Source organism: Giraffa tippelskirchi, chromosome 10 (genome assembly GCF_054371585.1).
Source record: "Giraffa tippelskirchi isolate mGirTip1 chromosome 10, T2T-mGirTip1v1.2.pri, whole genome shotgun sequence".
In the NCBI taxonomy this organism is placed as follows: domain Eukaryota; kingdom Metazoa; phylum Chordata; class Mammalia; order Artiodactyla; family Giraffidae; genus Giraffa; species Giraffa tippelskirchi.
In genome coordinates this window covers 21003199-21075287 of record NC_137284.1, presented here as the reverse complement: position 1 = coordinate 21075287, position 72089 = coordinate 21003199, and the positions used below count along the sequence as shown (strand labels likewise).

Below are 72089 nucleotides of genomic sequence, written 5' to 3'. Positions count from 1 at the left end.
CAGTTAAATATTTAAATATACATATATATATATACGTATATATATATATATATTCTTTTTCATATTCTTTTCCATTATGTTGTATCTCAAGATGTAGAATATAGCTCTCTTGTTAAACAGTAAAACTTGGTTGTTTAGCCATCCTATCTATAATAATTTGTCTCTGCTAACCCCAGACTCCCAGTTCCTCCCTCCCCCACCACCCCATCTTGGCAATCACAAGTCTATGAACACCATTTTGAATATCTAGTCATAGAGGTCTATTTTTCATGGGCCATCTAATTGCAGTTTATAACCTGTTGAGTCTCCTTAGGCAATCAATCTATTGCATAAAGTTAAGGTTTGGTTTTTGTTGGAAGAGAATTATATGTCTTAGTACATGGTATGATTTTGTGTTTATAACAAATTAATGGCCACATTTTTAATTTATTTTACTTTAAATCATCACCCAGGAACCATGTCTCATTATATGTAACTGTTATATTGTTGCTAAGAAAATGTGTTATCAAGCTTATGATATACTAGAAATGTATTGCTATGAGTCCTGAATAATAAGTGGGTTCACAGAAGCGGTTGGAGGAGGGCATCACAGGTGGACCAACTGAAGAAAACCAAAAACTGGAAGCCCAGTAAAGCCTTGCATATGAAAATATGCATACGTCTGGACAAAGGCAAGTGATAGTATGGGCTGAATCACTGAGTGTATGACAGGGAGATTGTTGGAGTTGTAAAGAATGATAATCACTCTTCCCACTCTCTGCACGTTCAGTAGAGAACTGAGAAATGAGACACAGGAACCTCACAATAAGGGAAATCAAAAGATCAGCTTCATACTAGCAAAGCTAACTGGAGGATACAGCTTAGTTCTGCAGCCAAGGAGAGTTTCTCTAACTCCCTCATTGCCTTCCCCAGATAAGCCTGATGAACCCAGACACAGGAAAAATGGACAGCATCAGGCCTTCCCTATTAAGGGACACATGATGCCTGCTGTGTCTCTAGGTTGTGTCCGACTCTTTGCAGATACAGAGAGTCCAGCCTATGGACTGTAGTCATAGACTCATACAGCCTATGGACTATAGTCCTCCAGGCTCCTCTGTCCATGGGATTCTCCAGGCAAGAATACTGGAGTGGGTTGCCATGCCCTCATCCAGGGGATCTTCCTGACCCAGGGATCAAAACCTTGTCTCTTACATCTTCCTGCACTGGTAGGCAAGTTTTTTTTTACCACTAGCAACACCTGGGAAGGGACACATGAAGAAGGAAACAAGTCTTGGTCCAGGGGACAGGCCAGTCCTGTAAAGAGGCCCAAAGGAGACTGGGCCATTCATTCCCAATTCAGTTTCACAACTTCACCAGTCACTCCTCTCCCTTAGGGAAGAGAAATACAGGATATGGATAAAGAGAAAAGTTTCTTCCCATTGTTTACTCTCCTAGGGCATGGAGGGACAGGTATCCATTTTAGAGGAATCATCTGGCTTTGGGCCAGAGAGAATTTGGCCATTTGCAGAGAAGAGGAATAATTGCTCAATCCAGGTTGCCTCTTGTGAATAAACATATAATTACCTATTTCACATATGCGCATAGTTGTATGTCAAATTCTTGCTTCCAAAGTTCCATAAATATAGCTCAGAACTGCTTCACTGTTGAAACATGTACTTTTCAAATCGTCTTGAAAAAGTAACTTGAAATGTAAAGGCTACAGTTTCTCAGAGACTATTCTCCTTCAGCCCAGCTGTTTGCATGTATTGGTCAGTGACCAGCCCTGTTTATAGGAACCTAGGTCATTAGGCAAATACATAAAACCAGATCTATTTGAGGAGCCTGCTTTCCCAAACCATATGCCACTTCAAGAAGAGAAAAGGTGGACACTGTTGTAGAACAATTCACCAGCACTTCCTACTTGCAATAACGTTCCTGAATTCAGAGAAGTGGCAGGGCACTCAACTCTGCTGTTTTTTTGTGTGAGGAAAGAGAGGCACAGAGATGTGCAGTTGTCGACCATAGTCTTTGGCTTACACCTGTCACTCTGTCCTGTGGGTTGCTGGAGTAGCCAAGAACACTAGAGACATCTGGATGAGGTTTTAAAAGCATTTCCTTGATTCGGAGAAAATAAAAACAGCTTTTGTCTCTGCCGCAGGATAGAGAAAATGGAGGCTGGTGGAAATCACAAGTACGTGAGAGGTGAAGATGGTCAGTCTAATGCTCATGACTACAGAATCCACCAGCTTGTGAAAGAAGGGCCGATAAAAGAGATGTTGATGAGAAGCAACTTAACAGTACATGCAGTGGTTGATGGTGTTTGGTCCCAATGTCACTGAGTGGGGTATTACCCCACTAGGATCTAAACCAATACAAACCAACTATCAGCCGAGAACAGACCTGAGGGATACATATTCCATGGTGACCCCAGGCCGCAAGAAATAAGACAGTGATTGCTAATGACAGAGAAGCAGAAGAAAAGAATAGAATCTTGCACTTCAAGTTAGTGATAATGAACTCTCTGATGCAGAATTCATTATCATTTTAAAGGGAATGACAAAAAAGACAGGAGAGATCTAAGAAGACAAGCTCATGAGAATGTTGAGGAGAGTATCCAGCCCAGAAGAGTGTGGGATGGAGTTGTTATCCATTTGTGAAACATGTAAAAATAGTCACTGTTGATGTATTTCCCAGAGTCTCTCTCTTCAGGGAAGTCATTTCTGCAGGTAGGAGAAAAAAAAACACCTCTTTACGGGCCAACATTCCATGACTCAGAGATGAGAATTTCTATTGCTATAACAGGAGAATGACTAGTCTTAACATAGGAAGATGCCTTCCTGTGTCTTTCTACATTTGTGAATACAACTCCCTGTTTGAAAAATGTCCCAGCAGTCAGTAGCTCAGGGAGACCAGTGACTCAGGGTGAGCCACAACTGGAGTATGTACTGGAAACCCCATCCTCACAGCAAAGACAGAGGTGCAGCATCCCAGAGATGTTCAATAATTTCCCAGGTTGCTTAGGAAACACATCTTGAAGAAGGGATGAGAACTGGAAAGAGACCTAGAGATATCATAATCTCTGACTCCATTGTTTCAGTCACCCCCTCACCCCAGAACAAAATTAGAGCAAGAAGTAGTTCCCAAACCCTTGGATTTCAGGGCTTCATGATAGCTGCTGCTGCTGCTAAATCGTTTCAGTCGTGTCCGACTCTGTGCGACCCCATGGACGGCAGCTCACCAGGCTCTGCCGTCCCTAGGATTCTCCAGGCAAGAATACTGGAGTGGGTTGCCATTTCCTTCTCCAGTGCAGATGATAGAAACTAGAACAAAAAGAGACATGGGATGCTACCATGCAACTACTCATCCTTGTTCAGCTTAGTGTTAGCAGTACGGAGTCCTACAGTCTGCTCTCCTTGAAAGGAAAAAGGCTTGCATGGTGTAGGAAGAGGAGTGCCCTAAGCCTGTATACTTCTTTTTCCTGTGATGTCAAGAAAATTAATGCCTGCATTATCCTGGAATCAATTTTGAGCCAAAGACCATGGTTTCACATCAAGGCCTTGACCAGATAGTTCCCTCCAATTGTAGAAAGGACACATCAGTCTGTCCATGACACTGAGATCATAGCATGATATTTAAAAGGGGGCTTCTTTTACATGTATATGCATATCAAGATCTGGCTTGAACCCAAAGACGCTTCCCTCAGGTGCTCTCCTAGGAGAAGTATTTGCAAAAGAAACAAAAAAAAATGTAGTTTTCACAAACAGAGCTAATTTAGACTTCTGTCTGGAATTTCTATACCTGCTATCCAAGAAGAGAAGCAGGAGCCTCTCTTCCAGAGTCGTAGATGGGATGCAAAGTTGACTCTAGTTGGGAACCCCTTGCTGGTTCTCAGCAATAATGGTAAATTTCAGTAACGCAATATGTGGGTTGGTTAGGGTTCTAACACACTTAACCTACAAAGCCCCTCACCACATTACCTTTTTCAGTAAAATTGTCTGGACACTTCAAAGCTACCAAAGACTTTGCCTTATCAAATAACAATGAAATCTGCCTCAAAATGGTTTAAAATCTGTGAGAGAAGTAAATGCGGTATTACCATTGACTCCATGGAAGCAGTAATGTGCCATGTAGAGACAGCAGGGAAGAATCACACATAGCCATGGTGACATTTTTCTAAAGATACCTCATTTCTGGAGGCCAAGAATCCAAGTACATATCCTCTATTATTTTGGCTAAGGTAGAAGTTCACTATATGAATGATTCATGCTTTTATTCAATAATTATTCCAGAATCCCATCATTTCTGCATTTGAAAAAGTATTGAAAAATTATACCCAGTTGCTGTAAAAAGTTTCTTTTAAAACACGGTGTTAACTGAATGATGGTGCATTTTTTTTCTAGAATTTACTTTCTTGAATAATGCTATGTATTTGTTCATAAAATGACATACAATGTAGTGAGGTTTTTTATGTTTCTTGTTTTTGTATCTTAGTTGTTTTGTCTTGATTGTGGTAAGATCACTTAACATGAGGTCTGCCTTCTTAAATTTTTAAGTGTGTGATACAGCATTGTTAATTATAGGTACCGTATTGTACAGGAGGTCTCTGGAATTTATTCATCATGCCAAACTGAAACTTCATACCTATTGAAAAATTGAAGTGGGCACAACACCTTCAAATTCAAGTCAGATAGTGAATCCTTACACCTGGTGGTCTCTTGCCTAAATTTCAGGACAGTAATCAAGGCACATAGATAGGAGCTAAACCTAGGGTCTAAGAATGCCCTGAAAACCAGATGTGAAGTTTTCACTGGCATGGAAAAATTAAATTTTACAATACAAGTGCATCTGAACAGAAGTGTTACATTCTGGCACTGGGATACAAAGGGAGACATTGGAGGACTATATAACATTTTTAAAATATATATATTGTTGAGACTGAATGTGGACAGAAAAGGCAGAAGAGAGAATGAGTATCAAAGGGAGTTCTTAAAGGTAAAGTAGGATTGTATATATTCAGCAATAGAAGTCTATAGAGATGGAGATATTAAAGATATAAAAACAAGATGAGGAAATTTTAAGAGAATAAAACCCCAAAGAAGATGAAAAGCAATTGACAAAATACAACATCCACTCATGCTTTTAAAGTATTTTTAGAGAGCGATAGATACTTCTTTAAGATGATAAAATGTGTAAAACTCAGATCAAAAGCCAGCAGCTTAATTTGAAAACCCTTGAGACATCTCTAATTAGAACTAGGAATAGAACCAAGATGCCTACAGTCTCCATTACTTAACATTGTATTAAAAGTATTAGAAATGCAATTATAAATGCAAAAGGAATTAGAGGCTAAGACTCAAAAAGAAACAGCCAAAATTATCTCTATTTGTAGAAATTTAATCAGCATAATGGGAAAACCTGAGAGGAATTCCTGGAGAAACTTCTACAAAAAAACAACGATTATATTAAAGTATAAAGTTAACATATAATTCAGTAGAATTCACATATATAAACACTAATCAGAATATAGTATGAAAGCTAGAACCCTTGTTATAATAACAAAATAAAATAGAATTCCTAAGCATAAATCTAATTATAAATGTTCAAACATAAACGAGGAAAATTACAAAACATTTCTAAATGTTACTGAAGTAGACCTGAAGAAAATGGGAATGCATATTACACATCATGGTGAACAGTCTGAATATCCAAAAATGTCAACCCTCTCTAAGTTTACTTATAAATTTAAGATGCAATAAATAAATATGCCATCAGTTTTTTCTAGAATTAGATTAATTATAAAAGTTATGGCTTAAAATGAATATCCAGGAAAACCCTAAAAAAACTAAGAACAATACACGGAAGGTACCTTCAAGATAGGAAAACGTTGTGAAGCTTCTATAATTAAAGCAGTGTGGTATTGGCTTATGAATAGACTTACAGACCAATAAAGCAGAATGGAAAATACAGAAATAACTCAAGAGCCTATAAAACTTAGTATGTAATGAAGGCAACAGCTCAAGTCAGCAGGAAAACGAAGGACTTTTTTTTATAAATGGTGATAGAACAACTGGATAGCCATATGGAAAAAGATAAAGTTAGATCCATTCCTCACACCATACACTGGTACAGTTTCTAAAAAGATCAGACATTCAGATTTTTTAAAAATCTTGCAAACATTATGAAAAGATTAGCGAATTTCTTTATAACCTAAGAGGAAAGAAAGCATTTATAACTATGATTAAAATATGAGAAATAATAAAAATTAAAACCTTAAAAAATTTTATATCATAAGGAAAGTCAAAAGCCAGATCACAAAACAGGGAAGAAATATATGCAACTTATATCTCAGACAAAAAAAACTAATATTAATATACAGTCCTCCTAAAAATTGGGAAAATCAAAATCCAGCAGAAAAGTGGGAGAAAGTTGTAAAAAGATCATCCATCTAAGAAGTAATACTAACAGCCATTAAATACCTGAAAACATCTCCACTGTTTCAATTTATTAGAGAAATACAAATTATAACAATGCTTAAAAACTATTTTTCATATATCAAGTTGGAAAAGTTGAAAAATTTTGAGCATATACTATGTTATAGGGACTGTAAGAAAGTGAGTACTCCATTTATTGCTGAGGGGAAAGTAAAGGTCAGTTCTCCCCCAAAATATCCACAGATTGAATACAATCCCAATCAAAATTAAGATCTTCTGTAAAAATGAAAAGACAAACCATGGACCATTTAGAAATCTTATGTTTAGCAAAGGACTAGAATTCAAAATATATAAAGAATTTTGACATCTCAATGAGAAAAAATAAATAAGCTACTGTTTTTCAAATGGGGCAAAAAGTTAGATAGACATTTCACCAAAGAAGACAGATGGAAGACACACGACCACATGAAAAGATGCTTATCATCAGTTAGTCACTAGGGAAATGCAAACTAAACCCACATTGAGATACCACGACACACCCATTAAAAATCTTTTCAATTAAAAAGTGGGCCATACCAAGTATGGTGAGGAAGTGCAGGAGTTGAAAATCTTAAACACTACTCCTGAGAGTGTAAAATGGTACAACCACTTCGGAAAACTGTTTGGCAGGTTTTGAAAAATTAAACACATACCTATCGTATGATCTCACTGTTCCACTCCTGTGTATTACTCAAGAAAGATGAAAGACCATGTCCATACAAAGACATATACATGGATGTTCACAAGAGTTTTGTTTGTAGTAGCCCCAAAACTGGAAACAACCCAAATGGCTATCAACAGGGGAAAGATAAACAAATGGTAGTAGTGTACCCATATATACTAGTAGTAGTAGCAGTGGTAGTTAGTAGTATAATCATTCACTCAGTGACTCTCTACTCAACAACAAAAAATAATGAATTATTAATAGATGTAACAACATGGAAGAATCTCAAAATACTTAAACCAAGTGGCATAAACCAGACAAAAATGAACACATACTGTAAAATTACACTTTTAGAAAATCTTGAGAATGAAAACGAAAGAAAGAAAACAGATCAGTGGTTACCTAGAAAGAATGGGGGGAATGGAAGAGTTCCCAAAGGAATAAGACTGTGGTGATGGTTTCATGAGTGTAGACATATGTCAAAATGCATCAGAATTACATTTTAAACATTTGTTTAAATTCTGTGCTAATTTAATTTGTTTAAATTGTATGATAATTATAGCTTCTTAAAACCCCTTTTAAAGCATAAAAAATAAATACATGTTTACTAAACTGAAAATACTTATAATACTGCACTTTCATGCCCCAAGTGCTCCACCCCTGCAAAGCATCAATCAAATAGAAGTAGAGACAGTATAAGCGTAGGGTAGAGCCAGGAGATCAAGGGACCCAAAATGGTGACAGAGACAAAGCCACCAGGGGTTTGCTATGTCTTCTTTCTCACTCATATCTCTTTGCATTCCTCTTCCTCTGGCCTCAGGAAGAACAGTAAAGTAACTCTTGACTAAGACACTGCACTAACCATTAGACACAAAGCTGATAAATCAAACCATGAAAAATAAGAACATCTGCAGAAGGCAATGGCACCCCACTCCAGTACTCTTGCCTGGAAAATCCCATGGACGGAGGAGCCTGGTAGGCTACAGTCCATGGGGTCGCTAAGAGTCAGACACGACTGAGCGACTTCACTTTCACTTTTCCCTTTCATGCACTGGAGAAAGAAATGGCAACCCACTCCAGTATTCTTGCCTGGAGAATCCTAGGGACCCCGTCTGACTTGGTAGGTGGAGCTCTAGGGACAAAGTTTAGTGAATTAGAACTTCCAGGTGAGAAAAACATAATTTGATGGGGTATAAAGATGTAGAGTGGAGGTATTTCAACAATAATGGGCCAGAATTTGGAGTTTCATTTCAAGGGGTACCTTGGTTGTAGTCTGAGTTAACTGGGAGCTGTACTATCCAATACAAGAGCCACTATCCATATACAGTATCCAGTACTTGAAATGTGATCATCCAAATTGAGACGTGGTGTAAGTGTAAAATACACACTGGATCTTTGAATAATTAATATGAAAACTAACGTAAACTAATATGCCCATCTTGCATTTATCTGAAATCTAACATACCTCCCACTCACACACTACAAAATTCATCAGAACTGATCTTGTCGTTTTGCCAAGACCAACTCAACAAAATCTTTCACCTCCTACTCTCTTACAAAATGTGATATATTAAAATTATCCTGTGAGAAGTAGCATGAAATTACTGTGAACATATTCATAAGTTAAATGTGCTAGGTCAACAAACATATGAAGTAGAATATTCCAAGAAAGACATGAGGCAAGAAAACATGGCATAAAGAAAACAAACTAGGTTGGGATTCAAGCTGAGATTTCAGTCCCAGCTGTGGCACCAGGTAGTTCTATATTCTTGGGTAACATACATTTCTGAGTCTCCAAAGTGTGATATATTATACACTGTCACTGGATTAAATGATTCCTAAGTCTCATTCAACACTGAATACTCTAAATATAGCAACTATTTTTGTAAAATAAAGAAGGAAGAGGGGAAATGAGGGTGAGGGAGGATAAATCCACTTGGGAAAAAGTTAAATCTCCTTTATATATTGGACAGAATGGAAGCACTGGAACTTGAAGTCCACACCAAATAACAACAATAATAATAACAAACATTCCAATAAAAAATATTGGATCCTTTTCTCAATTTCTAGTATTTCTTCAAGACAACATTATTCTGTCCAAGGTTTTCTTTAGGGCAAATTTGATATCCTTATTCCTCAAGCTATAGATTAATGGATTGAACATGGGCACCACAATGGTATAGAACAAGGAGGACACTTTTCCCTGATCAAGAGATAAAATAGAAGGTGGTTTGAGGTACATAAAAGCTCCTGACCCAAAGAAAAGAGAGACTGCAAGTATGTGGGAACTGCAAGTACTGAAAGCCTTGGACCTTCCCTCAGTGGAGCTAATGTGGAAAATGCTAGAAAGAATAAGACCATAAGAGATAAAAATGGCAACAATGGGCACCCCAATGCCAATGGTCACAACTATAAAGACTGCCAGCAAATTTACATAAGAGCTGTTACAGGAGAGCTCAAGCAGGGGAATGATATCACACATATAGTGATTGACAAGGTTGTCACCACAGAAAGTCAGAAATACTATATTTCCTGTATGAGCCATAGCCCCAAACACTCCCATCCCATAGACCCCCAACAAAAGGAGTAAACACACCTGAGGAGACATGGTGACCGTGTACACCAGTGGCTTACAGATGGCGACATAGCGGTCATATGCCATGGCTGACAGGATGAAGGATTCAGAAAAGACAAAGAAACAGAAGAAAAAGAGCTGAGTCATACACCCTGCATAGGAAATGAAGTTCTTCTCCGAGACGAAACTTGTCAGCATTTTAGGGATGATGGCAGTAGAGAAACTAAAGTCTATGAAAGACAAGTTGAAGAGGAAAAAGTACATGGGAATATGAAGGTGAGAATTCAGTCCAGTCAAGGTTATCAAGCCCAGGTTCCCCACTACAGTGACCATGTAGAAACACAGAAACAGGAAGAAGAGGGGGATCTGGAGTTCTGGCTGGTCTGTTAAGCCTGCGAGGATGAACTCTGTCACAGAGGAGGTGTTCTCTTCAGCCATTCTCCTCTAAGAGAATCTGTGAGGGGAAAAGAAGAGTTGTTCAGAGAAAAAGAGGGAAAAAATCCTTCTTGAGAATGGCATTTGAACTGAGAGATTTTTGAACTTCAGGAAGATGGCATTTCTTCATACCTACTCTCTTTTCATGGTCCCCAAGTGCCATGAACCACCCTAGTAACTGTCTGTGGGTGAAATTTGCTTTCAGAGTAAAGGCTGATACAACCGAGGAGAGTCCATGAACTCATCTGGCCACCTTTTCCTGTATCCCTTCTGTGCACTTCCTCCCCTCCACAGCCCTTGGTCAAGTATGTAAGACCTGGGGCCCTTCTCTAGGGTTACTCTTGAGACATGGAAGCCATTCGACCCTGCCTAGACCTTCCACCTTGGGTCTCAAACTGAGCAGAGCAAGATGATGAGGTCATGTGTCCAGGGTCTTTGGTTGGAATGGTTGTGAAATTATTATGTGATGATAATAACAATGATGGCTTCCCAGACGGCTCAGTGGTAAAGAATCCACCTGTCAATGCAAGAGACACAGAAGACACGGATTCCATCTCTGGGTCAGGAACATCCCCTGGAGGGGGAAATGGCAATCCACTCCAGTATTCTTGACTGGAAAATTCCACGGACAGAGGAGCTTGGTGGACTGCAGTCCAGGGGTTTCAAAGAGTCAGACACGACTGAGCATGCACACATGCACTAATAATAATGGAGTCATAATGCAAAGTTATCAATAAACTTTAAGAAAAAGAAAAGGAACACTTACAGAGCTCTAACTGTGGGACAGATATTGTTCTAAATGCTGTGTAGCATTATAATTATCTCCAGGTAACAGATGAGGACACTGGACTTAAGTGACTTGCACAAATCCCAGTTGTAACAGAAGGTGAACTCAGGTGGTCTGGCTCAGACCATGATCTTGTAACCTCTCTGCCACAGGACAGACCAGGTCAAGCAGACACCCACTCACCCTTCAGCTTGGAGTCATAGTTCTGTGCTCTGCTGGCTCTCATCCATCTCTTTCATGCGACTCAAATGCCCTAGTGAAAAGAAGGTGAAAATTCAGAGTTAAGATGCTTCTGCTTCTGCGTCTCATCTTTAAGGATCAAAACCTCTAGTTTATCTTGCTTCTCTTGCTGAGCAGAAGGACATGGTCTCTGACTGTGGTTTTGCCCTGAGCCTCCTATCCAGCCTCCAGGGATGAAGTAGCACCCTTTCCTTATACCCATAGATAACAGGAAACTGAAGGCTTTATTCTGGATCAGAGATCTCAGTTGACCTCATTACAAGAGATTCCCTCGGGATCATGGCTCCAAGAGACCACCTTCCCCGGGGAAGAAGAAATGTTTATTTACATCTTTGATAATGCTTGACAAGGCTTTTAAGGACCTATTCTTTCATTTAGGATACATCTTTTTAAGAACAATGAAGAGCAAAGCAGTGTGAGAAAAATAATTCATAAGACTTTGTATTGGGCACTTACTGTGTTCCAGAAACCTCATAAGAAGGATCCAAAGTAACACACAAATAATTTTATCTCATTAATTCCTCATAACAACCTATTAATAGGTTAGACCTATCAATCTTCACTTTAAAATTGAGATGGGCACACAACTTACAAGGTTCCAGAATCTTAACTCAAACTCTGGTCTCTCCAACTCCAAACTTCACAGGGGCCAAGGACATCGTTGAGCTTAAGGTGCTTATTGTATGTTACTGACAGCAACCAATTTGTCTCTAGACATCAGGCTTGGCTACTGTAAATTGTACACATTCTCAAACAGTTTTCAGGAAGGAATTTCATTCAAATAGAGACTAAAGATGCAACTTGTACTCTGCATCTCTTATCGGGAGCTTTTATATACTAAGGATGACAGGTTTCGTAGCCAAGAAATAAATCTTGATATGGGGAAACTTGAGGTTTTGTGTGCCAGTGGCTTAGAGAAGTTTTGGTTCTGGGTTAATGGCAGAAGTCCTCTTACAAAAGTTATGAAATCAAAGCACAAAGGCAGAAGTCTGTCTTCCTCCAGGCAAGTCTAACTAAAAGCACCACACCCAGGCCAGTGTGTGGTTATGAGTTCGTGAACATACATCAGTGAGGACCTGCTCACCGTCAGCTAAGACAGCAATAATGGTGCTTTATCTTTCTGATATGCATTTAGAATTTTCCACGTCCCAGAGCAACCCTAATGAATCTCAATCCCACTACACAAAAGTTGAAAACAAAGATAATTCATTAAAATGAAATTAAAATAGGCTCTCCTTGAGATCCAAATGCAAAGAAGATATGGAGTGGGGGGAGTTTCTCAGAACACTCTAAGGGGATTTGTTATTTCAGAGACCGTTGCCATGGCAACCTGATTCCCAAATGTATCTTAAGAAGCACTCCTCTGAAGCTATGTTACCTGATGCTTCAGTACAAGCAGAAAGTAAAATCAGAAAGAAAAAAGAAAAGGCCATTTTGTTTTTCTATTTGTATAGTACTGTCACCTGTCCAAAACCTGAATCTCTTAAAAATGACTTCCTTCTTCTATTTATTTCTAACTTACAAATTATTTATTTTACATGAAATATCACAGGGCAGGTGAAGATTTACGCATGATTAAATGTCTTTGCAAATATGTCTCATTCGTGTGCATTAGCTCTCAGACTTCCAGTTGTTCATTGGAGTTGTACAAGCATGGGCCCAAATCAATCCCTACCTGTCATAGGATTGTTTATTTTGTTATGCAGAAGCTTTTAAGTCTGATGTGGTCCCATTTTATTATTTTTTATTTTGTTGTTTATACTTTTAGTGTCATAGCCCAGAAAAAATCATTGCAAGACCAATGTCAAGGAGATTCCTCCCTATATTTTCTTCTAGAAGTTTTATGGTATCAGATCTTATCTTTAAGTTTTTAAAGTTAAAATTAATTTTTGTGAAAGGTGTAAAAGAGTGGTCCAATGTCATTGTTTTGCAGTATTTATTCAGTTTTCCCAGTAGCACTTCTTGAAGAGACTATCCTGTCCCCATTGGCTCCCTTACTTACTTGCCAATATCAGTTGACTTTGTATGCAAGGGGTTAATCCTGGGCTCCCTTGCATTGGTCAATATGTCTATTTTTATGCCAAAACCATACTGTACGCACTATCATTTTGTAGTATATTTTGAAATCAGGGAACAATCAGGAAATTCTTCTTTCTTAAGATTGCTTTGGCTACTTGAGGTCTTTTGGTGTTTCCATACAAATTTTAGAATTTTTTTCTATCTATGTGAAGAATGCCATTATAATTTTGATAGGGCTTCTATTGAATCTGTAGATGCCTATTGGTAGTATGAATGTCTTAACACTATTAACTCTTCCATCTCATGAACACAATGGTATACCTTTTCTTCTGTGTCTTTGATTCCTTTCAACAGAGTCTTATAGTTTTCATTATACAGATCTTTCACTTCCTTGGTTAAGCTTACTCCTATATATTTTATTGTTTTGATGTTATCATAAATGGGATAGTTTTATTTCTTTTTCAAGTATGTATCAAAATTCACTTGTTTCTGTATATTAATTTAATATCTTAATATCCTGCAACTTTACAGAAATTGTTGATTAGTTTCAAAAACTTTTTGGTTGATTCTTTGGGACTTTCTATACACAAAATCATATCATCTGCATATAGCAACACTTTTACTTCTTTTCTGATTTGAATGTCTTTTATTTCTTTGTCTTGCCCAATTGCTCTAGCTAGGACTTCAGTTCCGTATTGAATAAGAGTGGTGAAAATAGCCATCTTTTTCTTGTTCCTGAAATTAGAGGGAAATCTTTCAATTATTCTTCTCTGAGTGTGTTAACTGTGATTTTGTTATATACTGTCTTTACTATGTCATTCTATACATAATTTATTGTGTTATCATGAAAGGATGTCCTGTTTTGTCAAATGCTTTTTCTGCATCTACACTGATCTGCATGTGATTTTTATCTTTCATTCTATTAATGTGATATATTTCATTTCCTGATTTGCATATGCTATTGTGTTGTGTGTTTCTAGGAATTTGTCCATGTCATCTGTGTCACCTAATTTATTAGCATAAGTGTGCTCAGTTGCTCAGTCATGTCTGACTTTCTGTGACCCCATGGACTGTAGCCTGCCAGGCTCCCCTGTCTATGGGATTTTTTAGGCAAGAATACTGGAGTGGATTACCATTTCCTCCTCCAGGGGACCTTCTCAACCAAGAGACTGAACCCTTGTCTCCTGTGTCTCCTGTATTGGCAGGTGGATTCTTTACCACTTAGCCACCTGGGGGCAGACACTAACAATATGCTCTTGGAGTCCTATGTATTTCCGTAGTATCATTTGTAATGTCTTTGCTTTCATTTCTAATTTATTTGTTTGATCTCTTTTTTCTAAATTAACCTAGCTAAAGATTTGTCAGTTTTGCTTATTTTTTCAAAGAAGCAGCTCTTAGTTTCACTGAACCTTTCAATTATTTTCACTGATCTCTATTTCATTAATTTCTACATGAATCTTGATCATTATAGTCCCTCTGCTAATTTGGGGTTCAATTTGTTCTTCTAGTCTTTTGACTGTACAATTAGGCCATTTATTTGAGATCTTTTTAGTTCCTTTTTTATTGAAATAGTTTATTTACATTATTATATTAGTTTCAGATATGTAACATAGTGATTCAATATTTTATAGATTATATTTCATTCAAAGTTATCACAAAATAGTGGCCATATTTTCCTGTACTGTAAACTATATCTTTATGACTTATTTATTTTATATGTGGCAGTTTGTGTCTCAATCTCCTACTCATATATTACTGTTACCCCTTTCCTCTCCCCATGGGTAACCACTAGTTTGTTCTCTGAATGTGAGTCTGTTTCAGTTTCAGAGACCTGTTTTGAATCTGTTTCTGTGTTGTTATATACATTCAATTGTTTTGTTTTCTTAGATTACACATATAAGGGATAACATAGAGTATTTGTCTTTGTCTGACTTATTTCAATAAACATAATACACTCCAAGCCCATCCATGTTGTTGCAAATGATAGAATTTCATTCTTTTTATGGCTGAGTAATATTCCACTGTGTGTATATAAATAGGCAAATATATATATCTCACATCTACTTTATCCATTCATCTTCTTATGGATCTAATTTCTTAATATATGTATTTATTGCTATAAACTTTCCTCTCACAATTGTTTTTGCAGGGTCCCACAGGCTTCCCTGGTGGCTCAGTCAGTAAAGAATCTGCCTGCAATGCAGGCGACCCAGGTTGGATCCCTGAGTGGAGAGGATCCCCTGGAGAAGAAAATGACAACCCATTCCAGTACTCTTGTCTAGAGAATCCCACGGACAGAGGAGCCTGGTGGGCTACAGTCCAGTGGGTCACCAGGAGTCAGACACCACTGAACAACTAAACAGCAGCATGGGATTTGATATGTTGCTTTCCATTTTCATTTGTTTCAAGATAATTTTTCTCTTTTGATTTTTTCTTTGATCCATAGTTGCTCAGAAGTATGTTGTTTAGTTTCCACATATTTTAAAATTTCTAACTTTCCTCTTGTTATTAATTTCTAGTTTTATACCATTGTATTCATAAAAGATAGTTTGTATAACTTCAGGGCTAATTTTGCTAAGATTTGTTTGGTGTCATGTCATATGATATAGTCTGAGAATGTTCCAGGTGTACTTGAGAAGAATGTGTATTATGCTGCTGTTGGATGGAATGTTCTGTATACATCAAGTTCATTTGGTCCAAAGAACAGTTCCATTCCAATGTTTTCATATTGATTTTATGTCTGGAAAACCTATTCATTGCTCCCAAGGAAGTATTGAAACCCCTTACTATTATTGTATCATCCGTTCAGATCTGTTAGTATTTGCTTTAAAAATTTAGGTGCTCTGATGTTGGGTGAATATATATTAATGGTTATTATATCCTCGTGATGTAATAACCCTTCTATCATTATGTAATGATCTTTCTGTCTCTTGTTATCATTTTTGGTTGAACTCCATTTTGTCTGATATATGTATGACTATCCCTGCTTTCTTTTGGTTTCCACTTGCTTGAGCATCTACTTCCACCCTTTCACTTTGAGCCTATGTGTGTCTTTAGAGCAGAAATGAGTGTTCTATAAGCAGCATACAGTAGGGTTTTAGTTTTTATCCGTGGTTACCAAAAAACTACATAAAATGCCTCATAGATAAAACAAGCTATTTTATGCTAATAGAAACTTATCTTCATTCCCCAAAGACTTCAGCCTTTTACTTCTCCTCTGCTGACAAGGATGCTGGTATTGCTACTGCCAAAAGTTCAGTCCCTTGCAGAGTTGCTCTAGGGAATATGCTCTCCTTGATGAGTTCCTTCCTTGCCTCTGCATCAAAAATCATCTTTATCTCACATCAGTGGCTTCCAGCGTCTCCTGTCTGGCAGGCTATAGTGTCATCAGACATTTTCACAATGTGCTTTACAGAAGAAGAAAATGGAGTAATACATTTTAGATACTAAAAAAATTAAACATGAATGAAAGATGGTTAATTTTGATATAGCCAATCTGATTTCAAATATAAAAGCTGCAAATAAACTACTATTAGCTGATAAAAACTCAGGGAATCTTGTTACAATGGACAAATTTTACTAAACAGACATGTGTAGCATTAAGCACTGTTTTTTACCTTTAAATCTAAGAAGGGTGGTTGCCAGGAGTTGGGCATGGGGAAAATGAGGGCACAAATTTTCAGTTATAAGATGAATAAGTTCTGGGAATCATGTGTACACCATAGTACCTATAGTTAATAATATTGAATTTCACACTTAAAATTTGCTAATAAAATAGATTTTAAGTGCCCTCAGCACAAAAAAAAGATAACTATGTGAGATAATGGACATGTTTATTGACTTGATTGTGGTAATCATTTCACAATGTATATGTATGTCAAATCATCACATTGTATACCTAAAAACTCACATGTACTTAAATGTATATAATCTTTATTTGTCATTCATATCTCAGTAAAACTGGAAAAAATAAAAAACAGAAAAACTAAGCAAGGTTAATTACCAAAACATAAAAAAGTTTATTCTAGTTCAATGAAAAAAGCAGTTAACCAAAATTTTTTAAGTTTCATCTTTACTAAATTCAGTGAATTTGTTTATGGAGAAATGTCCCAAAAAAGATATAAAATAAAACTTTTGCATAATAAAGACTATAAATATAGTTCATTATATGTAAAGATGAAAACTAATGATGAATATTAACCAGGATGGTAGGGACTGATGGCAGAGGCAATGATGTGGGTGAAGGTGATGAAGATGGTAATAACTGAAGTGGTGATGGTAATGATGATGAACCTAAAAGTGTCCTAGTGTTGACATTAAGCACCAGACTTAACAGGCTACAGGTAACACTCCCGTTAGAAGAAAAATTAACACACCTGGGAGGTAAAACATCCTTCTTAGTGCAAATGGAAACCCAGACTAATTGCTCTTTCAACTAGGACCCAGTCTCTGGAGCAACTGCATTCCAGGAAAGTCTACCTGTATAAACATACTCAGTGCTCCCAATTTCAGTGACTCATCTCTGTAACTTTGTTGATCCCTTTGACTGGAAATAGATGTAAAATTTTTAGCTTTGTATTTTCTGATTTTTATTTCTTGATCGCTGAAAACAAAGTACCTCCTAAGAATTTCAGGTAACAGTGTTCCAGTTTTCCTCAACACAGGTATTCAATTATAGTTTTAAGGCAATTGTGTATAAGATAAGAACAAGATATCATCCATGAATTCCCATTTCTACTACAGACCTTTTTATATACTATTTCTCAATTATATATCCCTCTTGTCTCAGTGCTTTTTCCCCACTTGCAAAGGAAATATCTTTGTCTTCATAATTCTATTTGTTGTCATTAGCAGCAATTTTGAGCTTCTCCTGAGCTGATAAAACTAGTGGTAAGATTTTTAGCAACTAACTAGAAATTCTGCAAACATTTATAAATTAGCTAGAAGATTACAGGAATAAAATTTAAATTCTTATTTTCTATTCATTAGAAAAGATGTTCAAGTCAAGAGGCAGGAAACAAAATCTCTGCTTTGTAACAATATTTTGTTTTATAAGAAACTCTGATTGCTGGTAATGATACATTTTTGTGGATTTTCTGTTACTTTTCATTTTGGGAGACTCCGATTTGACGGGATATGTAAGATATCTTTTAAATCTACTGTTACTCTCTAGACAAAATTTATCTCTTTTCTTTTAAAAATTGAAATACAATTCAAAATTCTAACTCTTACTAGTTACTAAGAAGTTTACTACCTCACTGCCAGTAATTTAGGGTATAAAGTTTAAGATAATGCAGGTTATCTTATCTTCAATACCAAAATGAACACAAGTAATATTATTGCTGTTGCTGAGCAAGTGAGTCAGTGTCTTTTAATGCTGCACAACAAACCAGGTTACAAACCAACATGTATAGTATGCTCACTTTTACTAAAAAAAGAAACATATATATTAAAGCACATATATGTTAATGCATATATGCACAGAAAGATATCTAGTGGAACATACATAGCAATTTTAGATTTTCAGTCATTACAATAAATGAGTTGATTTTGCTTATCTGTATGTTTACTTTTCTACAGTACAGATGTATTGCTTTTCTAATTAAAAAAAAATTCTGGAAATACAACAATAAGATCCCTCCTTGGCCTTAATGTATTAAATTAAGTTTACTTAAAATATGAAGTGCCACAAGGACATAAGTTACAGCAAGACAGCAGGAAATCAAAACAGACAGATGGTCACAACTCCTGGGTTCTGGGACCAATTCTACTTTTCACTTGCTGTATGACCTTGGGTGAATCATGCAACTTGAGTTATGTTTCCTAGAGCAGGGGTTTGCAAGTGTTTCCAGGAAGGGCGAGATAGTAAATATTTCAGGCTCTGCCGTCCTTAGGATCTCTGTGGCCACTACTCAGCTCTATCATTCTACCATGAAAGCAGCATCAAGGAATGAACATGGCTTTGCTCCAGCGAAACTTTATCACAAAAACAGGCAGTGAGCTGGATTTGACTAAGTTTGCCGAAGCCTGTCCTGGAGAGTATTTAATATTATGTAGCAGCAGCAGCAGCTTCATACTAAGAAATGAAGAGTAAACCTCAATATTGCGCAGCTGCAACATTGCCACAGACCTGTAATTGTATGGCTTCATAAGCTCAAAGGAGAGGAAAGAGCAGACAGATTTAAAAACAGCAGAATTAGGTTCAAGTTTCAAGTCACCCCTGATAAGTTTTGGGACCCTGGAGGAAGCCTTGAAACTTCTGCACATCAACCTGGAATTAATACAGTGTGTGTTAGTCACTCACTTGTTTCCAACTCTTTTGCAATCCCATGGACTGACCCACCAAGCTCCTATGTCCATGGAATTCTCCAGGCAAGAATACTGGAATAGGTAGCCATTCCCTTCTCACTTAATTAGAACCTACTGTTTAGCCCAGGGAACTCTACTTAATAGTCTCTGGTGATGTAAATGGGAAGGAAATCTTAAAAAGAGTGAATATAAGTATACAAATAATTGATTCACTTTGCTCTACAGCAGAAACTAACTCAACACTGTAAAGCAGCTATACTCCAATAAAAATGTATTTCAAAAAATGAATGGTACCTCAATTCCACTGAAGTCCAGCAGGACCCAATTCTAGGAGAAATTCATTAAGTGACTAAGTCCAGTGCTCTTGAAAGTTGATGCTTCCTTGTAAGATAAGTGCATTATCTGTCTTTCCATGAGTTTTACTTTCAAATGCTCCAGAAAGTGTTACTTCCTTTCCAGCTCTATTCTACAATTGGACCTTATAATTTATTGTAGGAATTCAGATTATACCTAACACAATCTTTATTATTGTGTTATTGTTCAGAGAGAAATAAATGACTATTTTGAGTATTATAAAAAAGAATATTTGAAAGTAAAATGTTTACATAATTTGCTTCAGATCTCATAGTGAAAGTCAAAGCTGGAATTTAATCTCACTGTGTATGACTTTTGAGCCTACAGCTACTACCACACTAAATGTCAAATATAATATGTTAACACAATTATGCCTTTTATATAAAAATACAATCCATAATATATTAATTAACTATAAGGAAAGACAGTATTTCAATCAATTTTTACAAAGTAATGCATCACATAGTTTAAAACTCAAATGTTACTAAAAGAGTAGTCAAGAAAACTAATGGTACCTTCTCCAAGCAGCCCCACGTCCACTCTGCTATCCAGAGGAAACCACTTTCAAGTATGTTTCCTCTGGTATTCACTTCTGTGTTTCCCCATTATATGCTTATCATACGCTTTGAGGATTTTATTATTTTAGACATTATTCATGGCCTGAAATAGGGTCTAAGTCATAATGTGTGCTAAGTCACTTTAGTCATGTCCAATTCTTTGCTACCCTATGGACTGTAGCTTGCCAGGGTCTTCTGTCCGTGGGATCTCCAGACAAGAATCCTGGAGCGGGTTGCCACGCCCTCCTCCAGGGGAGCTTTTCAACCCAGGGATCAAACCCACATCTCTTACTACATCTCCTGCATTGGCAAACAAGTTATTTATCACTAGCACCACCTGGGAAGCCCCTAAGTCATAATAGTTATTAAAAAATATTTCTTGAATGCATTACCTCCACTTAATGTAGATACAGAATTATCTAACACTCCCCCACCTCAGTACCCCTCCCTATTCTTCTAAAACACTTATAATAGTTTTTGGTTCTCAGTACTTCATGCCTACAAGATTAGAACGATGATAACATAGATTTCATTATCATACTTAATTCTGCCGAGAATAATCACTGCAGAGACAAATATTTACTTTGGATTGTGTTTCCTTATTTGTACTACTTGTAAGTTTCCTGGAATCGTAATAATTGCCCAATAATAAGTACCTCTCCTTTATATTTTCACATGCTCCATAGTATCTAAGTACTTATTACTATTATTTTCCAAACGTCCAAACATTTGAGACAATCCACCAACTTCATTTCTCTACTGAAGGCCTCCACGCTCTGTTCTTTCTGGACTTACTCTTCTAGAGTTCCCTTTGCAGCTCTCTTGTGGAGAGTCCCCTCTACCCCAGGTCCCTGTCTTCACACTAAGATGCCTCATCTCATATCTGCTTTTTGTATTTTCTTTATGACTCTCTCCTCTCTCTTCTCTCTCTCTTCAGCTAGACATTTTTTCCTTTATTGATATTTTCAGACTGTTTTTCATTTCATTGATTTCTTTTTACTGTTACCTGTTTCCTTGATTTATATGTTTATTTTTTCCTTAATTCTGACTATTTTGTAGCTTATTAGGGTGGAAACCTAGATTAATGACTTTAGAATTTTCTGCTGTTCTAAAGTGTCACTTAATGACAAGTCCCACTATTAGAATTGTTTTAGCAGCATTCCAAAATTTTTTATTGATTTATCTTCTTGTTCATTCAGTTCAAAATGTTATTTCTAATTTAATTTGTGATTTCTTCTTTGACCAATGTTTAATTTTCAAGTATATGATAATTTTCTAGATATCTCACCATAAATTATTTGTAGTTTGTTTTGATAAAGGTACATACTGTATATGATTTCAACTTTTTAAGGGTACTGTGTGGTTTGTCTTAAGGCTTCCCAGGTAGCTCAGCAGTAAAGAATCTAAATACCAATGCAGAAGATCAGGGTTTGATCCCTGGGTCGGGAACATCCCCTCAAGAAGGAAATGGCAACTCACTCCAGTATTCTTGCCTGAAGAATCCCATGGACAAAGGAGCCTGGCAGGCTATAGCCCATGGGTTCACAAAGAATAAGACACGACTGAGCACACACATGCATGTGGTTTGATTACTCAGAATAGGCTTTATCCTGAAAAGTGCTCCATATGTACCTGAAAGATTGTGTATTCTGGGTGCAGTGTTGCAAAAATGTCAATTTGTGAGTAGTTTCTGTGTTGCTACTTATTTTTCTACTAGTTCTATCAATTAATTTTTTTAACAAAAGGGTATTGCAATCTTGAACTAACGGTGGACTTTTATATTCTCCTTTCAGTTCTGTCATTTGGGTTCATGTGTTTTGAAACAGTTAATAGGTAAAATTCTTTGTGAGTTTTATGTCACCTTAATGAATTGACTTCTTTATCATTATGAAATGCCCCTCATTATTGCTAGTAATATTTCTTGTTTTGAGGTCTACTTTGATTAATGCTGATATAGTCAGTCTGGCTTTCTTTTGATTGATATTTGCATTGTATATTTCTTCCATACTTAAAGTTTTAACTATTGGTATGGCTTCCCTAGTAGCTCAGTTGGTAAAGAATCTGCCTGCAATGCAGGAGACCCAGGTTCAATCCCTGGGTCAGAAAGATCCCCTGGAGAAGGAAATGGCAACCCACTCCAGTACTCTTGCCTGGAGAATTCCATGGACAGAGGAGCCTGGTGGGCTATAGTCCATGGGATCACAAAGAGTCAGACATGACTGTGTGACTATGTTCATCTATATTTAAAGTGGATTTCTTGGTAAAGAGTATAACTGGGTAATATCTTTTATCCAGTCTAACAAAAATTTGCATTTTAATTAGAACATTGAAGGTCTTTCCATTTAATTCAGTCATCAGTGTGATTGCGATTAGGTCTACCATCTTGCTACTGGTTTTCTACTTCTACCAATTGCCCTTTATGACATTTTTTCTTTGACTCTTCTGTACTAATTGAGTGTTTTGATGGTTACATTTTATCTCCACTATTGGTTTATTAGCTGTAACTCTTCCTTTTGCCATTATTTAGATGTTGTTTTAGGTTTTACAATATTTATTCTTTCGGAATTTGTCAGACTGGAGTGTAGCATCGAAACTTCCTACAGGCAGTTCCTACAGGTAAGCTGACGTAGTCACTGGGATCATGATGTATTTTTCCCTCCTCTAAGGAATCATTTTGGTGCTGCCTGTGTTCAAGTGTCTGGAAATAGTTGTTTCATATATCTTGTCTAATTTTCTAGTTGTTTATGGTGTAAATACAGTTCCTGTATGAGTTCACCCTTTGTGGGAGGAAGTGGAAGTCCACACATTAACTTTTTTTTCCACAACAAAGCCAGATCTAGATCCAGATTACTTGGTTCCTATTTCAACTGTCTTCTCATGATAGACACCTTGTCTAAGCTTTTAATTCATTCATTGGAAATAAGGGTGAATAATACAATGTCTTTATTCTCACAAGGTTTATACTCCAGTGAACATCAACCCAATAGGTTCCCTACCCATGTATAAATTATATTCTCTCTTGTCATTTGATTTGGTCATGTCTAATTTTTCTGAAGATACCATTATTTAAAACTGAAGTATAGTCAACATACAATATTATATAAGTTACAGGTGTGCAACAGAGTGATTCACAATTTTTAAAGGTTATACTCAATTTCTAGTTATAAAATATTGGCTATTTTCTCTATGTTGTACAGTACATCATTTTTAAAATTTTTATTGAAATATAGTTGATTTACAATGTTGTATTAGTTTCAGTTATACAGTAAAGTGATTCAGTTATACATACATATATAAATATATATATGTTCTTTTTTGCATTTTCTTCCATTATAGGTTATTATGAGATATTGAGCATAGTTTCCTGTGCTATACAGTAGGTTCTTTTTGGTAATCTAGTTTATATACAGTAGTGGATATTTTAAGGGCTTCCCTTGTGGCTCAGATGGTAAAGAATCTGCCTGCCATGCAGGAGAACTGTGTTCTATCCTTGGGTCAGGAAGATCCCCTGGAGAAGAGACCCCAAACTCCAAATTTATCCCTCTCCCCCTTCCGATTTGTAATCATAAGTTTGTTATCTGTGCCTATGAGTCAACCTCTGTCTTGTAAATAGCTAATTTGTGTTCTTTTTTTAAGATTTTACATATAAGTGATATCATATGATATTTTTTTCTCAGTTACTTCACTTAGTATGATAATCTCATGACCCATCCATTTGCTTCAAATGGCATTATTTCAGCTTTGTGGCTGAGTAATATTTCATCATATATACGTATACATATACACATATACACACACACACACATACATATATCACATCTTCTTTATCCATTCATCTGTCAGTGAACTTTTAGATTTATCCCATGTCTTGGCTATTAGAAATAATGCTGCTATAGATATTGGGTTGCTTGTATTTTTTTAATTATATTTTCCTCCACATATATGCCTAGGAGTGGAATTGCAGGCCATACAGTGGCTCTGTTTTTAGTCTTTAAGGAACCTCCATACTGTTCTCCATAGTGGCTGTGCCAATCTACATTCCACCAACAGTGTAGCACGGTTCCCATTTCTCCAGTGTGTATTATTTATAGACTTTTTGATGAAGGCCATTCTGATGGGTATGAGGTGATACCGCTTTGTAGTTTTGACTTGCATTTCTCTAATGATTAGCAATGTTGAGCATCTTTTCATGTGCTAGTTGGCCATCTGTATGTCTTCTCTGAAGAACTGTTTAGGATAGTTGGGGCCTTTAGGTTTCCATAAAAATTTTAAAATTCCTTGTTCTAGTTTGTGAAAAATGCCATTGGTAGTTTGATAGAGTTTGCATTGAGTCTGTAGATAGCCTTGAGTAGTATGGTCATTTGGACAATACTGATTCTTCCAACCCAAGAACATGGTATATCTTTCCATTTTTGTCTTAAGCTTCTTTCATCAATGTCTTACAGGTCTTTTGCATCCTTAGGTAGACTTATTCCTAGGTATTTTACTCTTTTTGATGTGATGGTAAGTGGGATTGTTTCCTTACATTCTATTTCTGATCTTTTGCTGGTTGGTGCATAGAAATGCAACAGATTTCTGTATATCAACTTTGTATCCTGCAACTTTAATGAATTCATTCAAGAACTCCCAATAGTTTTTTTGGTAGCATCTTCAGGATGTTATCTGCAAACTGAGCATAAATAAATGAAATAGAGACTGAAAACAATAGAAAAGATTAGTTAAATGAAAAACTGGTTCTTTGAAAAGGTAATCAAAATTGATAAAACATTAGCCAGATTCATCAAGAGAAAAAAAAGACTCATCCTATGAGTTCACCATCACCCTGATACCAAAAGCACACAAAGATACCACAAAAAAGAAAATTACAAGTCAATATCACTGATGAACATAGATACAAAACTCAACAAATTACCAGTAAACCAAATCCAACAATGCATTGAAAGGATCATACAACATGATCAAGTAAGATTTATCCCAGGGAATCAAGGATGGTTCTGTACTCACAAATCAATCAATGTGATATACCATGTTAACAAATTGAAATAAAAATCTCCTTGTCACATCAACAGAAGAAAAAATAGCTGTTGACAAAGTTCATCATCCATCCTTTATGTTAAGAATGTATTTCAACATAATAAAGGCCATATATGACAAACCCACAGATCACATCATACTCAATGGTGAAAAGCTGAAAGCTTTACCTCTAATATCAGGAACAAGACAAAGATGTCCACTTTTTTATTCAAAATAGTGACTTTTATTCAACACAGTTTTAAAGTCTTAACTGCAGTAGTCAAAAAGAAAAAAATAAAAAGAATTCAAATTGGAAAAGAAGAAATAGAACTATCACTGTTGGCAGGACTTGCTTAAGACAAATTTTAAACTGCCATTTTGACTTAGAGATACCAAGCTTCCTTCCAGGAAGTCTCTTAGGCATCTACATATTATTAACATCAGCTAAAAATCTTCTCTGTACTGATTGGATTGACTCTAAAGATGGACAAACAGTAAGTAGTAATCTAGAAATCAATAACATAGAAACAGAAAAATGATGAAGCAACAGGAGAGACAGTGAATATTCTAGAGTATATACTTGATGTGAGTAGAAAAAGTGACCAAGATCATCTGACAAATAGGGACCCAAGATTTAAGGACAAGCAAAGAAAAGAATAAGAGAAAATGTGCACACCCCATTCAAATAATGTTGCTCTTGATCTGCAAGTTGTACTGTATTCTGTTTCTACTTCCACCTACTTCTAATCCTGGTCCAACCTGAATTTTTCCTGAGTCCTTTCAACACAGTGGAGAGCAGTCTCAAACTCTTCCTCAGGAGCTTTATTTAATGCAGTATAAACTGCTTTCCATGCCAAAATTTCAAGCTACATAGGCATTCTGGTTACAATAAGCACAAAACTTAAAAATAAAGACTTTTACTGCCTTTAGTTGAATTTTACCACCTGCCCAGAAACATCAGTTCAGTTCAGTCCCTCAGTCATGTCTGACTCTTTGCGACCCCATGGACCACAGCATGCCAGGCTTCCCTGTCCATCACCAACTGCCGGGGCTTCCTCAAACTCATGTCCATTAAGTCGGTGATACCATCCAACCATCTCACCCTCTGTCGTTCCCTTCTCCTCCCGCTTTCAATCTTTCCCAGCAACAGGGTCTTTTCAAATGAGTCAGTTCTTCTCCTCAGGTGGCCAAAGTATTGGAGTTTCAGCTTCAACATCTGTCCTTCCAATGAATATTCAGGACTGATTTCCTTTAGGATGGACTGGTTGGATCTCCTTGCAGTCCAAGGGACTCAAGAGTCTTCTCCAGCACTACAGTTCAAAAGCATCAATTCTTCCGTGCTGTTTATAATTGATATTGTAACTCCATATAATTCTCAAATGTGGAAGCTGATTTGTCACTCAGTAATTGGAAGGGCTCTACCATCCCACACTATCTGGATTTGAGATAAGGTGACCTCGTGCTTTCATTTCATGGGGAGTATTTTGGGATTGCAGAGATGATAAGGAACTTTCTCTTTCTGGAGCAAAATTCAACTCTGGACTTATAAATAAAACACACTTGTAGTTACCTCCAGGGTACTTGAAAAATATGAGAGTGGAAAGGCTCTATAGGGGGCCCCTATTTTCTCCAACTTCATATTCTTTAAACCATGCCATAATTGTAGGAATCCTAGAAAACTTTAGAAGGAATGAAGAGACAAACAATTAGAAAAAAATGAGTTCAAGATCACTCACTCAGGAACAGAAACTGATACCTAGCCACACCAGAAAGGCTCATACATGGTTTTTTCTAAGTATCTTCAGGGGCTTCTCCACCAATGCTCAGCATTCTTAAATAAAATGACTTGGTACAATGAAGTCTGTCAGCCCTCTATGTCCTGGATTCATCGCTGGTTGAATCCTGGGATGTATAACTGGTTGATACCGAGGGCTGACTATATATACGTTTTCATAAGCTCTCATTTCTTTTCTCCACAGAGCTCCCAATCAGAGGAGAATGGCTGCACAAAACCAGTCCACAGTAACAGAGTTCATTCTTGGAGGTTTAATAAATCAGCCAGAGCTCCAACTACCCTTCTTCTTCCTCTTCCTTGGGATCTACTCAGTCACCATGATAGGGAACCTGGGCGTGATAACACTGATTTGTCTGAATGCTCAGCTTCACACCCCCATGTACTATTTTCTCAGCAGTCTGTCACTATTAGATCTCTGTTACTCCTCTGTCATTACTCCTAAGATGCTGGTGAACTTTGTGTCAGAGAAGAACATCATCTCCTATGCAGGGTGCATGTCTCAGTTCTACTTCTTCATTGTGTTTGTCATTGCTGAGTGTTACATGCTGACAGTGATGGCCTATGACCGCTATGTTGCCATCTGCAGACCTTTGCTTTACAACATCATCATGTCTCATCGAGTCTGCTCCCTCCTGGTGGCTGCAGTCTATACCATGGGGCTCATTGGCTCCACCATAGAAATTGGCCTCATGTTAAAACTATCCTATTGTGAGCAACTCATCAGTTATTACTTCTGTGACGTTGTCCCACTCATGAAGCTCTCCTGCTCCAGCACCTATCATATTGAGATAACAACTTTCTTTTTGGCTGGCTTTAACATCATAGTCACCAGCTTAGCAATCTTTGTTTCCTATGCTTTTATTCTCTCCAGCATTCTCCATATCCACTCCACAGAGGGAAGGTCCAAAGCCTTCAGCACATGCAGCTCCCATCTTGCAGCTGTGGGGTTGTTTTATGGATCTACCACATTCTTGTACTTAAAACCCTCCACAGGCAGTTCCCTGGCCCAGGAGAATGTGATCTCCCTGTTCTACACCACAGGGATACCCATGCTGAACCCCCTAATCTACAGCTTGAGAAATAAGGAAGTGAAGGCTGCCATGCAGAAAACACTAAGGAGAAAACTCTTTGGGTGCAAATGTCATTATTCTTTTTCAGGGTGAAAATTGGTAGAGAAATACAAAGGAGAAGCCCTGTAAAAATTTACACACATATAATGGAAGAACAACCACTTGTCAACGTGAAGTTGACAAGTATTTTCTTGTCAACTTATTGAATGTATTTGCTAATTTTTTCCTATTCCCTTTCTCCCTCTCACATCTCTCATGTCTTACGCTTCTTGAATCTTTCTAGTTTCAAGTGCTGTTTTGTTTTTGTTTTGTTTTGTTTTTTTGAGATCAGTTATTTGGTTGGTTGGTTTATTTATGCTTTGCCCTCTGGTAAACATGTATCTTGATTATAGCATAAGTTTATACCATCTAGCAGTGAGTTCCATACTGTTCATGGGGTTCTCATGACAAAAATACTGGAGTGATTTGCCATTCCCTTCTCCAGTGGACCACATTTTGTCAGAGAGCTACCCATTGATTTATCCCCGACTAGCCCTTGAGAGTACACAGACAAATAGAGATGAATTCCAGAAATCATAAGAAATAGCAAATAGTCTCTTTCTCACCCAGATTTATCCCACTTTTCTCTTTTATTATACTTTTACTGTGTCCTTATACCTGCCACAATCATTTTTTTCCTAAAAAGTCCTTCAGCTGAAAATTTATTTCCCCTTCTTTTCCTCTGTAGAAGAAAAACTTTAATGGACGGTCTTTTGCTGCAAATCTTAATATGACAGTTAATACACAGACAAAGTAACTGAGTACCCTTGACCCATGTGTCTGATCTCCATTTCTGCCATGATTATTTAAATGATCCCTTCAACCAGTTATTACTATCACCATCAGGATCATCACTGAATTATCACCATCACATCTCACATTCATGGATGCTAGGCCAACATCTAAGTGTCTGATGGAATTAGTTCATTTCTCAGATGAGGAAAATTTAAGTTAAGTAATCTCAGATAACATAGCTGCTAAACAATTAACCCTGAGATTCACCCTGATAAATCATCATCCCTCCCTCTCTTGGCCAACAGTATCTCTGCATATCCTACTATTCTTACCATAATTGTAAACTTCCAGCGTCTAACTTTTTCTTCCATTATCTTCCCACAGCTTCCAGACATCCGAGGAATATTAGACATCCTTGTAGTCTTTTCTTTTTTTTTTTTAAATATATTATTATTTATTATATAACAACGTCAACATTAACACCAAGACAGGGAAGGACTCCAACTACGCATGAGGATCAAACACTCCAGGAGGCAGGACTTTCTGGAGACCAAAAGAAGAAATCAGGGAGGGCGTCCTGGAGGTGGTGTGATTGTGGCCGGTCAAGGAGGGCAGTGGTCGTGGAGGGGGACGGGGGGGGCGGGGACTCATCTCTTCTTGTCGTTTTTTAGTTTTGAGACAAAACAAAGTCACATTTAGTCTTTTCTCCACACTAAATAACATTCTGCAATCTCCACCTATATGACTCAGTAAACCAGTTGACCTGGTACAAAATGTCTTTCACCGTTTGACTGAAACAATGTGTTAGAGAATTAGCTGCCTTGCACTGCAAATATTTGAGGGCATTCTTTTCATTATCATTCATAATTAGTTTTTTAATAATACTAAGTTAATTATCAGTCCTTTGTCTTTTTAATTATTTTAGATACAGTATTTCATAACTTAGATGCAGAAAAATGAACAATCCTAAATTTCTTGAGCAGGAAGGATTTAATACAGGAAACTAAATGTTCAGATATTTTTCTTGCTATTTTTAACAGGTTTTTTTTAGAAAAGTCTTAAGTGCACAGCAAAAGTGAGCAGATGGCATGTATTTCCCATATATTCTCTGCCCACCACTCATGCACACTCTCCTGCATTAACAACAGCCCCCATGCAAGTGGTACAGTTGTCACAGTTGATGAACCTACACTGACACTTCATCACCACCCAATGCCCATAATACATGTAGAGTCAGTATTGTCATTTTATAGCCAACTCTTTGCGACCCCATGAATCGCAGCACGCCAGGCCTCCCTGTCCATCACCAACTCCCGGAGTCTACCCAAACTCATGTCCATCAAGTCAATGATGCCATCCAGCTATCTCATCCTCTGTCGTCCCCTTCTCCTCCTGCCCCAAATCCTTTCCAGCATCAGGGTCTTTTCCAAAGAGTCAGCTCTTCACATGAGGTGGCCAAAGTATTGGAGTTTCAGCTTCAACATCAGTCCTTCCAACGAACACCCAGGACTGGTCTCCTTTAAGATGGACTAGTTGGATCTCCTTTCAGTCCAAGGGACTCTCAAGAGTCTTCTCCAACACCACAGTTAAAAAGCATCAATTCAGCGCTCAGCTTTCTTCACAGTCCAACTCTCACATTCATACATGACTAGTGGAAAAACCATAGCCTTGACTAGATGAACCTTTGTTGGCAAAGTAATGTCTCTGCTTTTAAATATGCTATCTAGTTTGGTCATAACTTTCCTTCCAAGGAATAAGCATCTTTTAATTTCATGGCTGCAATCGTCATCTGCAGTGATTTTGGAGCCCCCAAAAATAGTCTGACACTGTTTTCACTGTCTCCCCATCTATTTGCCGTGAAGTGATGGGACCGGATGCCATGATCTTAGTTTTCCGAATGTTGAGCAAGGGTTAGTTCTCTGGTAATCTGGTAATCTAGGACCTTGGAGTCAGTGCTCCCACTCCAAAGGCTCAGGACTTGATCTCTGGTCAGAAACGAAGATTTCACAAGTGGTTGGTTATGACATTAAGTGAGATTAAAACAAATACACAAAAATGAGAAGCCAAAGATGAACCCAAGGCAAATGGTAGTTACAAAATGAGGCAAATAATAATTAGAATAATGGAATATACACATAAACATATACACCCATAAGCAGAGTCAAGACAGTCCTACTAAAATAAAGTACAGTAGATTGACCCAGCAAACAAAGGAAATCAAAAATTATATTTACCAGTTAAGAACAAAACTAACTAAAGCACATACTGGAAAACGAAACTAAAGCAAAGTGCCAAGTGTGGAATAAAGCAATGAAAACAAAACAGATATGTTGAGAGAAAAGAAAAGAAAGAAAGAATAGATATGCAAAGTTAAATGGAGGTAGATGTAGAAGATTAATATACACTAAAGATTAACTGCAAGAACAGCTAAGGAAAAGAACAGTAGGAAAGGCAAACAAAGGAATAAATGTAGAAAAAAGCAATAGGCTTAAAAAAATTAAAATTATAAAAAACAGAAAAGAAAGAAGGAGGAAAAAAGGAAAACTCTACAGAAGTGCAAAAGCCCAATATACAGGCAGAGTTTTATAACAAAAGAAAAGTGTGATTGAATATACACATATACATATATACCCATAAGCAAAATCAAAACAGTCCAGAGAAAATATAGTACAATATATTGACCCAGCCAATAAAGGAAACCAAATTTATATCTACCAGAATAAAGCACAAACTAAATAAAGCACAGACTAAAGCACAAACTGGAAAAGAAAACAAAAGCAAGGTGCCAATTTGGGAATAAAGCAGTGAAAATAAAACATATGTTGACAGTGAAAGGAGAAAAAGAAAAGAAAGACAGATTACCTAGATATGCAAAGTTGAATAGAGGTAGATAAAGATTTATATATATTAAAGATTAACTGCAAGGGGAAAAGAACAGCAGGAAAAGCAAAAAAAAAAAGTAGGAGTAAATGTAGAAAAAAGATAGGTTTTAAAAATTAAAGTTAAAAAGAGAGAAAAAAAAAGAGGAAAACTCCACAGAACTGCAAAAACCCAATGTAGAGGCAGAGATTTATAACAACAACAAAAAATGTGACTGAGAAAAATTTTTAAAAGCTCAAAAGCATAATTGGATTTCATACTGCCTATAAAATCAACGACTACAACAGGGGGCGGGGGAAGAGGGAAATAAAAGAAAAAAATCCAATAGATTCTACAGAACAAGTCAAAAAATAAGAATAATAAATGTTTTTCTTGAGTCACTGCTGTCAGAGTCCTTTCCCTCGCTGGGAGTCACGGTCCACCTCACCTCCCTAGGATGCCCTCCAACACTATGCTGATCTCTGGACTTGCTGTGGGGGCAGCTCAGATTCTAATCTGGTCCTACTCCTGTGTGTTCTTGCCTCCAATGTCCACAGCTATCAGAACTAGTGCGTTTTCTTTCGTGGGAGCTCTCCATGACCTTTTATATATTCCATAGACACAAAATCTGTCTAGTCAATTGTGTGGATTTAATCCACAGCTTGTACAGCTGGTGGGAAGGCTTGGGGTCTTCTTCCTTAGCCACACTGCCCCTGGGTTTCAATTGTGGTTTTATTTCCACCTCTACGTGTGGGTCATCCATTGGGGTTTGCTTCCGAGGCTGCCCTGGAGGACTTGGGTCTGCCCCAGGGAGGGCCAGGTGTGGAGGTGGTGCAGCTGCTTGGGTGGCAGGGGTTCTGGCAGCACCAGGTACTCAGGGGAGTTGGCAGCTTGGGCAGCAGGAAATATAGTGCTCCAGAAGGGTATGGCAACCAGAATTGGCCAGTACGCTCCAGTATTCTTGTCTGGAGAACCCCGCTCCCTGACAGAGAAGCCTGGCAAGCCACAGTCTACAGGGTCGCAAAGAGTCGGACATGACCAAAGCGACCCTGCATGCATAGACACAAGACTTTTTTTGCCTGTGGCAGCTCTGCACCAATGAAAGTTGAGCGTGAAGATGTCGCAGCTGCTTGGCTTTCAGGGACCCTGGTGGCGCCACGTGCGCAGGGACACAGAGTGTCTCCCCTGCAGGGGTTATGGCCCTATCAGGGTCTTTTCAAGCCTCTTATAGCTGGCGATCAGAAGGCCTCTTTGGCTAGTCTTTCTCTGTAGCTCCACCCTCATGCACTTCGAGGGCTCCCTTCCCTGGAATCCTTCTCTGTTGTTTGGCACGTCAGGCACATAGAGGGGCCCGCCTGACTGGGGTCCTACTCTGTAGATCGGTGCATCAGGCACTTAAAGGGTCACCCTGGGTGGGGTCCTACTCTGTAGTTCGGAGCCTCAGGCATTTGATGGGCTGGCCTCTCTATTGTTCAGCTGCGGGCTGGCGTGTGAGGGGAGAGAGGCTATGGTGATGGCTCCACCCCTTATATGTGACTCAGCAGTATCTCCTTGCTTCCATGGCTGCCTGGCTTTCCTCCACAGGCATTTCCCACCACAATTTCCTCCCTCACATCCCCTTGATCCGTCTCTCTGCAGTTAACAGCACCTCTCACCCTGGGATTGCTCCACACTCTCTAAACTCCAGATCCCAGCTGCTGTGCCTTCCAGAGGACCAGCGTGCCTGGCCAGGGTATGTATGGCTCCGTCAAGGACTGTCTGATTCTATTTAGGCTGCCACAGATCAGCTGTTTCACTCTCAGCCTTAAGTGTTTCTCCTCTGACTCAAACAATTGCCCCAATGTGGGGATCCGACCCCTGCTTCAGTTCCCCCATCCGCTGAGGGCAGGTCCAGTCTTACTAACACTCCTGTTTTTCCCCCTAGTTCCTTCATCCTACTGAGTTTTGCGTGGTTCTATATATTCTTTTCCACTCCTGTCTGCTGTCAGCTGGTGTTTTGCATGCACTTCTGTGTCTGAAGGTGTATCCCTGATGTATCTGTGGAGAGAGATGTACTCCATGTCCACCTACTCCTCCACCATCTTGTTCTCCTTCTTATATCTTCTTTGATGATATATCTTCCAAGGGCTGAGAGAGGAGTCGTTGCCAAGGTTCTGGAGAATGGCAGGATGGACAGATAGAACACAAGAGTATTTTTAGGACAGTGAAACAACTTTGTATGTCGCTATAAATGTTTATATATATATCACTATACATTTGTCAAAATCCACAAAATGCACAATGCCAAGAGTGCCCTAATGTAATCTATGGAGTTGGGTGGCAATGATGTATCAATGTGGGTTCATAAATCATAACAAATGTGCAACTCTGATGGGGGATACTGATAATGGGAGAGGCTATGCATATGAGGAGGCAAGAGATATGTGGGAAATCTCTGTATATTGAGTTCAATTTTGCTTTGAGCCAAAAACTGCTCCAAAGAAAAATAATGTCTTTTTTTGAAAATGGTTTTTATATTCACAGTTACCCAGAGAAGAAAGTGTGCCATACTATGAGAGCTAAACACAGAACCACAGGATTGGTCAGGAAGCAAAAAGAGAGGCGGTAACTGGACAAGAGAATTTGTTGTGTTTTCCACATGGAATAATGAGCAGGGCAGACTATGCAGGTTTAGGATTGGCTAGTTTGAATAATTTCAGCTGGTTCTGGAACACAAGGGCTGTCCCCAGTTGTCTAGAAACTGAATTTGGCTTAATTAGGGCAGATAGATATTGGCCTAGAGTTTGAGAGCACAGAAAACGGGGTTGTTGGGTGTATGGGTCCAGCAGTGATTGGTTTGCATTTGAATCTACACTCATAAATGAAGGAGTTCATCACAACTAAGCCTGCTTCATAAAAAATGCTAAAAAGTGTTCTTCAAGCTGATGAAAAGGCACTAATTAATAACATGAAAATGTTTGAAAATACACAAGGTAATTGTAAATGTAAGTATATAGTCAAACTCAGAATACTATTATGATATAATATGGTGGTATCCAAGCCACTAAACTCTAGTATAAAGGTTAAAGGACAAAATTATTAAAATAACTATAGCTACAATATTGTGTTAACAGATTATTGTTGTTGTTCAGTCTCTAAGTAGTGTCTGACTCTTTACAACTCAATGGACTGCAACATGCCAGGCTTCCCTGTCCTTCATTATCTCCCTGAGTTGGTTCAGATTCATGTCCATTGAGTCAATGATGCTAATAACCATCTCATCCTCTGTCATTCCTTTCTCCTTTTGCCTTAGTCTTTCCCAGCATCAGGGTCTTTTCCAATGAGTCAGTTCTTTGCATCAGGTGGCTAAAGTATTGGAGTTTCAGCTTCAGCATCAGTCCTTCCAATGAATATTTAGGGTTGATTTCCTTTAGGATTCATTGGTTTGATCTTCTTGCAGTCCAAGGGATTCTCAAGAGTCTTCTCCAGCACCACAGTTTGAAAGCATCAGTTCTTCAGCACTCTGCCTTCTTTATGGTCCAACTCTCACAACCATACATGACTACTGGAAAAACCATAGCTTTGATCGTATGGACCTTTGTCAGCAAGCTAATGTCTCTGCTTTTTAATATGTTGTCTAGGTTTGTCATAGCTTTCCTTCCAAGAAGTAAACATCTTTTAATTTCTTGTTACTGATATACAATATGCTAATGGATATACAATATGAAAAGAACTCAGCTGTGACAGCAGGGGAGAGAGTAAAAGGGTAAAGTTTTTGTCCACAATTGAACTTAAGTTGCTGTCGGCATAAAATAGACTGTTATATCTATAAAATGTTTTATGTATGCCTCATGTAACCGCAAAGCAAAAAACCTAAGACATACACAAAAGACAAAGAGAAGGGAGTCAAAGTACATCAGTATGGAAAATTATTCAAAAAAGAAAATAGCCAGAGAGGAGAAAAGGTACAAAAGAAGTACAAAATAGCCAGAAAACAATAAGATATCATTAGCAAGTTGTTACCTATCAACTATTACTCAATATAAATGAATTAAATTCCCCTATCAAAAGGCATAGAGTAACTGAATGGATAAAAAAAAAAAATCTCAACTGTGTGATTCCTGTAAGAGACTCACTTCAGGTTTACTGACACACATGGAGTCAAAGTGAAAGGAATGGAAAAGATACTTTATGCAAGTGAAAAACAAAAGAGCAATGGTAGCTATACTTATATCTGACAAAGCAGACATCAAATTTAAAATGGTCACAAGGGACAAAAAAACTGTCATTATATAATGAAAAGGGGATAATTCATCAAGGGGATATAATAACCATAAATTATATGCACTAAATATCCAAGTATCTAAATATATTAATCAGATACTAACAGATCTGAAGGGAGACATTGACAACAATACAAAAAGAATACATGGTTATGACACCCCACTGCCAATAATGGATAGATCACCCAGACAAAACAGTTAAAAGGAAATGTCAAACTTGAACTATGCTTTAGACTAAATTGTCCTAACAGACATCTACAGAATATGCCATCCCACAGCAGTGGAATACTTGTCAAATGCACACAGAACATTTTCTAGGATATATCACATGATTGTTCATAAAGAAGCCCTAGGAAATTTTAAAAGACTGAAATCATACAAAGCATCTCTTTTATCCACATTTGTATGAAACTAGAAATCAGTAACATGAGGAAAGCCAGAAAATTCACAAATAGGTGGAAATTAAACAGCATACTCCTGAAATACCAGTGGATCAAAGAATAAATTTTTTAAAATCTTGAGATAAACTGAATGGAAATACAACATACCAAATCTTGTGGGCTACAACAAAAGCAGTTCTAAGAGTGAAATTTTTCCCATTGATTTTTATTGAAGTATAGTTGATTTACAATGTTGTGTTAGTTTCTGGTGTACAACAAAGTAATTCAGACAGATGTATATATAAATATAGATTGTGTGTGTGCTCAGTCACTTTAGTCTTCTCTGACTCTTTGTGAACCTGTGAACTGTAGACTGCCAGGCTCCTCTGTTCATAGGATTCTCCAAGCAAGAATACTTGTGTGGGTTGCCATTTCCTTCTGCAGGAGATCTTCCCAACCCAGGGATTAAACCCGAGTCTCCTGTGGCTCCTGCATTGCAGGTGGGTTCTTTACAGCTGAGTCACTGGGAAAGCCATAAATATAGATTATATATATATTCTTTCTCAGATTCATCTTGATTATGTCTTATTACAGTATATTGAATATGGTTCCCTGTGCTATACAGTAGGACCTTCTGATTTATCTATTTAAATATAGGAGTTTATGTGTGCTAATCCCAAACTCTTAATTTATCCCTCCCCTCCTACCCCTTGGTAACCATAAGTTTGTTTCTGTGTCTGTGAGTCTCTACCTTTTTGTAAGCAAATTTATTTGTATTATATTTAAGATTCCACATATAAATGATATCATATGATATTTATCTTTCAATTTGACTTGCTTCACTTGTAAGATAATCTCTAGGTCCATCAATGTTGCTGTAAATGGCATTATTTCATCCTTTGTAATGGCTGAGAAATATTCCATTGTCTCTCCTGAGGAAACAATCAGAAATCTAGACAAAATTTTAACACAAGCTAATAGTTATAGCATTATTTATAATAATAAAACATTGGAGAGCCTGACACAATTTTAATTTTTAATAATAGGAGAAAGATTTTTTAAATGACATATTTACATGATGAAACCCATGAAAAAGTATGATTCAAAAATATTTATTGATAAGTAAATGCTCCCAACATAATGAGAAATCCAACAATATTTTATAACATGACATATAGAGCATGATCACACTGGAAGAAAATGTTATACTCCAGATAAGATCCTCATTTCCTGATCTCTGAATGGTGGAGTGTATCAGTTAGCTGTTGCTACATAAGAGTCTCACAAAATCTCATTGGTGTACGGCAATGAATATTTGTTGCTCACATATCTACAAGATCATTGTGGTGGTGCATCTTGTCTGGTGCACATGCCTATATGTATATATGTATACTATATATATAAATGTTCAAAGATATATGTTTGAATATAGACATATTCATAAGGAATAGCAACAGCTGTTGTTTCTAAGGAGAATTCAGGGATGGAATAACTAGAGGGGAAGCAGACATATCTTCACTGCATAACCTCCACTTGTGTTGTTTAATTGTTTACCATGTGCAAGAATTACTTCAAAATGTTTTTACTGTATCTTAATAATATTTAATATAGGAAATAGCAACCCACTTCAGTATTCTTGCCTGGAAAACTTCATGGACAGAGGAGCCTGGCAGGCTACAGTCCAGGGAGTTGCAAAGAGTCAGACACAACTGAACAACTAAGTATGCACACAAAATATAATTTTAAAATGAAAATTAGAAAAGAGTCAATTTTTCTCATGAATAAGGAAGTTCTTGAAAGGTGAAGTTATATGCTACAGGTCATGCAAAAAGTAAAGGAAGTGCTGATAACTAGATAAAAGAGTTTCAGCAGAAAAGGAACTAAGATTTATTAAGCGCCTGGCATTTAATTCTCTCAAAAACCTCATGAAGTCAAGACCATTATCTCACTTTTAAAAACAGAGAAATTAATATTTAAAGGCATGAAGTAATTTTCTCAAAGTCACACAACTATCATCTGAGCTTACCAGATTACTACAAAACCAACTCCATTACAAGGCTCACAAATTGATGCTTCCTCTGGTACCTTTTGAATGGGTCTTAGTCACTTCATTCACCAGGCACACAAACCACACATTCAAAAGGTCTCCTGAATTCAATTCTCATTCCCTGTTGCATACTGAGTAAAGCAAAACCTTCCTCCAGCACTCTCAGTTTTATAACTTTGATCTAAATAGCAAACTAGCCACACAAAGTTCCCTTTTTCCCGAAGGAAGAGAAACTTCCCAAAGAAAAGCTCATATGGCAAAATGCCTCTTCAGCATTTAACATATTAATACTTTTCCAAAGAACCTTCATTTATTACTAATTAATCATTGAGACCCAAGGTGTTCTGATGTATTCTATAGCACTTTACCCAGTGTTTTAGGTGTATAAAACAGTCGAGGTGAATTATCTCTTTCCCATACATGACTGCATGAGAAGATCAGTGCAATCTGTAGTGCCTTAAAATCCTGTGGAAATGACCTCTTCTAATAATTAGCTGCTTATTACTTCCATGATAACTAATTAAATCCCCAAATTATTTACTCCTCTTTTACAACCTACAAACTCTAAGTAGTCTATCCTGAGCCACAGACTTTTCTATCAGAGCTAAATACCTAAACTAACCCTTAAATAACTCTAAATTCTGACTCTCTTAGTCTTGAAATAATGTAGGAAATTTTCCAATCAAGCATCTTTATAACCCTTAAACTAACAGAAGTTCTAATTCACTAGCCTGGGTCCCTCAGCTTCTACACGTAACCATAGGAGTTACCATGCTTCACCTGCTGTCTTGGACGTACACACTTGATACTCACACACCGCATGTTTAACACAATTCTGTTGTCATTTGGCCAGGATCAAGTTTAGCAAACATTTGTCTCCTACTCTTGTGAAAAAATGTAATATTCAAAACTTATATACTGAGAATTTATATTAAATAACTGTAACTACAGTCAGATTTTAATATACTGATATATCATACTTTCAAAATGAAATCTGCAAGGGCAACAAGGAAACGATGCAAGAACACAGGACACAGAGGAAAATGAAGTAGATTGAATTTCAAGGCCTGGATTCCAGTCCCTGCTGTGGCACCAGTTCTGTGATGCTGGAAAACATGTAGTATTTCTAAGTCTCCAAGTCTGTTAAAGGAGGAGACTAGATTAAATGGTTTATAAGACCCATTCAAGATTAAATGATCTATGATTGTAGAGCATATGCATAAAATAATATTAGAATATTCAGGGTGGGTCAAGGGGTAGGGGAAATAGATCTGAACCAAACACTCAGTGCTCACTCACTTCAGTCATGTCCAATTCCTTGCAACTCCATGGTCTGTAGCCCAACAGGCTCCTCTGTCCATGGGATTCTCCAGGCAAGAATACTGGAGTGGGCATTATCAGAGAAATGCAAATCAAAACCACAGTGATGTACCATCTCATGCTGGTCAGAATGGCTGCTATCAAAAAGTCTACAAAGAATAAATGCTGGAGAGGATGTGGAGAAAAGGGAACCCTCTTACACTGTTGGTGGGAATGCAAACTAGTACAGCCACTATGGAGAACAGTGTGGAGATTCCTTAAAAAACTGGAAATAGAACTGCCATACAACCCAGCAATCCCACTGTTGGGCATACACACTGAAGAAACCAGAATTGAAAGAGACACATGTACCCCAATATTCATCGCAGCACTGTTTACAATAGCTAGGACATGGAAGTAACCTAGATGTCCATCAGCAGATAAATGGATAAGAAAGTTGTGGTCCATATACACAATGGAGTATTATTCAGCCATTAAAAAAAATGCATTTGAGTCAGTTCTAATGAGATGGATGAAACTGGAGCCTATTATACAGAGTGAAGTAAGTCAGAAAGAAAAATACCAATATAATATATTAATGCATATATGTGGAATTTAGAAAGATGGTAACGATGACCCTATATGTGAGACAGCAAAAAAGACAAAGATGTAAATAACAGACTTTCGGATGCTGGGAGAAAGCGAGGGTGGGATGATTTGAGAAAATAGCATTGATACATGTATATTACCATATGTGAAATAGATGACCAGTCCAAGTTCGATGCATGAAACATGGCACTCAAAGTCGGTGTACTGGGACAACCCAGAGGGATGGGATGGGGAGGGAGGTGGGAGGGGGGATCAAGATGGGGGGACACATGTACACCCGTGGCTGATTCATGTCAATGTATGGCAAAAACCACTACAATACTATAAAGTAATTAGCCTCCAATTAAAATAAATAGATTAATTTAAAAAAAGAATACTGAAGTGAGTTGCCATGCCCTCCTCCAGGGGATCCAATGCACGTCTCATGTCTCCTGCATTGGTAGGTGTGTTCTTTACCACTAGTGTCACCTGGGAAGCCCAAAGTGAAAGTGAAAGTGTTAGTTGCACATCCAGACACAAAGACTTAAAATTTTCTATTCAAGAGAGGAAAAAAACGCAACTTTCACCCTTCATTGAAAACACATATGAGCTAATAAACAAAATATTGTATCTCCTTCTTCAAATATTACTCCTTTCTCAAGAAATTATTTTTTCCCAAGGTTTTCCTCAGGGCAACTTTGACATCCTTGTTTCTCAAACTATAGATCAGTGGGTTTAACATGGGCACCACAATGGTGTAGAACAGGGAGGACACTTTCCCTTGGTCAAGGGGCAAAACAGAAGGTGGTTTAAGATACACAGAAGCCCCAGAACCAAAGAAAAGGAAAACCACAATTATGTGGGAGCTGCATGTACTGAAAGCTTTTGACCTGCCCTCAGTGGAGTGAATGCGGAGAATGCAGGAGAGGATTAGAGCGTAAGAGATGGAGATGGTGACACTGACCATTCCAATAACAGTGGTCACAACTATGAAGACCACCAGTTCATGCACATGAGAGCTGTTGCAGGCTAGCTCAAGGAGAGGAGGGATGTCACAAACAAAATGATTGATAAGGTTGTCAGCACAGAAGATCAGACTTGCTATGCTTCCTGTGTGGGCCATGGCCCCTGAAAACCCCATCACATACACACCCAACAAAAGGAGTGAACAGACCTTAGGAGACATGGTGACCGTGTATACCAGTGGCTTACAGATGGCAACATAGCGGTCATACGCCATCGCTGACAGGACGAAGGACTCAGAGATGACAAAGAAGCAGAAGAAAAACAGTTGAGTCAAGCACTCTGAGCGCAGGATGGTGTTCTTCTTTGAGACAAAGCTCATCAGCATTTTGGGAGTGATGGTAGTGGAGTAACAGAAGTCTACTAAGGAGAGGTTGAACAGGAAGAAGTACATGGGGTTGTGCAGGCGAGAGTTCAACCCAATCAGCATTATCAAGCCCAGGTTCCCCACTACGGTGACCATGTAGAAACCTAGAAACAGGAGGAAGAGGGGGATCTGGAGCCCTGGCTGGTCTGTTAAGCCTGCGAGGATGAATTCTGTCACCGAAGAGTTCTCAGCTGCCATTGTCCCCTGGAGAAAAGGTGGTCCATGGGGAAAAGAAAAGAGAACCACTTAGAAATAAGACCACCAACCTCCCAGTGCCCACGATCCATTCCTGAGAATGGAGTCCACAGAGATATTTGAGCTTTAGTGTGGAAGGAAGGTTTCTACTGTTTGCTGTGGATCTACCTTCATAACCCTAGTGTCTAACTTCCAGAGAACAATAAAGAGGCTAGACTAGGCCTCCAGAGTGAGAAGTGGCACTACTTGAGAAAGCAAAAAGCAGATAACTCATTCAAAACTAAGATAGATATCTATCTTTGAGTCAGTCCATTTTCTGTGTCCCCTCTCTCCTGCCTCTGTTTCAGTTGCTGACACTTGGGGACTTTCCCCAGAAAGAATCCTGACTCCCGCCTCTGGGTCACTGCCATCACATCAAGAAAGGGAGGTGACATTTATCCCCAAATCTCCTAACTCTAGTGGCTTTAGGTTTAATGATAATGTTTTAAGCTAGCACTTATTAAGTGGTTACTTACGTGTACTAAGAGCTATGTGACTATATTTTTATCCCCATTTTGTAGATGAGACAACTGAGTTAAGCAACTCATCCAAGTCCCAAAACTACTGAGTAGCAGCTAGAAGGTGAACTTGGGCAGTCTGACTCTCTCGGTTTGCACTGGTAACCACCGCGTTACATGACTGACCAGGGCCAGGCACACTCACCTTCCTTTAGTGTAGAACTATAATGCTATACTTCAGTGTCTCTTGTCCACAATGGTCCGGAGAAAAAAATGACCACATCAATAGTAGAGGACAGCTTTGAGTTTAGAACTCTCTCCTCCCAGTCTGGTCCAGAGAATCATAACTTCTCATTTATCTTGTATCTCTTTCTGCCTCAAAGAGCTTGATTTCCAATTACTGATTTCCCAAAAGACCCCTCCAGCTACAAGGAAGGATATGGTGCTTTTTCCTGACTAGTGGATAACAGGAGAATAGGCAGTTTTATTAGGACTGCAGATCTCAGTGACTTGATTATTCAGAGACTCCCTCAAGACCATTTCCTGAGAGTTTATTTCCCAGGGGAAGAAATGTTTGCTTATACCCTTGATATTGCTTAATTTGGCTTCAAGACACAATTTCTTTCAGCAAATACTGATCTGGTACCATTGAGAGAAAAATCATTGTGATAAAAATGACTGTCATCACCATTTCTTGAATATCCAATACTGTGCATAACACAGATCCTTTACACTGAGTTCTGGCTCCCAAGATCGAAAACACCATACACATATATTATTGATTTCTCACAATAATGACATTCATTTTAAAGGTAAGCTGCTCACAGAGACAATGTGTTTCAGAGCCCACATGCATGGGTCTATCTAACTTCAGGTACTTATTTTGTAATCACTAGGCTAAACTTCCTTCTGGTGAGAGCTGCTGAAATCCACAAACCAGTGTCCCTGCCTTCTCAAATCTGGCAATCTGTTGGAAAGTAACAAATATGCAGTGACTTTAATAAAAACAAGAAGTGAGTGTATCAGGGAAATATTAACACTAAGGGCTATTTATACTCGTAAAATTTAGGGTAGGACACTCAATAATGTATTCATATTCCAATTCATTCCAGGAAGAACTGCATTGTATCTAGTTTTAACAAGGAAGTTTCTGTGATGGCCTGCCCTTATCCACTCATGGGGTATAAGTTTAATGGTAACAGAGAATCTCTATCAGGTAACTGCTTTCAACTTCTTCCAGGAGCAGCCTTTCTCTGAATTAAAACTCCCTTTGGCTGTCCCTGCCTTCTACCCACTTTTCATCAAGTGCTCCTCTCTACTGACTTTCTAGCTTCTCAGGCTCACAGACTGCACCCTGGTAGATAAGATTTCCAGTGCAGTGATACATCCATATTTGTTCTTCCTCTTTGGTTTGCTTCTGTCTTTGTCTTCTCCTCCCCAACACAAGCTTCTGCCTTGTCAAAAATTGCTTATCCTTTGTCTTGATCTTTCAATCTTTTCTTGCTTTCTTTAATATCAAGCCTACACATTCAGAATTTTGACCTGAAAAGGCTCAGGAAGCCATCAAATCCAGTATTTCACAAACATGACCAAGCACCACAATTTCCTTGAGTGTTTATTAAAAAGAAATTCTGAGACAAGTGAGGGAAATAAAGAGATATAAACTTCCAGTTGCAAAATAAGTCATGGGTATGAAATGTACAGTCTGGGAAACAAGATGATAACTATAGTATCTTTGTAAGGTGACATATTGTAGCTCGACTTACTATAGTGATCACTTTGAAACGTATAGAAATATCAAATCCCCATATGGTGTAACAGAAGCTAACATAGTGTTGTACGTCAGTTACACTTCCAAAATCAACAAACTCGTAGAAAAAGAGATCAGATTTATGGTCACCAGAGGCAGGGGCTGGGGCAAGGAGTGGGGGTAGAGTTGGATGAAGACAGTCAAAAGGTACAAAGTTCCAATTATAAGATGAATAAGTATCAGGAATATAATGTACAGTATGATAAATAAAATTAACACAGCTGAATGTTATATATGAAAGTTGAAAGTAAATTCTGAGTGCTCATCACAAAGTTTTATTCCTATTTCTTTAATGTCATATCTATATGAGATGATAATTATCTATAAGTGATGGTAAATTATCACTAAGCTTATTGTAATAATCATTTCATAATGTAAGTCAAATAAGTATGCCGTACACCTTAAATATATACAATGCTGTATGTTAGTTATAGCTCAATAAAACTAAAAGAAGGAAAAAGGAAAAATTCTGGGCTCCACCCACATCCTCTGAATCAGCATGTCTGTGGGTATAAATGGCAGCCATATTTTTAAACCTTCTCTAGTGGTTCCAATGCCAGAAACTTGCATATCCACAGAACTGATACTTACCCACATCTTAGAGACATAGAGAAGACCCAAGGGAGTAAAGCCAGATCTAGTTCACAGATCTAGTTCACATCTCCAGGTTTCCAGCCTCTCCTGGTCCATGTTTCCGTATGACCTTCAGCTTGACAGGCACACCAAGAACAAGCTATTAAGAAGTAAGCATTCAGACTTCTGATTTCAAGTATAACAGAACAGCTATTATCACACTTACCCTGGGACCATAAGCAACCATCAGACTGGAAATAATATACAGCAACTATCTGTAAGCTTTGGGAAGCAGACAGCACAGAGATGAAATTCTTGAGTGAAGGCAAGAATGTAAGGTGTCTGACAAATTCATCCTTTCTCCCTAATGACAATTTCCAAACAGAGCATAGTGAAGTGGAACCCAAGCAAATGACAACAGTCTCTATGAGTAGAATAAAGATCAGTGCTCAAGGATGCTAAGATAGCTGAAATTTGTGGGGCAAAGTATGGAGAGGAAGAAGCCAAAGATAAAGACTTTCAGGCATTTGCATACCAGGAATTAGGATGACATCTGAAACTGATACCTTCGAAGTAAGAGCTAGTCTTCAGACTAAGGGCAAAACTGAACTGGATCCATCTTAGCAAAGGCTGAATTCAGATCTAAACAAGATCAAGGTGATCTAGTAAATTAACTGCATCCAAGGACAAACTCCAACATTCTGTAGAGAAGAATAACATAATCCACAGTCTCTACAGTATATTCAGGATGTCCATCATCATAAAATGAAAAATTATTATAAATACAAAGAAATAGGAAATTATGACCTATTATCAAGAAATAAAAATAAAATGCTTTTTATGCATGGAATCTTAAAAAATGGTAAAATGAACTTATTTACAAAGCAGAAATAAAGTCACAGATGTAGAAAACAAACTTCTGGTTACTGGGGGGAAGCAGAACGGGGGGAGGAATAAACTGGGAGATTGGGATTGACATATATACACACTACTACATATAAAATAGATAACTAATAAGGACCTGCTGTATAGCACAGGGAACAATACTCAACACTCTGTAATGACCTATATGGGAAAAGAATATAAAAAAGAGTGTTATATATATACATATTATTTCCTTTGCTGTATACCTGAATCTAACACAACATTGTAAATCAACTATACTCCAATAAAAATTTTAAAAGAAACAGGAAAATATGACTCATAATCAAGAAGAAAAACTATTCAGTAAAATCAGATCCACATATGACCTGAATGTTGCTATTAGCAAAGACTTTAAAGTAACTTCTGTAATTATTTAGTATTTAAATTTAATTGAAAGAAATACAAAATTGACTAACAGAAGGCAGATTCCAACAGATCTATTAAAACAGTAAAAATAAAGGAAATTTTCCCCCAAAATTCAAAATTGAAAAATACAGTATTGGAAATAAAGAATTAATTAGGTTGACTTAATAGCAGGCTCAGCACAGCCAAAGAAAGCTTTGCTAAAAGCAAAACAGAACAATGGAAATTATCATACTAAAATGCAGATAGAAAACCAATAAAGACCACAGCAACCACAAACTTTAGAACAATGCCAACATATGTGTAAGCAGAGTTTCAAAAGGTGGGTTAGGTGAGAATTGGAGTAAACAGAATATTTTTAAATATTATAGATGAAAATTTTCCCAATTTGATGAAATAATGAACCCACAGAATTTTAAAAAGCCCGGAATTGCTTTTAGATGATCTTATTTGTATTTACAAAGCAGAAATAGAGACACAGACATAGAAATATGTTTGGATGTATGGATACCGGTAGAGGGGGGGGATGAATTGGGATTTGGGATATATACGCTATTGATACTATGTCTAAAATAGATAACTAACGATAACCTAACTGTGTAGCACAAGGAACTCTATTTTGTGCCCTGTGGAGACCTAAATGGGAAGGAAATACAAAAAAGAGGGGATACAAATATACGCAGAGCTGATTTACTTTGCTGTACAGTAGAAACTAAAACAACATTGTAAAGCAACTATACCCCAATAAAAAATTTTTTAAGTACTTAAGATGGTAAAATGTATGATGTATGTTTTTACCACAACAAAAACTGAAGCAGTTTTTGTACTTTCCTAGGAAAAAAACAGCCCAGGAAATCATAAGCAATATGAATATAAAATATACCACACCTAAGCATGTCATACTTATACTAATGAAAATCAAAGAAAAGAGAAAAAGTCTAAAAGCAATCAAGATAGAAAAGACATTGCTCTCAAAGGAGCAAAAAATATAACTGACCTGTTACTTAAAACCAGAAGTCAAAGAACATTGAAATTACATCTTTAAAACTGAAAGAGAAAAATCAGTTTCATATTCTATTTGTGGTAGAATATTCTTCAAAAATAAAAAAGAGAGAAAAAAATTTCAAACAAATTAAAGGTGAAAGAATTTGTCCCCAGTAAAGTCTACACTACCAAAAAAAAAAGAGGGACAGGAGGGATCAGTTCAGTTCAGTCACTCAGTTGTGACCAACTCTTTGTAACCCCATGGACCACAGCACGCCAGGCCTCCCTATCCATCACCAACTCCCGGAGTCCACCCAAACACATGTCCATTGAGTCAGTGATGCCATCCAACCATCTCATCCTCTGTTGTCCCCTTCTCCTCTCACCTTCAATCTTGCCCAGCATCAGGGTCTTTTCCAATGAGTCAGTTCTTCACATCAGGTGGCCAAAGTATTGCAGTTTCAGCTTCAACATCAGTCCTTCCAATGAACACTCAGGACTGATTTCCTTTAGGATGGACTGGTTGGATCTCCTTGCAGTCCAAGGGACTCTCAAGAGTCTTCTCCAACAACACAATTCAAAAGCATCAATTCTTTGGCACTCAGCTTTCTTTATAATCCAACTCTCACATCCATACATGACTACTGGAAAAACCATAGCCTTGACTAGACAGACCTTTCTTGGCAAAGTAATGTCTGCTTTTTAATATGCTGTCTAGGTTGGTCATAACTTTCCTTCCAAGGAGTAAGCATCTTTTAATTTCATGGCTGTCGTCACCATCTGCAGTGATTTTGGAGCCCAAAGAAATAAAGTCTGCCACTGTTTCCACTGCTTCTCCATCTATTTGTCATGAAGTGATGGGACCGGATGCCATGATCTTAATTTTCTGAATGTTGAGCTTTAAGCCAACTTTTTCACTCTCCTCTTTCACTTTCATGAAGAGGCTCTTTAGTTCTTGTTCACTTTGGTGTCATCTGCATATATGAGGTGACTGATATTTCTCCTGGCAATCTTGATTTCAGCTTATGCTTCATCCAGCCCAGCATTTCTCATGATGTACTCTGCATATAAGTTAAATAAGCACGGTGACAATATACAGCATTGACATACTCCTTCTCCTATTTGGAACCAGTCTGTTATTCCATGTCCAGTTCTAACTGTTGCTTCCTGACCGCCATACAGATTTCTCAAGAGGCAGGTCAGGTCATCTGGTATTCCCATCTCTTTCAGAATTTTCCACAGTTTATTGTAATCGACAGTCAAAGGCTTTGGCATAGTCAATAAAGCAGAAATAGATGTTTTTCTGGAACTCTCTTGCTTTTTCAATGATCCAACAGATGTTGTCAATTTGATCTCTGGCTCCTCTGCCTTTTCTAAATCCAGCTTGAACATCTGGAAGTTCACGGTTCACGTATTGTTGAAGCCTGGCTTGGAGAATTTTGAGCATGACTTTACTAGCATGTGAGATGAGTACAATTGTGTGGTAGTTTGAGCATTCTTTGGCATTGCCTTTCTTAGGGATTGGAATGAAAACTGACCTTTTCCAGTCCTGTGGCCACTGCTGAGTTTTCCAAATTTGCTGGCATATTGAGTGCAGCACTTTCACAGCATCATTTTTTAGGATTTGAAATAGCTCAATTACCTTGAAAGAAAAAGTTTAATTTAAAAATCTCATTATAGTCATTTTCATAGGTGATATATTACTGAATGCATTCTTGAGAAGTGCATATACTTATAAACATATTTCCCTTATGAATGAGAATATATGAGAAGAGTTCTCATTAATTTGGCACAAAAGTAATAGCAATCTGCATTGCTGAAATTTGTTGTTTGATATTGGAATACATTCTTATTACTATCAGTCTACATTCTTGTGCCCCTCAACCTCCTGCCATTCTGCACTGTCAGGCTACAGGTGCTAAAGCAGGGTGACAAGTTTATCATTCCTTATCAATCAACCTAGATAGCATATTTAAAAGCAGAGACATCACTTTGCCAACAAAGGTCCGTCTAGTCAAGGCTATGGTTTTTCCAGTGGTCATGTATGGATGTGAGAGTTGGACAGTGAAGAAAGCTGAGCACCGAAGAATTGATGCTTTTGAACTGTGGTGTTGGAGAAGACTCTTGAGAGTCCCTTGGACTGCAAGGAGATCCAATCAATCCATTGTAAAAGAGATCAATCCTGGGTGTTCATTGGAAGGACTGATGTTGAAGCTGAAACTCCAATACTTTGGCCACCTCATGCGAAGAGATGACTCATTGGAAAAGACCCTAATGCTGGGAAGGATTGGGGGCAGGAGGAGAAGGGGATGACAGAGGATGAGATGGTTGGATGGCATCACTGACTCGATGGACATGGGTTTGGGTAGACTCCGGGAGTTGGTGATGGACAGGAAGGCCTGGCGTGCTGCGATTCATGGGGTCGGAAAGAGTCGGACACGACTGAGTGACTGAACTGAACTGAACTATCGATTACCATTTCTTTACTGAAATTATAGCTTTTAACAAAAATATTCCAATGTTTTTTACATGTTTTAAAATAAACATTTTAAGCCTAGTTGGTTATGCGTTATGGTGAATAACTAATAATGAGTAATTTTCATGATAGTGACTGATGATGATGAAGGCAATGACCAAGGTGGTTGTGGCTGTGGTGGTAGTGGTGGTGGTGATGATGATGATGGAGTTATTGGTGGTAAATTATTTAAATAGAAGCACTAAATGCTAAGTTTCTCAAGCAGCAAGTTGACTTCCCCAATAAAAGGAAAATTAACACAACTGGGAAAAAACAAACAAACAAACATGGTTCCCAGCACAGCTGTAAATCAAGACTCTAATTGCTCTTTACTGAGAACTCCAGTCCCTGAAGTGACTACATCCCAGGAGAAGTTCCACCTATATATATAAACAGACTCCTCCCAAGTTTCCCAATCCCAGGGACCTATCATTCATGATAGTGCTGGCCCCTTTGAGTAAATTTAGGACTAGATATAAATCTATATGGTCCTCTCATTTCCTGATATTTATTTCCTGACTGTTGAAACCAAGTCATTCACTAATATTTCCAAGAGATTATCTTTCAATTTTACTTAGCACAGGTACTTAATTATGATTTAAAGCAACTATATCAGAAAAATATTTCTTTCATAAACTCCTGTATCTAATGAGGCTATTTTCAACCATATGTTTACCTTCATCTCTAAGTAATTTTTCTTTGTGTGCTGTGTTCTTATGAGTAGCAATCCTGAGCCTCTGATGGTCTGGCAGAACTGGAGGTAATATTTGTGATGACTGATATTAAGTATGGGGTCATATTTTCCTATTTTATATTATTAGATGATATCAATAACTAAGTCAATGCTGTCTAGGATTTTCCCATCTGCACTACACTCAATGAAAGCTGTTTACTGTACTGCTCTGTGAAGCACTTTGATTTCTGATAATGGTATATTCTAGGTGGATTTTCTATGTTTCTTAATATTTTAAGAGGTGGAAACTGAATAGAAGGGGATATATAGATATGATATTTTCAATCTGTTGTTGCTACCTAGAAAAGGGCATCCAGTAGTTCAATGGTAAAGAATCCTCCTGCAGTTCAGGAGCTGCAGGTGACACGGGTTCGATTCCTAGATCAAGAATATGCCTGGAAGAGGACATGGCTACTTGCTCCAATATTCTTGCCTGAAGAATTCCATGAACAGAGGAGCCTAGCTGGCTATAGTCCATAGAGTTACAAAGAGTTGGACACAACTGAAGTGACTGAGCACACACTCATGTATAGAGAGAGAAACATATATAGCTAGTGCCGAGTTATTACTGTTATAGGAATCAAATGAGACAACGTATTTAAAGCACTTACATTAGAAGCAGGTTAAAAATGTTTTTTTAAATGTATATATGCTTATACATGTGTATTATATATATATATAATATATACATGTATGGAGTAGGAAATGGCGACCCACTCCAGTATTCTTGCCTGAGAATTTCTGGGACAGAGAAACCTGGCAGGCCACAGTCCATACAGTTGCAAAGAGCTGGACACAACTGAGTGACTAAGCATAATACACATGTAAGTACATATATGCATCAAAAAATCTAAAATGATAGTCATGAATGCTGCTAGCCTCCAAGGGGCAAGAAAGTGGTATTGTATTTTTGCTTATTTGTGTTTCTGATTTTCTACAATGCACATATACTGCCTATATAAACTTTTTTAAATGCATCTGAAACTGACAATAAAATCTATCCTCTATGTCCAAAATTCAATATATTAAGTTTACTAAGTAATAATAAAGTGCTACACACAAAATAACCTACAGCAAAGCGACACATTTCACTGACAATGAAACACACTGGTGGTCAGAAGTCTGAGGTTTTAGACCCAGTTCTGTGTCTTGCTTGGCTTGATGACTAAGGGTAGTTGAATTTTTAGGTTTAACTTTCCTAGAGAAGAGGGAAATAATAGCATTCATATTTTTTATATGCTGTGCACAAGCTAACAGATCCAGTGTAAAGCACATTCCACCACAACATTGCTCCAAGCTGTAGGTGTGCAGATGTCTAAGGCTACACACTTGGGCCAAGGGAAGAGCTCACGATCAAAGGAAAGCAAGTCCTAGATAATTAGGAAGCCTCAGGAAAATTACTTTTGTCTGGCACTGTGGTTTTCTCAATGTGAACATGGGTTTAAAACTTCTGCTCTTAGATATATTTATCCACATACCCAAGACTTGTGGGACAAGTTAATGAGACTGACCTCTGAAGAGCATTATACAAAAGATAGTAACTGTATAAGTAAGCAATTAAAACAGTGCAAGTTTAAGGATTTTAGCTTAAGAAATACCTGTCAGAGAAGGGATATCTACACTGAGCAATGATAATCATGCTTCTGTAAGAAGCATGACTATAATTTCAGTACTTTGTCATTAAGGAGATAATGGGGCCATGGTTTGATATTATGATCTGAAAAAAGACCTAAAAATAATAATAATAATAATATTGAGAACTTACTCTAGACTATAGTAGGTACCACAGCCCAGGCTTCACGACAGATGAATATTAACGAGAACCTCTGTGAGTGGAAAGCAGTCATCAACACTTTTTAAATGCTCCAGGTGATTATAAATACAAGAAATGGAATTGCCTTGTGCATGATTTGATAAAAATCTAAGAACAAATTCCAGACACCCAATGACAACTCACGTTTTTATAGGAACTGACTTCTTGAAAAAATATTTCTGACTATGCAACATTCCATACTACTTTTACAACCAACTTTAGAATTAGTATTACTATTATCAATATCTTCATCTTTTAGTCACAGAAATTGACCTATAACTAAAAGATCCTGATATAGTAGCCATTTCACCCTAGTACTGCATCAATTTGAGATAAGTATTCATATATTCAAAATAAATGAATATTTAAGACTTGCATAGGCCACAGGGAAATTTCATTTCTGAAGCAAATACATCTCCAATTACAAAATATGAATTCTACTGCTTATTACCTACAGGATTGAAGTTTTCAGACTTGAGCCTGCATCAGCCTTTCCTGGAGACAATATGATACACAGATCACTGCGTCCCATCCCAGAGTTCCTGACTTGGTAGGTCCGGGGTGAGGCCTGAGAATCTGCATATCTGATGTCTTCAAGTGATGCCAATGACGCTAGCCCAGGGACTAGACTTTAAAACTCATACTCTAGAATATTTCAGAAATCTGAATATTGTAAAAGTTCTAGATCTTGTCTCCTTTTTCTCTCATCTCCATGATCTTTGAAATACTTAGGGTCTGGTCTTCTTCCCCAGAAAAACAGCAGGATGAGGGAGCATTCATCAGGAAGGATCCCAGGATCGCTCAGCTGGCCTGAGATGCACAAACTAGCTTGATCAAGCAAAGCGTGATATGGGCTTTCACAGAGATCTTCATTTCTGTCCCCACAGGACACCCAACCAGAGGAGAATGGCTGCAGAAAATCACTCCACAGTGACAGAGTTCATTCTTCAGGGTTTGACAGATCGGCCAGAGCTCCAGCTCCCCCTCTTATTCCTCTTCCTTGGGATCTATTCAGTCACCATGATAGGGAACCTGGGCATGATAACATTGATTTGTCTGAATGCTCAGCTTCACACCCCCATGTACTATTTTCTCAGCAACCTGTCCTTTGTGGATCTCTGCTACTCCTCTGTCATTACCCCTAAGATGCTGGTGAACTTTGTGTCAGAGAAGAACACCATCTCCTATGCAGCGTGCATGTCCCAGCTCTACTTGTTTCTGGTATTTGTCATTGCTGAGTGTTACATGCTGACAGTGATGGCCTATGACCGCTATGTTGCCATCTGTAGACCTTTGCTTTACAACATCATCATGTCTCATCGAGTCTGCTGTCTGCTGGTGGCTGGGGTTTATGCCATAGGGTTCATTGGTTCAACCATAGAGACTGGCCTCATGTTGAAACTGGCCTATTGTGATTTCCTTATCAATCATTACTTCTGTGACATCCTCCCCCTCATGACGCTCTCTTGCTCTAGCACCTATGACACTGAGATGACAGTCTTTGTTTTGGCTGGATTCGACATTGTAGTCACCAGCTTAACAGTCCTAATTTCCTATGCCTTCATCCTGTCCAGTATCCTCCACATCAGCACCACAGGGGGAAGGGCCAAAGCCTTCAATACGTGCAGCTCCCACTTTGCAGTGGTGGGGATGTTTTATGGAACAACTGCTTTCATGTACTTGAAACCCTCCACAGCCAGTTCCCTGGCCCAGGAGAACGTGGCCTCCGTGTTCTACACCACAGTGATCCCCATGCTGAACCCCCTGATCTACAGCTTGAGGAATAAGGAGGTGAAGGCTGCCATGCAGAAAATTCTGAGAGGAAAAATGTTTTGCTACAAATGTTATTATTGTTTTTCAATTTTAAAAATAAGTTGTTTGGGATCCCAGAGGGAAGCCCCTGAATGCTCTCCCACCCGGGATGGGAAACTCCCTTCTCTGCATGGCTAGGTGACTGCGCCTGCCTCTTTCCCTCTTCCTTCACCCCTCCTCTTTCTCTACTCTCATTTCTATATGAAGCTAGCTGATATCACGTTCTTTTTTTATTATTTGAGATCTATTTTCTTTCTTCTGTCCCTTTGGTAAACTCTATTGTCTTAATTGTAATTTAACACAAATTTTAAATTTTCACAGGCTCACAGATATAGAGAACAAACTAGTGACTGCTACCAGGGAGAGGAAAGGAGGGAAGGCAAGATAAGGGTAAGGGATTAAGCGACACAAACTGCTACATATGAGATGAATAGGTAACAAGGATGTATAGTATAGCACAGGGAAATATAGCCATTAGTGTACAGTAACTTTAAATGCAATACAGTATAAAAATATTGAATCACTTTGTTGTACATCTGAAACTAATATAATATTGTAAATCAGCCACACTTCAATAAAAATTAAACTTTCAGCATTGAGTTTGAAAGTCACCCCCTTGTTTGTTATCTTCTATGCAGAAAATATTACTCAATTTATTTCCTCTTTGCATTTGGGAGTATACAAGGCAAAGAGAGGTGGATTGAAAGTCACCAACAAATGATGCCCAGAGCATTTCTTATCTCGACTTTCTTCTCTCGCTTCTTTCTCCTGATCTCTACAAAAGGACTTGTACTTGATTCCTTTATGTGACTTTCTTAGTAACAATAATAATAATGCCAGCCACCAACATGTTTGGGGAGGCTTACTCTGAGCTATACAACTCTTCTAAATGCTTTACATGCATGATTTCAATTACACCTCACAACAGTTCAGTTCTGTTGCTTTCCCCATGTCACGTGGAAAGTGAAAATTTGGTTTAGTAACTTTCTCAAGACCACACAGCTGGTAAACAAAGACACTGAGATTCAAACCCAAGTCTAAGTAACTTCAGAACTCATACTCTTGGCTCTCAAACATCCCCTTTGCTTTAGGCTGGCACATCACCTTCTGAACAGCCTATTAAGATTGCCGTTTCAATTTCACATACCTCTTAAAACCAGTTCCTCAGATCTCCACCTTTGGTCATCTACCCTAGCCTCTTCCTATTTGCAGACAGCTTCTTCGGTAGAACTAAGGGAAGATTACACTGGAGTGACACTCTAGTTTGCCTGGCATTTCACCACTTTTAGCACTGGAAGCCCCACACCCTGGAAAATCCCTTGGTCCCACACAAGCCAAGATGGTTGGTCACCCAGATTATCCATTGCTGCAAACCCTCCTGTCCTGCTTAATACTCAGAGATCTACTGCCAACCTCACACAGTAAATCCTGTGGCAATGAGACAGTTTCTCCCCACTCTCCTTGCTTTATACCAATATCAAGGATACATGTTTTAGACTCAGCAGCCTGATATAATCAAACACTTTGTACAGTGTAGATATCTTCTTGCCATTTCTAGCTAGTTTTGGTATTCTATTGTTTATATCAGTGGTTTATTATGGGAAACTGGGATAACTCTAGTTTTCTCAAGCAGAAATGGCATTAACAGAGGAAATGACTTGGTAAGTTTTTTTGAATGACTACAGAAAGGGTGAGGATGCCCCTCAAAGTGACTTCACAGCAGATGTGATCTACTGGTCAAGAAGCTCCAGCTTCCACTGTGATCAATGCCACCCTGACAAGTGGCCCTCATACTCACAAAATCAGTAAACAGTAACTGAATCCAGGGATCAAACATCACCTGGCAATTTGTTAGAGACACAAATTTGGGGTTCCTGCTCCACACCTACAGAATTACGGGGTGGGCCCCGTAATTAAATCTATATTTTAATAGATCTCCTGTTGATTCTGATACACACTAAAAAGTGAGATCCTCCTCACCCCCACCCTTAAATTTTCATACAAAAAACATTTAATTAGTGAGAACTAATTCACTTTGGCCACTTGATGCAAAGAGCCGACTCACTGGAAAAGACCCTGATGCCAGGAAAGATTGAGGGCAGGAAGAGAAGGGGATGACAGAGGATGAGGTGGTTGGATGGCATCACTGACTCAATGGAAATGAGTTTGAGCAAATTCCAGGAGATTTGCTCCTGGTGTGCAGCAGTCCATGGGGTCACAAACAATCAGACATGACTTAGCAACCAAACAACAAGAAAATTCACATCCATGACTGGAGCTACAATGCGATCTAGAATATGTAATTTTCAGCTTTTTAACCTGACTAGAAGGAGGGTAGAATGGATATTGAGAGAGCCATTCCAAAGTGTCTACTCTACCTATTTTTCATGGGGAGGAGGGCACCCCAGGCTGGGGTGCAGTGTTATAATAATCTGTTTTGAATCATATGCCCCTGCACCATCTTCCTGCTGAAATGAAAACAACACTTCTCTTTCCTACATTTCTTACACATTTTCCTGTTTGTCTGAATATATAATAATTTTTGATACGATGCTGCAGATTTGTTGACTGTCTTAATTGTTTCTTGTTTCTTTAAAATGTCTTTAAGTTTATTTTGACAGCCAGTTAAGCTACTTGAGTGTCTTGATGTTTCTGAGGCTTAATATTTAAGTTTTGTTAATACATATCAAGTATAGTTTTTATTCTAGAACAAATTTAGCACTAATGTTAAGATACAAAACTTCTGAGCACTCTAGGGAATGCTACAGGTTTTAAAGTTGATCTCCTTACTGGCTTATTGTTAGTAAGTCTTGTCTGACTCTTTGCAACGCCATGGGCTGCAGCATGCCAGGCTTCCCTGTCCATCACTATCTCCCAGAGTTTGCTCAAACCATGTCCATCGAGTTGGTGATGCCATCCAACCTTCTCATCCTCTGTCGTCCCCTTCTCCTACTGCCCTCAACCTTTCCCAGCATCAAGATCTTTTCCAATGTGTTGGGTCTTCACATCACGTGGCCAAACTATTGGAGCTTCGGCTTCGGCATCAGTCCTTTCAATGAATATTCAGGGTTCCCAGACCTGTGTAACCCTGATAATCAATTATTAGCCTAAAGTTTCCAGGTATTTATTCTTTGCCCAACTTCATGGAGATCCATCTTAGAAACAGATGGCCTAGACAGAGCTCAGACAAAGACACAAGAACTCATTTCTGTCCTTCTTTCCCTGTGGCTTCCTATGCTTCACTGCCCATTCCAACTACTTCAACCTCCCAACATTTTGCTCCCCTCTTCTCAACTCATCAAAAATTTTGTCCTTTGTTTTCATAGACCTTCTTTGGGCCATGATCTAGAGAGTGTCCCCAGACAAATAGGGTAAATATAAAGCTCCTGTCATTTGTTCCTTTTCTGTCTCGGGTCATAATTCAGCATCAATGTTGTCCAATGTCTGAAAGCACTTATTTTATACATATCATCCAGCTTTTAATTGCTTATGGTGGATGGCTTTATGGAAAGAACACAATTCAGTCCATAGCACACACCCACAAGTGAAAGAATATTATTACATTCTACAAAAATGAGTTAAGACACATTTCAAAAACGATACAAGGTGTGAAAGAGTAACAAAACTCAGAAAAATGCAATAGTTGCATAATTGCTCAAGAAATTACTAGAAATAAAAGGAAAAATAATTTAGGAAATTAAACTGAATTAGAAGTAATAGAAGAGCCAATAAACACAACCAATGATACTTTAGGAGAACAAGAAGGTGGAAAAGGGGGATTTAAAGAAAAAGAAAAAAGAAATGAAGAAATTTATAAGAAGAAACAAATGTGAATACCAGGCAAAGGAGATCTAATCTTTGGTGAGTAGGAGCCACAAAGAAGAAAAGTAAAGCAAGGGACAGAACAAACAATTAAAACCCTAATTCAAGGAAATTTTTCCAGTTTTAAATAGAGATACATACAGATATAGAGAAAGAGATGGAGATGGATATTTGAAGGACATATTGAAAAGAAACATCACACCTAAGAAAACTGCTGAAGAATGAATATCAGAACATATCCTCAAAAAATTATTGAGAACCACGCGGTACAAATTTTTGAGTTCTTGTTGAAAGACCTATAAACGATAACTAACCCAGAAGCAATGAACCCCTTTAGTGCCTAATTTATAGCCTTGAAACACCACTGCAGCCTGCCTGCTCAGTTGCCTCAGACTCTACTGCCCCATGGGCTGTAGCCCACCAGGCTCCTCTGTCCATGGGATTTCCCAGGCAAGAATACTGGGGTGGCTTGCCATTTCCTCCTCCAGGGGATTTTCTCGAGCCAGAGGTCAAACCTGTGTCTCTTGTATCTATGTCTTGCATTGCAGGTGTATTCTTTACCACGGCGCCACCTGGAAAGCCCTTGAAATACCATATCAGGAGTAAAAATAACCTCGGAGAAATAGTTGATTTCTAGTCTGAAGTTTATGAGAGAAGTTCGGAACATCTGTCATATCAGCTAGTAATTAATATTAGAGACTAACTATACTATGTCCAAAAGACTTAAGCGACAAACTGAAAAGAATTCCACAGGCCAAAAATTGAAATTTTTGAGCAACAAAAGGATAATAACTTCAATGAACTGAAACACATGAAATGTGATTAAATTAGTGAGAATATAAAGATGCTACAAAAAAACAACCAATCATCTTTAGAAGATAATAAGAAACCAAGTTATTTTAGAATGTAAAAATGAAAGTGATGTGTTTTCATATGAACTGTGGTGGTAGATACTCAAATTTCTACAGGTAAAAAATTTTCAGTGAAGTAAATGTACACACCAAGAAACAATTTAAATAAAACTGAGGAAATCAGAATAAGATCAGTGGATTGTCTATGGCAATGTACGGTATTCCACATACGATAATTTGGAAAATGTTACCATTGCGGGAAACTGCATAAAGGGTACACAGGATCCCTCTATATTATTTCTCAACCTACATGAGAATCTACAATTATCTCAAGAGGAAAAGTTTAATTTGAAAATCATCATTAACAATATTTCCATAAGTGGTATATTCCTGAATGTATTCTTGACAATTGCATATTCTTATAAACACGTTTCTGCCATGAATGATAATATATGAGTGAAGAGTTCTCATGTCTACCTACTTATGCCCCTCAGTTCCTGCCATTCTAACACTGTCGGTCTACAGGTGCAGCTGCAGGGTGACAAATTTAGCATTCCTTATAAATTCATATTCCTTTACTGAAATTATACAGTGTGTTTTATTAAAAACCTTGAGTCTGTATTAAACCCTTTAAAATAAACATTTTGAGCCTATTGATTATGCTTGATGGTGAATAACTAATGATGAGTAACTAGCTTAATGGTAGTGATTGATAATGGCAATGATGGTAGTGACAGAGGTGGTTGTGGTAGTGCAGTGTTGGTTCTGGTAGTGGTGATGATGATGATATAATTGTTGGATGTATAATATTTGAAAGGAAGCATTAGACTATAGTTTCCCAAGCAGAAGGATGACCCTCCCAATAGAAGGAGAATTAACACACCTGGGAGACAAAAACATGATTCCCGGCTCAGGTGCAAACCAAGACTCTAATTGCTCCTTTACTAAGGTCTCCAGTCTCTGAAGTGACTGCCTCCCAGGAGAAGTCCTGCCCATATATATATATATGGCACTTGTTGTTACTTCTCTTTATGTATATATAAAAAGACCCCTAAGTCTCCTAAGCTCAGGGGCCCATTTTTCATGACAGTGCTGGTCCCTTTGAGTAAATTTAGGACTAGATGTAAATCCAAATGGTCCTCTCATTTTTTGATATTTACTTCCCAACTGTTGAAACCAAAGCATCCTCTCTAATTTTCAGAGGACTCTGATCCATTTTTCCTCAGCACAGGTACTTAATTATGACTTATAGCAATTGTATGAGAAATATATTTCTTCCATAAACTCCTGTTTCTAATGCAGTCTATTTGCAACTCTGTGTTTATCTTCATCTCTAACTTATTTTTCTTCATATGCTGTGTTCTTATGGGCAACAATCCTGAGCCTCTGATGGTCTGGTAGAACTGGAGGTAGTAACTGTAGTGACTGATATCAAATATGGGGTCATGTTTTCCTATTTTATATTATTAGGTGATTATGGGAATCAATAACTAAGTCAATGCTGTCTAGGATTTTTCCCATCAGCACCTCACTAAGTAAATGGCATTCACTCTGTACTGCCCTGTAAAGCACCTTGGTTTCTGGTAATGGTATATTCCAGATGGATTTTCTCTTAATATTCTTCTTATCGTTTTCAGAGGTGGAAATTGAGTAGAAGAGAATATGTTAAGATATTTTAATATATTGTTGCTACCTAGAGGAACTTTTTCTGCTTCATAATAAATGAAAATGATATTCAAAAGTCTTAGCTATCTCTAATATTCTCTCTTCATTAGTTATTATGAAATTAACAATTTAAACAATAACTTAAAACGTAAAGCTTATAAATGCAACGCAGGTTTTCTTGTCTTCACACCACATCCTTAGGATTTAAAGATTCTTACCCCTAGATAAGAAATATAGTTAGTCCCAGAGTTATTATTATTATTACAGGAATCAAACGACACAACATATTTTAAAGTGCTGCAGTTATAAAAGTAGGTTACAACATTTTTTAAATACACATGTGCTTACACACATAGGTACATGTATGTATTGAAAAAATGTAAAAAGATAGTCTAGACTACTGTTATTCTCCAAGGAGCAGGAAAATGGCACTGTATTTTTGCTTATTTGTATTTCTGATTTTGTACAATACACATGTACTGCCTTGGTAATTTTTTAAAATATATCAGAAATTGACAGTAAAATCTATCATTTGTGTCCAAAAATTCAATAAATTAAGATTACTAAATAATAACAAAGTGCTACACACAAGACAACCTACAGCAAAGCAACATAGTTGACCAAAAACAAAAGCAGACTGGTAGTCAGAAGTCCTGGGTTTTAGACCCAGTTCTGCGTCTGTAACTTATTTAACTTTAAGAGCTTCTGTTTCCTAGAGAATAGGAAAATAACACAACATTCCTCTTTTTTATATGCTGTGCACAATCTGAGACATCAAGAATAAAGCATGTTCAACCACAGCATTGCTTAGAGCTGTAGATGTGCAGATTGTAAGGCTACACGCTTGGGCCAAGGGAAGAGCTTATGATCAAAGAAAGTACTTTCAGTTCCCAGTCCTTGGTTATTAGGAGGTGTCTGAAAAGTCACTTCGTGTCTGGCACTTCAGTTTTCTCAATATGAAAGTGGAGTGAAAATTCTATGCTAAACACATTTGTCCTTCTACTCAAAACTTTTCAGAGGAGTTAATCAGATTGACTTTCGATGAGCATTACACAAAAGCTGAAAGTAATAGTCACTCAGTCGTATCCAACTCTTTGCAACCCCATGGACTGTAGCCCACCACGTTCCTCTATCCTTTTGATTTTTCAGGCAAGAATGCTGGAATGGGTTGCCATGTCCTCCTCCAGGGGATCTTCCTGACCAAGGATGGAACATATGTCTCCCGTGTTGCCTGCACTGCTTGCAGATTCTTTACCTTCTGAGCCACCAGTGGAGGTCTTCCCCCAGTGGGTCAGCAGGAAAAGAATCAACCTGCAACGCCTGAGACACAAGAGATGCGGGTTCCATCCCTGGTTAGGAAGATCCCCTAGAGGAGGAAATGGCAACCCACCCCAGTATTCTTCCTTGAAAAATCCCATGAACAGAGGAGCCTGGCAGGCTACAGTCCAGTGGATTGCAAAGAGTTGGACATGACTGAGCAGCTAAGCACAGCAGCACACAAAAGTTAGTAGCTGTATAATGAGCAATGAAAATAGTGCAAACTTAGGGTTTTAGCTTAAAACATAGATAGATAGACACAGATATCAGGAAAAGGGATATCTGTAGGTATCATATCCTGCAATGATGATCCATGTTTTCTTACAGCCATGTCTGTAATGTCAATACTTGGTCATTAAAGAGATAATGGCTTGATACTATGATCTGAAAATAAAAACAACAACAATCATGAGAATAGCTATTGAGTACTTCCTCTAGAACAGCAGTCCCCAGTTATTTTGGCACCAGGGACTGGTTTCATGAAAGACAATTTTTCCACAGATGTGAGTCAGGGCGGGGGTAGGGATGGCATGGGGATGATTCAAGTTCATTGCATTTATTGTGCACTTTATTTCTGTTATTAATACATCAGCTCCACCTCAGATCATCAGGCATTAGATCCCGGAGGTTGGGGTCCCCTACTGTAGACAATACTAAGTGCCAGGACCAAGGCTTCACCACAGACAGATTAAATGAGAACCTCTGTGGACCAAACACAGCCATCAATACATTTTAAATGCTCCAGTTGATTATTATTATACAGAGTTGAGAATGATTGCCTTAAGGCTGAAGTCCAGGAAAAAAACTAAGAAAGAATTTATGACACCTAATGACAACTCACATTTTTTTATAGGAACTGACTTCTTGAAAAAAAATTTCTAACTATGCATTATCCCACATTATTTTTACAACTGCCATAGCTCTTGATATCACTAATTTCTTCATTTTTAGATGCAGAAATTGACTTGGAACTCAGTGATACTGTTGTAACTACCATATCCACCTAAAACTGCATCAATTTGAGATAGGTTATCATATGTTCACATTGAGTCAATATTTGAGCCTTGCGCTGATGACAGCGGAATTTCATTTCTGAAGCAAAGTACATCTCCAACTACAAAATATGAATGTTAGCGCTTATTACCAACAGGATTGAGGTTCTCAGACTTGAACCTGCCTCAGCCTCACCTGGAGACAGTGTGATACACAGATCACTGGGCCCCATCCCACAGTTCCTGACTTAGTAGGTCTGGGGTGAGGCCTGAGTATCTGCATCTCCAATGTCTTCAGGTGATACAAGTAATGCTGGTCCAGGGACTAGACTTTAAGACCCACTGCTCTAGGATATTTCAGAGACATGAATGTGATAAAAGTTCTGGATCTTGCCCCATTTTTCTTCTCATCTCTACGACCTTTGAAATACTCAGGGTCTTCCTCCAAAAATAAACAGCAGCATAAGGGATCATGCATCCCAAAAGATCCCAGAATCACTTAGCTGGCCCTAGATGCTCAAAACTAACTTCACCAAGCAGTGCAAGAAGCAGCCTTTCATGCAGTTTTCTCTCTTATCCCCAAAGGGCCCCCAACCAGAGGGCAATGGCTGCAGAAAATCATTCTACAGTGACAGAGTTCATTCTTGGAGGTTTAACAAGTCAACCAGAGCTCCAGCTCCCCCTCTTCTTCCTCTTCCTTGGGATCTACTCTGTCACCATGATAGGGAACCTGGGCGTGATAACATTGATTTGTATAAATGCTCCACTTCACACTCCCATGTGCTATTTCCTCAGCAACCTGTCCTTTGTGGATCTCTGCTACTCCTCTGTCATTACCCCTAAGATGCTGGTGAACTTTGTGTCAGGGAAGAACACCATCTCCTATGCAGGGTGCATGTCCCAGCTCTACTTGTTTCTGGTATTTGTCATTGCTGAGTGTTACATGCTGACAGTGATGGCCTATGACCGCTATGTTGCCATCTGCAGACCTTTGTTTTACAACATCATCATGTCTCATCGAGTCTGCTGCCTGCTGGTGGCTGGGGTTTATGCCATGGGGTTCATTGGCTCAACGATAGAGACTGGCCTCATGTTGAAACAGTCCTATTGTGAGCGCTTCATAAGTTATTACTTCTGTGAAATCCTCCCCATGATGAAGCTAACCTGCTCTAGCACCTATCATGTTGAGATGACAGTGTTCTGTTTGGCTGGATTCAACATCATAGTCACCAGCTTAACAGTCCTAATTTCCTATGCCTTCATCCTATCCAGTATCCTTCACATCAGCACCACAGGGGGAAGGGCCAAAGCCTTCAATACGTGCAGCTCCCACTTTGCAGTGGTGGGGATGTTTTATGGAACAACTGCTTTCATGTACTTGAAACCCTCCACAGCCAGTTCCCTGGCCCAGGAGAACGTCGCCTCCGTGTTCTACACCACAGTGATCCCCATGCTGAACCCCCTGATCTACAGCTTGAGGAATAAGGAGGTAAAGGCTGCCATGCAGAAAACTCTGAGAGGAAAACTGTTTAAAAGCAAATGTTATTATTATTCTTTCTCAGTTTTAAAAATAAGTTGTTTGGGATCCCAGAGGGAAGCCCTCTGAATGTTCACGCAGCTGGAATGGGAAACAGCTCCTTCTCTGGATGACTGGGTGACTGCTCCTGCCTCCTTCCCTCTTTCTTCCTACCCTCTCTTTCCTCTCATTTCTGTTTGAAGCAAGCTGATGTTGACTTCAAGTTTTCTGTCACTGGGAAACAGTTTCTCTATTCTGACTGAAAGATGAACTCCCCAGGTCAGTAAGTGCCCAATATGCTTCTGGAAATCAGTGGAGAAATAACTCCAGAAAGAATGAAGAGACAGAGCCAAAGCAAAAACAACACCCAGATGTGAATGTAACTGGTGATGGAAGCAAGGTCCAATGCTGTAAAATTGCATAGGAATTGCATAGTGAAAGATTGCATAGGAACCTGAAATGTTAGGTCCATGAATCAAGACAAATTGGAAGTGATCAAACAGGAGATGGCAAGAGTTAACATTGACATTTTAGGAATGAGCGAGCTAAAATGGAATGGGTGAATTTAACTCAGATGACCATTATATCTACTATTGTGGGCAAGAATCCCTTAGAAGAAATGGAGTAGCCATCATAGTCAACAAAAGAGTCCAAAATGCAGTACTTGGACGCAGTCTCAAAAATGACAGAATGATCTCTGTTCGTTTCCAAGGCAAACTATTCAATATCACGGTAATCCAAGTCTATGCCCTGACTAGTAATGCTGAAGAAGCTGAAGTTGAATGGTTCTGTGAAGACCTACAAGACCTTCTAGAATTAACACCCAAAAAAGATGTTCTTTTCATTATAGGGGACAGGAATGCAAAAGTAGGAAGTCAAGAGATACCTGGAATAAGAGGCAAATTTGGCCTTGGAGTACAGAATGAAGCAGGACAAAGGCTAATAGAGTTCTGCCAAGAGAATGCACTGGTCAAAGCAAACACTTTCTTCCAACAACACAAGAGATGACTCAACACATGGACATCACCAGATGGTCAACACTGAAATCAGATTGATTATATTCTTTGCAGCCAAAGATGGTGAAACTCTATACAGTCAGCAAAAACAAGACCAGGAGCTGACGATGGCTCAGATCATGAACTTCTTATTGCCAAATTCAGACTTAAGTTGAAGAAAGTAGGGAAAACCCCTAGACCATTCAGGTAGGACCTAAATCAAATCCCTAATGGTTATATAGTGGAAGTGAGAAATAGATTTAAGAGACTAGATCTGACAGACAGATGGAGGTTCATGACAATGTACAGGAGACAGGTAGCAAGAGCATTCCCAAGAAAAAGAAATGCAAAAAAGCAAAATAACTGTCTGAGGATGCCTTACAAATAACTGTGAAAAGAAGAGAAGCCAAAAGCAAAGGAAAAAAGGAAAGATAAACTCATTAGAATGCAGAGATCCAAAGAATAGCAAGGAGAGATAAAGCCTTCCTCAGTGATCAATGCAAAGAAATAGAGGAAAACAATAGAATGGGAAAGACTAGAGATCTCTTCAAGAAAATTAGAGATACCAAGGGAACATTTCATGCAAAGATGGGCTCAATAAAGGACAGAAATGGTATGGACCTAACAGAAGAAGAAGATATTAAGAAGAGGTGGCAAGAATAGACAGAAGAACTGTACAAAAAAGATCTTCATGACCCAGATAATCACGATGGTGTGATCACTCACCTAGAGCCAGACATCCGGGAATGTGAAGTCAAGTGGGCCTTAGGAAGCATCACTATGAACAAAGCTAGTGGAGGTGATGGAATTCCAGTTGAGCTATTTCAAATCCTTAAAGATGACACTGTGAAAGTGCTGCACTCAATATGTAAGCAAATATGGAAAAGTCAGCAGTGGCCACAGGACTGGGAAAGGTCTGTTTTCATTCCAATCCCAAAGAAAGGCAATGCCAAAGAATGTTCAAACTACCGCACAATTGCACTCATCTCACACACTAGTAAAATAATACTTAAAATTCTCCAAGCCAGGCTTCAACAATACATGAACCATGAACTTCCAGATGTTCAAGATGGATTTAGAAAAGGCAGAGGAACCAGAGATGAAATTGCCAACATCCTATGGATCATTGGAAAAGCAAGAGAGTACCAGAAAAACATCTATTTCTGCTTTATTGACTATGCCAAAGCCTTTGATTGTGTGGATCACAACAAACTGGAAAATTCTTCAAGATATGGGAATACTAGACCACCTTACCTGCCTCTTGAGAAATTTGTATGCAGGTCAGAAAGCAACAGTTAGAATTGGACATGGAACAACAGACTGGTTCCAAATAGGAAAAGGAGTACGTCAAGGCTGTATATTGTCACCATGCTTATTTAACTTATATGCAGAGTACATCATGAGAAATGCTGGGCTGGATGAAGCACAAGCTGGAATCAAGATTGCCGGGAGAAATATCAATCACCTCAGATATGCAGATGACACCACTCTTATGGCAGAAAGTGAAGAAGAACTAAAGAGCCTCTTGATGAAAGTAAAAGAGAAGAGTGGAAAAGTTAGCTTAAAGCTCAACATTCAGAAGACAAAGATCATGGCATCCGGTCCTATCACTTCATGGCAAATAGAAGGAGAAACAGTGGAAACAGTGGCTGACTTTATTTTGGGGAGGCTCCAGAATCACTGCAGATGGTGACTGCAGCCATGTAATTAAAAGATGCTTACTACTTGGAAGGAAAGTTATGACCAACCTAGACAGCATATTAAAAGCCAAGACATTACTTTGCCAACAAAGGTCCATCTAGTCAAGGCTATTGTTTTTCCAGTAGCCATGTATCGATGTGAGAGTTGGGCTACAAAGAAAGCTGAGTGCCAAAGAATTGATGCTTTTGAACTGTTGGAGAAGACTCTCAAGAGTCCCTTGGACAGCAAGGAGATCCAACCAGTCCATCCTAAAGGAGATCAGTCCTGAATGTTCATTGGAAGGACTGATACTGGAGCTGAAACTCTAGTACTTTGTCACATGATGCGAAGAGCTGACTCATTTGAAATGACCCTGATTCTGGGAAAGATTGAAATCGAGAGGAGAAGGGGACAACAGAGAATGAGATTGTTGGATGGCATCACCGACACAATGGACATGAGTTTGAGTAAACTCCGGGAGTTGATGATGGACAGGGAGGCCTGGCGGGCTGCAATCCATGAGGTTGCAAAGAGTCGGACACAACTGAGCAACTGAACTGAACTGAACTCTCTACTGTCATTTAACATATGCTTTAAACTTTCACAGACTCACAGAGAGCGAGTAAACAGTGGTTATGGGTTGGGGTAGTGGGGACAGACATGAAGGCCAGGAGAGTAATCTCACAACTATGATTTATAAAATAAATTAGGAATAAGGATGTATAGTACAGCACAGGGAAATAAACCCATTACTTTATAGTAACTATAAAATTACTGAATGACTATGCTGTATGTCTGAAAGTAATATAATATTGTAAATCAACTACGTTTCAATTAAAAATTAAATTTTCATCATTGAGTTTTAGAGTTTTAGTTTTTTTTCTAACCATTTAGATTAGAAATTATCATAATATAGTTTTTCTGTGAAGAAAATATTGCTCAATCCAGTTCCTCTTCTATGCACTTGGGAATACACAAGGCAGAGAGAGATGAATTTCAGAGTCACCAAGAAGTAATACTTGGAGATTTCTCTTCTAGACTTCCTCGTCTCCTCTCTTCCACTCCTGTCTACTTATTTCTGCCCAAGAACTTCTACCTGGTCCCTTCATGTGACTTTTTAGTCACAGTAATAATAATGCCAGCCACTACCATGTTTGGGGCACCTACTGTGAACCACACAGTTCTTCTAAACACTTTGTATGCCTTATTTCAATTACACTTCACAACAGTTAGGTACCACTGTTTCCCCATTTCATTGTAGAATTTGGTGTAGTAAACTGCACAAACTCACACAGCTGGGAAACAAAGACATGGGGATTCAAATCCAAGTATAAGTGACCAGAGCCCACGCTCTTGGCTTTCAGTCATCGTGCCCTTCGCTTTAGGCTGGTGTTCCCTCTTAATAGTCTTTAAATCCTGCCCTCATTGTATTCTTCCAATTCCAAAGACCTCCTGAAATCAGTTCCTCACATTCTCATCTTTCATCTTCCTTAATTTCTTCACATTCTATAGGCAACTTCTTTTTGTATCTAACGAAAGTTTATGCCCGAGTGACCAGCTCACCAGTTCACCAGCCACTTCACCAGTTTTAGCTCTGGAAGCCCTCACCTTGGGAAACCCCTCAGTTCCAGAAAAAAACAGTATGATTGGTCCCCAGATTATACATTGTTGCAACTCTCTTGTCCTGCTTAACTAACTGATCAATTTACTGCAGACCTCATTCAGTTAATCCAGTGGCAACAGAACCAAGTTTCTCTCCACTCTTCTTGCTTTATCCAATAGCAAGGATACATGCTTTAGACTCAGCTGCCTGATATAATGCACAAGATTAATAGAGACTTCTTGTCATTTCTAGCTAGTTTTGGTATTGTCTTGTATCAATCAGTGGTTTACTATCAGAAAGGGGTATAACTCTAGTGTTCTTAAGCAGAAAAGCAGTCGATACTGGGACTGACTTGCTCACAGTTTATTGAATGACTAGAGAAATGGTGAGGCTGCCTGCAAAGTGACTTCACAATAGATAAGATCCACAGCTGCCACTATGACCACTGCCACATGTAAAATGGCCCTCAAACTCACAAAATTATTAATAAACAGCTGGACTCTTGGATAGAGCATTACCTGGAAACTTGTTAAAGATGCAAATTTGGGATTACTGCTGCCAGAAAACAATGCTAAAAGAAGCCCTGTCTACAGTCACAGCTTGCCTCATCCACTTCACACCTCTTTTTCTATCCCACTCCACACACAAGATATCCATCCAAACCTTGACACACACCCATTCCCTGGCCATCCTTTGCTCTGGGAGTGAACAGCCAGCTCTGTGGGCTTCCTTTGGGCAATGGCCCTAGGGAAGAGTCCCATCAGCAAGTACAGGGTATGCGGGCATGGAATTCTGTATCCCAACACTGAGAACAAAGTCCAGAAGGAGATGCACAGACTGTGGTGGACACCCCTTGGGTCCATCCACACCCTGGGGAGGGAGACAGTCAGAGAAGGACTGAGGACAGGCACCTCTCACTCAGTCTGAGGAGGCTACTATGACTACTGTGCAGAGAGGTGACCTTGCTGCCTGTCTGTCCATAGCTGCTGCTTCTCTCCCCAGCTGGCAAGTCCCACAGTTACTATGTTTGTGTCCCTCATATTACAGTTCACAAAGCATCTTCATTTTTTTTTTTTTTTATAAATTTATTTATTTTAGTTGGGGGCTAATTACTTTACAATATTGTAATAGTTTTTGCCATACATTGACATGAATCAGCCATGGGTTTACATGTGTTCCCCTTCCCGGACCCCCCACCCACCTCCCTCCCCATCCCATCCTTCTGGATCATCCCATTGCCCCGGCCCTGAGCCCTTGTCACATGCATCGAACATGGAATGGTGCTCTGTTTCACATATGACAATACACATGTCTCAATGCCATTCTCCCAGAACGTCCCACCCTCACCTTCTCCCTCAGAGTCCATATAATTGTTCCATGCATCTGTGTCTCTTATCAGACATTTCTCCAAAGAAGACATACAGATGGCTAACAAACACATGAAAAGATGCTCAACGTCACTCATTATTAGAGAAATGCAAATCAAAACCACAATGAGGTATCATTTCACACCAGTCAGAATGGCTGCTATCCAAAAGTCTACAAGCAATAAATGCTGGAGAGGGTGTGGAGAAAAGGGAACCCTCTTACACTGTTGGTGGGAATGCAAACTAGTACAGCCACTATGGAGAACAGTGTGGAGATTCCTTAAAAAACTGGGAATAGAACTGCCATATGACCCAGCAATCCCACTGCTGGGCATATACACCGAGGAAACCAGAATTGAAAGAGACGCGTGTACCCCAATGTTCATCGCAGCACTGTTTACAATAGCCAGGACATGGAAGCAACCTAGATGTCCATCAGCAGACGAATGGATAAGGAAGCTGTGGTACATATACACAATGGAATATTACTCAGCCATTAAAAAAAATACATTTGAATCGGTTCTACTGAGATGGATGAAACTGGAGCCCATTATACAGAGTGAAGTAAGCCAGAAAGAAAAACAACAATACAGTATACTAATGCATATATATGGAATTTGAAAGATGGTAACGATAACCCTATAAGCATCTTCATTTTTAGAGTGAATTTCAATTTATATGCAGAAAACCATTCTTTGTGGGAAAGTCATATTAAATTGAAGACATATTTTATTTCAGCTTTCTTGGAGTACAGTATTTTTTCCCTTATTATGAGTGGCATGGGGCTTCCCTGGTAGCTCAGCTGGTAAAGAAGCCACCTGCAGTGCAGGAGACCCCAGTTCAATTACTGGGTTGGGAAGATCCCCTGGAGAAGGGATAGGCTACCCACTCCAGTATGCTTGGGCTTCCCTGGTGGAGCAGACGGTGAAGAATCCACTTGCAATGCAGGAGAACTGGGTTTGAACTCTGGGTTGGGAAGATGCCCTGGAGGAGGGCATGGTATTATGCTTCCCTAGTGGCTCCCTGGAGAAGGCAGTGGCAACCCACTCCAGTACTCTTGCCTGGAAAGTCCCATGGACGGAGGAGCCTGGTAGGCTGCAGTCCATGGGGTCGCTAAGAGTCGGACACGACTGAGCGTCTTCACTTTCACTTTTCACTTTCATACATTGGAGAAGGAAATGGCAACCCACTCCAGTGTTCTTGCCTGGAGAATCCCAGGGACGGGGGAGCCTGGTGGGCTGCCGTCTATGGGGTCGCACAGAGTCGGACACGACTGAAGTGACTTAGCAGCAGCAGTGGCTCCCTGGTAAAGAATCCGCCTGTGATGTGGGAGACATGGGTTCCATCTCTGGGTTGGGAAGATCCTCTGGAGAAGGGAACAGCTACCCACTCGAGTATTCTGGCCTGGAGAATTTCATGGATTGTATAGTCTAGGGGGTCAGAAAGAGTCGGACAAGACAGTGACTTTCACACACAGGAGTGGCATAGTGTTTTCTTTAAAACAAAAGAAGGCTGTGTGAGTGTGTATTTTGTCTTCTCATTCATTTTTAATACCATTAGAGACAGAAGGAATATATACACAGAGTGCTCTCTGAGATGTGTCCTCTGAGAAGTGCACACAGCCTAAACCTCAAAGGGCATGTTCTTTTTTGTTTTTTTAATTGGCAATATTGTAGGGCTTCCCTGGTGGCTCAGACAGTAAAGAATACTGCAATGCTGGAGACCTGGGTTTGATCCTTGGGTTGGGAAGATCCCCTGGAGGAGGGAATGGCAACCCACTCCAGTATTCTTGCCTTGGAAATCCCATAGACAGAGGAGCCTGGGGTCGCAAAGAGTTAGATATGACTGAGCGACTAACACTTGGCAATGTTGTATCATATACTTAAAATTTTGCTAATAGGGTGGATCTTGTTTTAAGTGATCTTATCACAAGAAGAATAACAATAAAGAATGAGGGAAGGAGGGAGGAAGGAAGAAAAAGGAAATGTTTTAGAGATGATGCACATGTTTCCGGCATTGATTATGGTGAGAGTTTCCCAGGTGTATACTTCTCTCCAGAATCAAGTTGTATACATCATGTACAGCTTTGTGCATGTCAATCATACCTTAATAAAAATGGTTCTTTATAAAAATGAGGGAAGCATATTAATACTCAAAGTCAATCAGTAATCACAATCTTGTAGGTCATCTATATAC

At 38.6% G+C, this 72089-nt stretch overlaps 4 protein-coding genes across 5 annotated transcripts; 2 read left to right on the top strand and 2 right to left on the bottom strand.

Annotated features, from left to right (window-relative positions):
• Positions 1-6581: 6581 nt before the first annotated feature.
• On the bottom strand, positions 6582-10872 carry LOC145523123 (olfactory receptor 8B12-like). Its single transcript, XM_081532901.1, has one exon. The coding sequence runs from the start codon at positions 10124-10126 to the stop codon at positions 9191-9193; it is 936 nt and encodes a 311-aa protein (XP_081389027.1). The 5' UTR covers positions 10127-10872; the 3' UTR covers positions 6582-9190.
• Positions 10873-33324: 22452 nt separating this feature from the next.
• LOC145523132 (olfactory receptor 8A1-like) lies at positions 33325-54684 on the top strand. Of its 2 annotated transcripts, XM_081532906.1 has the most exons (4): positions 33325-33632; positions 34424-34504; positions 52731-52823; positions 53161-54684. In XM_081532906.1, exons 1-4 carry the CDS (start codon positions 33460-33462, stop codon positions 54221-54223), a joined length of 1410 nt encoding a protein of 469 aa, XP_081389032.1. In that variant the 5' UTR covers positions 33325-33459; the 3' UTR covers positions 54224-54684. The 2 variants fall into 2 exon arrangements, with proteins under 2 accessions (XP_081389032.1, XP_081389033.1); XM_081532907.1 differs by lacking the exon at positions 34424-34504 and having other exon boundaries at positions 33328-33632.
• On the bottom strand, positions 41123-42064 carry LOC145524069 (olfactory receptor 8B12-like). Its single transcript, XM_081535586.1, has one exon. The coding sequence runs from the start codon at positions 42062-42064 to the stop codon at positions 41123-41125; it is 942 nt and encodes a 313-aa protein (XP_081391712.1).
• An 8619-nt stretch (positions 54685-63303) lies between the features above and the next one.
• LOC145522403 (olfactory receptor 8A1-like) lies at positions 63304-64338 on the top strand. Its single transcript, XM_081531145.1, has one exon. It carries the CDS (start codon positions 63337-63339, stop codon positions 64336-64338), a length of 1002 nt encoding a protein of 333 aa, XP_081387271.1. The 5' UTR covers positions 63304-63336.
• Positions 64339-72089: the final 7751 nt, after the last annotated feature.

Bases quoted from the DNA above. Each gene is read 5' to 3' on its own strand.
- LOC145523132 (XM_081532906.1), top strand. From the start codon at position 33,460: ATGGCTGCCTGGCTTTCCTCCACAGGCATTTCCCACCACAATTTCCTC. The intron at 33,633-34,423 runs GTATGTATGGCT...TTATATTCACAG, and splicing joins GACCAGCGTGCCTGGCCAGG to TTACCCAGAGAAGAAAGTGT. The intron at 34,505-52,730 runs GTAACTGGACAA...TATTACCTACAG, and splicing joins AGGAAGCAAAAAGAGAGGCG to GATTGAAGTTTTCAGACTTG.
- LOC145522403 (XM_081531145.1), top strand. From the start codon at position 63,337: ATGGCTGCAGAAAATCATTCTACAGTGACAGAGTTCATTCTTGGAGGT.
- LOC145523123 (XM_081532901.1), bottom strand. From the start codon at position 10,126: ATGGCTGAAGAGAACACCTCCTCTGTGACAGAGTTCATCCTCGCAGGC.
- LOC145524069 (XM_081535586.1), bottom strand. From the start codon at position 42,064: ATGGCAGCTGAGAACTCTTCGGTGACAGAATTCATCCTCGCAGGCTTA.